The sequence below is a fragment of the Galleria mellonella genome, unplaced genomic scaffold (genome assembly GCF_026898425.1).
Source record: "Galleria mellonella isolate WM207_F2 unplaced genomic scaffold, CSIRO_AGI_GalMel_v1 utg23, whole genome shotgun sequence".
NCBI lineage: Eukaryota > Metazoa > Arthropoda > Insecta > Lepidoptera > Pyralidae > Galleria > Galleria mellonella.
Window position 1 is genome coordinate 585,648 of NW_026442045.1, and position 72,089 is coordinate 657,736.

Sequence of the window (72,089 nt, forward strand, 5' to 3'; positions counted from 1 at the left end):
ACTTAAAACGCGTTACGAAATATACTGAAACATGACGACGTAATATATAAGAATAAGGCAATATTATTTTAATAGAGGTATAATAATAGATAAGAGTATATAATGTAATATGTAAACTAAAGGTTAGTTGACATAACGTACAATTTATACATAATTTATAACGCAAGTGAACCTGCGGGTACTCGTATGATATATTAACATGAAACCAGATGTTCCGTTACTTAGGTAAGTCCGGTAAAAGCGACGGATTTTGGCCAAAAGTTTTCGCAACTAAAATTCAACAACTATTTGCATTATTTATGAACTGATACCATTTTCTACGATACCATGCAGATATTTATTTAAAAATATATATAGATATGGTTAGAACCACACAGTTACATAATAGTACCACAATTACCTGCCCAACTACCAGAGGCAGACTTTGACTCGTACATAAGTCGTTTGCATGGGTACCTCTGTCCCATTCCATTCTTGAAGGTTATGTTGTCGTTTCGGAAAACCTGCTGAAAGTTGATTAGTTGTGTTTGCATGGAGGGCTGTCCAGGTGGTTGGGATGAAATGAATTGGGATGGTTTGACGGGTGGGATATGAATTTTCAGAGTACAGAGGAATAACATCTGAGTCCTCAAGAATGGCAACGCATAGGGGGGGGGGGGGGGTATCATGGGCGAAACATTATACTCTGTTATGTCCATGTACTTCTCATATCTATAGGCGACGGTTACCACTTTCCATCAGGGTCGCCATCAGCTTGTTTGTAGCATAAAAAAAACTAATGGCTAAAATACCCTGTGCTATGAGAAACCAGGCAATGAATATCTAAAGGCCCAAAACATTCAGCCCAAACCCAATTTAGCCTCGAACCCGGAATCTTATTACGCAAAACAACGAGCGCCATTACTGGACCATAGAGGTTATCATATCGTATAAAAATGTTAAGATAATAAATTAATAGTAAAAATATATAAATGACAATTTTTTTTTAATATACCTAACCATTGCACACGGCTTCCTCTGCGCAAGGCACCTCCTTTTTCCAGGATATCGTTTAGTACTCGCGTCGTAAAGAATTTCTTGCTTGTAAACTCACCAATTTAATTTAAACTAAACACAAGTGCTCCCACTTGGGTAGCCATTCTAACAACTTTTGTTAATATCTTTTTTTATATTAATTTAACAAAACCAAAAAGTTTTTTACTAAAATCTAGAAATATAAAAAAGATATTTAAGTATTAACTACTCATACAAAACTAAACTAAACGCATTTCAATAAAATTAGCATTAGTAGATAGACACGTTAATTTTAATTCTGTTTAACGAGAGAACCAAATTTAATTTCCTAATAATAAAAAAAAAATACATTTTATAATAAGTTTTTTTTTTTTACTTTTATACTTTATAGTAAAATCAGAACAGCTATATATCTACAAATGGACAATTTGTTTCCCACGTGAAAATTCGCTCGTCATTTCCCAAATAAGTTGACAAACGGTTGTCACATACTCCTCGGGGATCTGATTATGTCTGGCGTTTTGCTAGGCCGCAGGTAGCAAATTTGACGTCAAGGGTCCTCAGAGAATATATGATATACAAAAAGGGAAACTAATTGGTACGCCGCGAGGGTCATCCTCTGATGATCTTAGACATTAAATTTGCAAAACAAACCGCTAGCCTTAAAAACCTTTCCTTAGTGAATATTGAAGTTATGTTCCTGAAATTTAAATATGACTTGACATTAAAATTACTTTAAAAAGGAAAAGATTTCAAATCTTCTCTACTTCTTTTTGTATATTATGTTGTATGTTACAATAATACGACAGTTTTGTCATACTTGTGAGATTTATAATACTAGAGAGAGATTTTAAAGTCGATCTTTCTCTGTCCCATTCGTGTTTCAACCGTTTGTTTATTACTGTGTTTGTTTGAATGGTGGGATATGGCGTGAATTTATGTTACAATAATACAACGCATGGGGAGTATCATGGGCGAAACAATTTTGTCATACTTGTCTATAGGCAAGACTTTCCATCAGGTGGGCCGAGCTTGTTTGCCATTCTAATTATAAAAAAAAATCGATAATTAATCATTTTTTAAATAATACGGATTCTATTTCACGTTTGAATTTACTATTATTCACAATTCAATTGTAATTCATAACATACAAAAATTAAATAGAAAAGTTAACATCCTTTTACTTTTTGAAGTTATTTGAAAATAATAAAAGTACCTACTAAACATATAAATATTATAAGAATTAATGAACTAATAACAATATTATAAAATTCTTCAAGTTTTTTAGATAGTATGCTGGATAACCTATTTTAATATAAATATCACTTCTTTTACAGATGACGACAAAACTGTCAGTTTTTCTTCTCGTTTTTCAACTTCACGAAGTCATCAACGTACAACAGACTGGAGCGAATACAAACTCTCTACCAATATCAATTCCCGACCATGGGAATCATAAAATACCACCAGTTTTGGCTCCTCTACTGCAACCTAATAAAGTTGCTTTGTTATCTACAAGTGCAAGAAACAAAAAGGGTCTAAATATACCATATTCTCTTCCCATAACCCATCACCTTCTTGTACCAACAAAGTTGCATGTACTACCAGCACACTCGAACGTTCATCACAGTTCAGTTCATACGGACATAAAACATTTAGTGACAAATGATAATATAAGAATACCGATTATAACCCATACATTGTCTCATAGTTCATCCAATTTAACGCACCCAACGGCTGTGATACCTTTATTATTACCGGTTTCTTACCCCAATCACCTGATACTTTTACATGATTTGAGTGTAATACCCCTACACAGACAATTGCACGATGATCAGAAATTGAGCCGATATCAAGTACAAATGGAAAAGATGAAAAATGATGAGGAGGAGCAGATGAATAGATTTAGAACATTTTACGGTGGTTTTGGAACGGGTCTATTCTTTGGTGGCCATGGAGCTGGGCATGGTTTTTATGCCTATGGTTAATTTTTTTTCCTTTTCTTAATGGCGGTTGGATAAACATCGAATTTATAATTTATTTTTACTCATAATATTAAATTATATTAATTGTAAAGATTATTATTAGGTTACCTTATAGTTGTTATTGATATTTTAGAATATATACACAACAAATTATAATACATACTTTGTCTCGTAAATTACATTACACAAAGGCTGTGATACTTTCATTGTTTACTAGTCTCTTTCCATAAAAATCTTTCAATATTAGCAACTAATAAAGAAGATCAAAACTATTAGAAAAAACAATAGATAAGTCTTTATTTTTGCCTCTCATAATTATGTTATCAATTTTTTTTTCTTTTGGTAATTCTAAATATAGAACCGGTTGATGCTACTTTAAAAAAAAACTGTGTGTCATTGAATAGAGCATATTTAAAATTTTCAATTTATTTTGACAAATGATTATTTTTTGATTTAAAAAACTAATTATTAATAAATTGTATGTGCATTTTTTTTATTTTCTACTTAATAAAAAAGCTTCGTTTTATAAATATTTTTTGATTAATTTTTAATTAATTGTCCACTAAATTCCTATACATTTTTCTGTGTTATCTTCAAATTATTCGTTAAAATGTTATATATAACGATAACAGTGATGCCTTTTGAAAGAAGTGTTTTGTCAGCAAAAAAAAATGAGTCAAAAAATGGTAAATGATTTTGAGTCTCCCATACCAAGACGGCGCGTTCAACTGCTAAATTAATAAGGGACTCTCAATTTCTTCTTGCCGTTTTAAATTTTTTTATTCACGAAATTTTCTTCTATTTTTTTTTCGTTCTAAATTCTTTACATACTGACTACACTAATGATTTCGATTTTTCTCTCTATATTTGTATGTATGTATATAAAAAAATATATTTCATATTAAGCTAGATACTGATGATCAGCTGGAATCAGCTGGAACAATTGGATTCAACTGGTTGTACAAGCACAGCATTTAAAGCTATTTGAAGAGGCAAAATATATGTTACAGCGTATATGTTCCTTGTTAAGACGAGGCATCATCAGATGGTAAATCGATCGCAACCTATCGTGATAATTCCGAGTGCTAACGAGATATCGATATTCTGAACAATTAAACCATAAAGATCATTATTTGCATTTATTAAGCCGTAATTGGTATAACGTAGTACATATACTCTAGGAATATAATGAAAACAATATCATTAATTAGTAACAATTTATATTTGCAATAAGAATAAAAGTTGCTATATTCCAATGTTATGTAACATTGGAATATTAGTACATAATTTTTCGTAATAATGTTCATAGAATCTTGTGTGTGCACAATATATATATATATATATATATATATATATATATATATATATATATATATATATATATATATATATATATATATATAACGACAACATGATATATGAAACTTCATCTACTTATTTAAATAATTAAAACGTGTTCTATAAAAAAAAAACTACTTTATTTGTGACAATTTTGGTCTAAATATTAAACTGTTGAACCGATTTTGATAAAATTTCTATGGCACCATTCTGTGGGTATATGTTTTCAGATAAAAAATAATTTTCCAAGTCGTTTTAAAACTGATGGAAGTAGCAAACATAAAATAATACAAGCGTATTGAGAACCCCCTTCTTTTTGAAGTCCGTTAAAAAAAGAGTAAGTAATATGTCTATAGTAAATTCCTTTTATTTAGAATAAAATCTTAAATTGCGCAACAGGGATAAAAGGTAACCTATATCATTTGTCAAATTTTGTAACAATTGGTTGAGCCGTTAAGGCACCGGGGTAGCAGAGAAACTCACTTTTATATTTACAATATTAGTTCAGTATAAAAAAACTCTAATAAAGATATATTGTAGTTTATTTACTTCAACCGTTATGTGTTAAACGAATATACAAATCTTTATATTTGTCATATAAATTTGTAAAAAAGTGAGATGGTGTCACGCAGTGGTAACAGATAGGCGGCCTTTGACTCTTTAGTATTAGGAGAACTTAAAATATTACCAAACATAAATTAACAGTTGATAAATATGTTGTTAAAAAACATGTGTCTTTTTTATTAATTTATAAAGCTAAAGTTCTGAAACTCTTGAACCTAACTAATATATTTTATGTCATTATCATACGAGTAACATTATACATTTTTAGTGTTCTATACTAAAACAGAGTTTTATTTCAGAATAGCAGCCTGTCCCGGCTTCGAACGGGTGCATATCACCATATATCATAAAAACATCTAAAATTATCAGTGTTTCTACTATATTATGCATGTATTCTACATACAAACCATCCCCTTGAATCACTCTATCCATTACAGTAAACCGCATCAAAATCCGTTGCGTTGTGTTAAAAATCTTAGCATACATAGGGACAGACAGACGGGAAACGACTTTATTTTATACTATGTAATGATATTACTAATACTATTGATTTAAAAAAGATTTAGTTATTATTGACAAAAAAACTACTCTAAACATGAACACAAACACTTACAAAAAGTTATTAACTGATTAAAAAACTTTCCGGCAACCCGATTCGAACCCAAAACTTTCTGCTAATTTAAATATTTTATTTTATACAAATTAAAACATTAATCGCGTTTTACATCACGTTTACATTCTAATTTAAAAAGTTGTGTTTATTTAAATATAAATCCTACATATATATATAACGTTATTTCCTTAAACAAAATTAGCCTATGGTACAATATATGGATCAGTGTTAAACTTTGTGCTTATAAAAACATACTTTGGTAATAAATACATTTTTACTTTTATTTATTTTTTATAACTATATGTAGAAAATTTAAGCAGTTATTGAAATTAGTATAATTAATTATTTGACACTTTCCCTTCACACTTGTACATCTAATCTTAAGCATTTTTTCGTCTTTAATATAGTATATCTTATATATGTGTAAGTATATTTATACAAACATATAAATATATATTTATATGTTTATATATGTAAAGTTAAGTATGTATGTATATCAATTATTACTAGTACCTAATTTGAGTATTCTTACCCTTCCCTAATATTGACTAGTAGAGAATGCTTTTAGCATAAATAATAATAAAATAATAATGAATAAATAAATAAAACAGAATTCTTTTATAGTAATTCATGCATACAATGTCACGGGTTACAGCTAGTGTTTATAAATAAATATAGTTTAAACTTAATTACTAATAAGTATTATGTTTAAACTATATATTTTATTTAATTAATAATGCATAAGTTCTAGCGTTGTCGACGGATAATGGCTAAAATGACGATTATGATGAAGTTCTAGTCTTTACCTGCAACAACTAATCGAGATAATTATATTCATTGACCGAGATAAAAGTAACTAAAAAATAGGAAAATGTATATCCGTCCTCATCAAATCTTTACCAGAGGGAGACTTTCTACAAAAGTCGATTGCTTGGATACCTCTGTCCCATTCATGTTTCAACCGTGAAGCAATTGTGTTTGCATGGCTGTGTTTCGGTTTGGAGGGTGGGATATGGTGTGAATTTACTGTGTACAGAGGAATAACACGTGAGTCCTCAGGAATGGCAACGCATGGGGGGTATCATGGGCGAAACAGTATACTCTGTTATGTCCATGGCACTGCTTATGTCTATAGGCGACGGTTACCACTTTCCATCAGGTGGGCCATCAGCTTGTTTGCCATTCAAAGTTGTATAAAAAAAAATCAAATGCCATTTGTATGCAGAATTTAAGACGATTGGTTCACTCATTTGATTGCTAATAATTAACAAACAAAACAACATTCATGTTTATAATATTATTGTTAAAGATGATAATATTATGTCAAGAATAAGGACGATGCGAAATGCGGAAGTTGACAGATGCAGGTAGGTACTATTGAAACAAACAGACTGACCTTCAGTCAGGTCGTAAAAAGTTTGAGAGAGAAATTAAAAGGTTTAAAAACCGGTTTAGGTGCTTCAGACGAAAGTGGACGAAGCAATGTATTGTATGAAAGAATAAAGACTTTTTAAACTAAGTACCTGGCCCGTCTCTACTCTTCAAAGATGTAATATGAAGATTAAGCCGCCTGCTGACAAACATCCAAACATGAATTTAATCTATGATGTTAACAATACATTACGATAATAATAAATCGTAGATAACTTTATTATAGGATGCTTAAACTGCTGAACGAATCTTTATTACTATATGTACTGATTGATGCAATCAAAGCCGTGGCAAATAGCGAGTAAATTAAAATGCTAACGAGTGTAATACCCAATGGTTGCTATGTGGTCCCAGCATAGAGTGGGCCACTCGTTTCTTTCCCGTGGGTGCCATAAGAAGCGTGTAAGAGAACTTAATTATCGAGGGCTGGGTAGCAGCGTCCCTACTAAAACATCACCAAAGCCTAATTGTGATTGGCAACTCCCCTACTAAGCATGGCAACTACTAGCCAAACTTCTCATATGGGGAAGGCCTACGTTCTAGATTGGGCAGTTAACGATGTATAAGATGATGACGATATTGCTTGAGTAATCAAAGGCAATTACCACCATTGTGGTAAACATAACGCTCAAAATTCACACGACATATATAGTAATATTTTTTTAAATATAAGCATACCTAATTATTACGGCGTAACACACCTTGGTAAATATGATTTAATCTATTCCATTGATATTTATGGAAGTGACCATGGCATATATGAGTTATTCTAGATAAAACCAACGGTAATACTTATCCTTCGCTATGTAAACTTTTCCATGTGGACATTGTCACTGCATTACTCATTTATAGTTTCCATTTCTTCATTCTGCGGCACGTATTGCCACTTTCTATACGTTTCTTACGGTGCGTTGACTTCGTTTTACAATAATTCACATAACAATTGTTATTAGTGTAGAAAAAAATGAGGTAAGTTCTTTTTTATTATGGAGAATGAAGAGAACTTTTAATTAAATAGTTGTATTTAATAATAACAATTTTGCTATGTTGCTTCGTGTGTTAATCTAAATTTTTTTATGTAAAATAATTTATCATTAATCTAAATTGAACGAACCGTATTTCATTAACTATAATAATGTTTGTTGTTTATATTAAACTAAATATAAATATAATAATCTTTTTTCAGGCTATACATTATTTTGATGGTTTTCTTTTTGGCTGCATATACCCGAAGTGATGTCCCAGGAGGTATGTATAATCTATACTAATAGGTATATAAAATGAAAGAGTTTGTTTATTTGAACGTATTATCTCTGGAATTACCCAATAATAGTAATAACTATTTCTGAAATCGGAATTTTTTTTTTTTTATTATTTTCAATGAGCTATTATTCATTTCTTGTAGAAGGTTATGGGCTATTCAACATCACGATGCGACTATGGACGCAACTGCAGAATACAACTAATATTTATGTATAGATAATATAAAAGTTCTCTTTTATAGAGATGTATTTTTTTATGGGTGAAAACGGTATGGTAACCCCGCCTGCGCTAACGGGATACGCTGGCGGAGCACCAGTGAAGGGTGATAGATGAGAATGAAAACAGGCCAGTTAGCCCATCATGATGAATTCATCAGGAATTAACCATGATAGTTTCCTGAGAGAACCGCGAGGAGGTCGACCTGGTTGGATATATTGCTAGCAATGGGATTCTCAGTCTCTAACTAGTCAGTCTCAGTCGCAGTTACTAACAATCCCTTTCCCCCCAATATAGAGATGTATTAATCAAAAAAATTTTTAGGTTAATATAAAGTCACATCATTGAACGCCTATTTATCAAAAATAATTTAAAACGTACATAAGTTACTTAAAATTTGATTATTATAAATAGCTATGTACTTAATTAAGTTAAAATGTAAAAAATATCGTCCTACAAAATATTTTACATAATGTTGTTGTTTACATAAAAAAATTTCTTTAGATATAAAATATTTATTACATAGTTGGAGAAGTAAAAATATGAAATATATAATAAACCGCAGTGTATCTAATCGAGAGAATGTCACGGCATATCATAGAAAATTATTCATTGGATTGCTAGAACTTGACATGTTCATAAAAATACTGTCAATATCACCCACTTACCATCTCAACTACTACAGAAATAAACTTTGTATATTTTCTTTTGATTAAACTATCCATTGTTTATATGACGTTATAAACTGATCGACTACAGTTGTGTTCATGTAGTTTACATTTTTTTATTTGTAATTTATTTTATACTTTATAACTTTATTATACACACTAATATCAAATAGAGAAATAAGACATAAAATACAAATGTATGTATGTATGCGTTTTATGTATGAAGATGAAATTATACACAGCCATGACATAATACACATAATGTATGTATGATGGAGGATGAAATGATAAAAATGAAATCAGGTCAGTTAGCCCTTCGTAGTTAATTCGCTAAGAATTGTCCATGTTATTTTTCAAGAAAAAAAAGAAGAAAATATGTATATTAATAACAATGTGTTTAAGAAAATTATCTATCTTCGTACTAAATCCACAATTAATCTAAACGTATAAAAAAATCTGATTTAAGAGATAAGCTCGCCTTTATGCACTATTATTTTTAATTATTATTGTGTACAATAAAGAATAAAAAAATATGAAAAAATCTGTTAGTTTTAAATAAATCTGAACAAATAATCATGTGACAAATAAAACAGGCGCGACATATCGTAGTTTAGTCAATGAAAACTACCTATTTTATATAAAATGATAGCTGAATTATACCTATCTACAAATAACTTTACAGAATACATCATAAACGAAGCAGATGGATATGGATATAAGTTAATGTACAAAGCTGAACCCTGGGCTCGTGCTAGGGATAAATGTGTTGAAACTGGTGCTAAGTTAGCGGTACCCAAATCAGAGGTAAATATTGTTTTATTTTTTACTATTCATTTTATTTGATCATTTCAAACTTGTATTTAACAAAAGATAATAATAAAGTTAAACTATTAGGAGTATTTTATATGTTATAATATTAATAATAATCTTTTATAGTGGCAAACTCGAATAAGGTATATAAACAAAGTTGTTATTAAATTTGTAATTTCGTGAAACTTAAAATTTGACATTGTACAGGAAAGCAAAATTACTTAATAAAACATTTACATTTACATTTACATACAATAATTGTTATTGTAGCAATAAGTTTAAATATGGAGTAATTTATATTTATAAGTACCAAGTAACTATAGCATCAACCGAATGTGGGCTAATTGTTTAAAATTAAGAAGTTTGTTTAGTTCACACTATTCTTACTCTCTACTACTCTTAACTAATGTAATCCAATCAAAATATGGAAATTAAAATAAAATAAGAAATGTAACAAACGTGAAATCAAAACTTCAATGATACTGTGTAATTAATAATATGCTACGCACTTGCAGTCTGGCATCGTTATTACAAGATCAATAATCTATTACAAACCCCTACACTACATTTGTTAGACCCTTATACTCTGCCGAGTTAGGTTATTTCAACTATGCAAAAGGTATTGCCACTTCATTTTGGTGATCCTTTTGGACTATATCACCTGCGGGTATCCCCAGTAAAATTCCAAGCATACTATTAACATTTCGACATTGAAGTAGATATTTTGGATAAAACAATGTGTTGCTGTCAAACCAAAACGGGTTCGCTGACTGGTTTCTCAATATAAAATGAATTTACCCAGTCTGACAAGATGTCCCATTAATCAACAAGCTCGAATATAATTTAAGATAATGTTCCGGTAACCGGTATAGGTGGAACATGGATGTTAGACATGTTAGACTTAACATTATCTTGGTCTTGTTCAGATTCATTTTAAGACCTATCTATTAATTATATATATTTTTAATACTTTAGGCAAAAATATTTTTAGTTTAAACAAAAACTCGTGGTCCCGGGGCGGAAAAGCATTACTGACGTACAAATAATAATAAAAGAAACAAATTCAAGGAAAAATTCAATTATGAGAACAAATATAATTAGGTTTTGTATATAATAAAAAAAATTTACCTAGATATAAATAAAATAGCCGTTGTTCCAACTATTCCGTTTAGAAAAAGTTAATAGGTATTTTATGGGAATGAGCATTAAATAATTCAATAAAATCCCCAAGGATACATCGGAACTTCCACTAAATAAATTTAAACATTCGCTAAGCTCTTACTTAGCATTGGAAGAGGAACATGTCTAAGTTAACTACTAGGATTCGCTATATTAGATTGCAATGAATACAGATATCTATTTGTTACAAACAAGTTCGAAATATATTTGAAAAGTTTGTTCATATAAATGCCTAAAAATGTAATGATTGAAGAAGACTCATTTAATAGCTTTTTTTCGTGAATAAATTATTTATTTAAAAAAATACTTATACGACTTAACTATCCGGCTAGATAACGCAAAAGGGGCAAACAGATGCGTTAGTGGACTTGTTGCATTCGACTATACCAATATTTCTTCAAACACATTTTGAATGCAAAGGAGCATGAAAATATTTTTTTAATCTTTTATATATCTGTATACTTTACGATTACATATGTAAAATTTTCCTTCGTAAAGCAACAGAAAATTGGGTCATGATATTATCAAAAAGGCACCAATACGATATTAAACCCTATGTATCAATTAAAAGAAGGAATTATGAAAATCGATTCAGAATTGGCGAAGATATCACTTAAGATATATTATTAATAAATAAATAAGAAATATAAATATAATAAAAATATAAATAAAAATTAAGAACCCTAAAAATTGTTTAAAAGAGGTTTATACTTGTCTTGTAGGCTCTTTTAGTTATTTAATTTAATGTCATGTACTTTCCTAAAGTTTTAGTAGGTGTTCCCTTTCAATAGGTCTAATATAGGTATATATATATAGGTCTAATATGTGTATATACCTAGCTATTTTTTTCTGTTCTGAATTATAGTAAAAATATTTATATTTCTTCAGGCGCAGTTTACGTTTATTCAGAAGATTGTACGATCTATGAAATATCCGAACATAATTGGTAGCAAATATAAATTACTTGTATGGCTAGGCGTATACAACGTCGTTAACTCGACGACATGGACAAACATCGATGGTACGTATAAACTCCTTTATTTGATAAATAACGCGCTTCTCCCAATACTTCAGATTACCATAACAAAGCATTGCTTATCGGCATTTTGATTGATGGTACTTTGATTTATGAAATATATGAAAAGATATCGGGGACATTGATGGTGTAGTAATTTAACACACTGCCTTCGAATAGTTGCAACATTTAAATGTATGTTTATATTGGACTGGTTGTTTTTTTATATATTTACAAAAAAAATCTGTTTAAGTATGTATCATTATATTCATTCATCATCATATTATTGATTCATTAATTCTATTAGTCATTAACTGCCCACTGCTGAACATAGGCCTCCTCCTATTGAGGAGATTAGCCAGTAGTTGCCACGCTTGACAGGCGAGTTGGCAACCGTAGTTAGACTTTGGTAATGTTTTAAGAGAGACACTGAACCATTAAATCCCCTTAGTCACCCCTTAGTCAGACAATTACGGGAAAGGAAGAGGTGGTCCATTCTATGCTGGGACCACACAGCACTAGTATTTATAGCTTCGCTTAATTTGTGTACCATAAGGAGAATGTAGAAAGTCTGTCCCATTTGTGTTCTTACCTATCATAAAGCAGCTCTGCTCGCATGGCTCTATTTCACATTATTTTGCCATTCCATATTGTATTTATTTATTAAACACAAGAAATATACAACATGAGTACTTTGGACCCTGCACTAGGCGAACCTGTATTACGGAAGTTCATAAGCGATTACCAAGGCACAGGGTTTTACAAATATAGATCAGTGAGCCAATTTTACGGAAACAAACATGATAGTTAACTGATATAAAAGTGCTTCGTGAAAACATGTGCATAAAACTATAAATTATTTGATGACTTTCAATATTATATAAATAGATACATGCAAATAAATGCACAATGTATCTACATATTACTAAATAGAGTATTCAGTAATATGTAGTCTTCACGAAGCACTTTTATACTTTTCTATTAGTTAACTATTATGTTATATATATATACATACATACATATCTGTACGCCTGTCTCCCATTATATATATATATATATATATATATATATATATATATATATATATATATATATATATATATATATATATCCCCTGTTTATATATATATATATATATATATATACGAAGTATATATAGTCAAAGAAGAATTATATATATATATATATATATATATATATATATATATATATATATATATATATAAAAGTTGGTTTCGTATTTTTCTCCTTTGCGCTTTTATATATTTATATCATTTTTATACTATACTCTATATATACTATTATTATAGATGAAAACATAGAGGATACAGGATTTCATACTTGGGCCGGAGACAATGGAATGATAATCAGGTGAGTGCTCATTATATCGACATACAGATACCTACTATAGACATGTAGATATATACTAAAAAAAACCTCGCTATATGTGTACTGACAAATCAATATAACAATGTAAAGAAAACAGTCCATAAAATGTGATCGCTATATAATAATAAATGATACTAAAGGAAAATCAACCCCAGTACATTCGTTAGTGCGTGATGCGTGTAATTCACATTTTACTTCTTCTTATAACTTATATTTTCCACAGGTTAATGTACCAATCAGTCCACGTCAGGTAACGATTGTTTTTAAAGTGTATCGTATCTGAATCATAGATTTCTTTTATTTTCTCAAAACTCTGTTTTAAAAAAACCAAAAGATCCTGTAGTAAACTTAAGAACTGTCTTTTTCTCAATGTCCTCTACCCAAATGTTGTCGGAAAGAATTTGCTTAACGATAGGGCCACCTTTTGTATCTCTTCCTTCTCATCAATATTTATTGTATTTTTTATTTAATGCAATAAAGTGTAAAATAAATAAATAAACTGGACAATAGGTGCAATTATGTAGCGCATTTGTATAAAGCCAAGGTCTATTATATTTCAAGACTTTGAATATAAAATAAACATTAGCTTTTCTCTGAATACTATTTTCTATTCATTTTTTGTGGTCATTTACAGTTCTAATCCAGCAGAGCCGCATTGTGTGGGTATTGACGCGGCAAACTTTGGTCTCAGGTCCTACTGGTGTCATCTTCACCAGCCATATATTTGCGAAATTAACATTAAAACTCATTCTACAAATCAATAAATAAGTACTTACATACAATGTTTCATTTCAATCCTGTGTTTATTATAAAAATACGTCGTCGTACATAAAATGTTACTTGATTTTTTTTTTATAGCGTCATGGCTTTGTCAGCGATTCTTTTAACTCGACGCAAGTGAGTGAGACGTGAGTTCGATTCTAGTCGATACTAAAAAATCTGAGAATAGCAGTAAACTCGGTTTCCATTGCATACAAGTCAAAGATTATATTCAGCAAATGGCAAAGGCAATACATCAATAAACGATAAGGATGCAACTATGTAGAATCGAACAATTATTATATTTTATAGAAAAAAAAAACAAAATCAACCCCGTACAGGCAAAAGCAGTGTATGACAACCTCCCACTAGATGGAGTAACGACCTCAAATACATTGCAGGTAGTCAGTGGACCAGGTGACTCAGGACCATTCTTTATGGAAGTACTGGATCTGGACTGGGCATTAGTTCATAGTGCCAATACTGTTGATGATCAGATCGTAATATTTAATAATCTCATCACTAGATGGAGTAACGACCTTGGTTGACAGATGAAATACATTGCAAGTCTAAATTTAAATCTGATCCCACAAAATATCGTGAACAGTATATACGTGTTAGAAATCACTGTAATAAGAAGCTCAACGGCCACTTTCATAAATCCTGAAGGTGACTAACAGCCAGGCGTTTCTGCTCTTCCGCTGTTATTGATAACACCACTAAAGCGGACCATTCTTTATGGCATTGGTTTTCAATAATTCCTTGTCCTCGGGAGTTTTCCCTTCTGTCTGGAAAAACGCACATATACTTCCTCTCCCTAAAAAACCCAATCTACGACTACTGCTCTTGTCAAAATCACCGACGATATCCGTCATGGTAATACTGTCGATTTTGATATATTATTAGGAAGGTTCTCTCAACATATCTCCAGCCGTAAACGAGTGGCTTAGTTCAGCAGAGGACAGATAATGGCTATAATGTCAATGATGATGATAGAAAATTAATAGAGGCCATTACACCAAATCCATTTTTTCCGTTCAGGCAGTGCGCTATGTATGTATTTATATGTGTATGTTTATGTATTTTGTATGTATATTATATGTGTATATATATATATGTATATATATATATGTGTATGTGTATGTGTATGTATATATGTATATATATTGTTATAGTAAGTAGTTTAATAAATTATATGTATTTGATATGGAACTCGCTGCCACCGTCTATGATTATCTATAAAACATAATATCGACACTATTTCTAGTAGCTATGCATTGCTTTATAATAAATTTACCTGTTCGAGGTCGCCCCTAGAAAAAGTTTCTTTCCACCAAACGATCGTCTATTCTTCGAGCTGTATGATTTACCCGTTTTCAACCAATTGTTCCTTTAGTGCACCTGAGCATCAGTAACTCGCGCTTATAATATAGTATCGTTAAAATACTACGCAAATAATATTGTGGACATTCAAAATAATAACATAAAATTTTATGGATACAGAATACAGACTTATCGGGATCTATATCCTTGGTCCTGAACGTGAACCCATAAAATGGATTATAAATGATATTAGACACTGTTCAAGCATCTATAACGTAAAATCAGTCGAGCCGACTTCTCCGGGATTATGGTAAAATTCCAATATAAATGTAAAAGTCAAATATTCGCTAAGCGGCCCAATAAAACTTGGAGAGATTACGACAGAAGTTTTTAATTTAATCCTGAATGTATGAGAAATAAAATTAAAGTCACTGTACAGTACTGTACCTGTTATTTTATTCATTCAACTGTCGCAAGAATAGATGATCCTAGGAATACGTATTTCATTCAAAATGTGTAATCAAAAAAGTTTGTTGAAATAATATAGACTATGTCCCATTTAAGAAAGAGTAACATGCTTTTAAAAATGTAAACGATAGTAGTATTTAAGTGAAAATGTCATAACTTTCACTGTTGTTTTTAGTTTACTTTTAGATCTTGTTTACTTATAATATTAGGCAAATTAATTTTATAATAAAGGGAGATAGATATGTTTATCTCAAAAGAAACAATCTGTAACATTATATTAATGCCTACCTTTATATTTTGGTTAGGCAAACCTATTATCTTTTAATTAAATTGGCTGATGTTTTAAAGTTTCTAATTCAAACTTAATTATTAATAACCTATATCTAATATGAGTTTTTTCTTTTGTTACAAATGAATGTTTATTTATTTTACACACATTTTAGTCATTTAAATGTGACACATTGTTCATTTTAACGGATGTTCTCAAAGTCACCACATTTAAAAGTAAAATAGTCATTAAACGTTTTATTAAAAAAAAAACTTTGGTGTAAAATGAAAATATTTGACTTCTTTATACTTATCTCCACTAATAAATTTAGATTAGTGACAATTTAAGGGTAAACACAAATAAATTTATGGACGATTCTGAAGTTACAGAACAGAAGCTAGGTTAGATAAACTTTTTAGTGTCTCCTTTCAATTAAGAAAGCCCATTGAAAACAGATTTAACGAAGATTCATGTAAAAAGCATACGAACGAAAAATACTTTAATTGAATTACGTATAGAACCATCTAGCACATGAATGCATCACTATACAGGATTAAATTAATTAGGATTTTAAGCGCCATCTAGTGAAATAATATTTATCTATCTATCTACATTCAGAGCAATCACTAATCTGTGATATAAGCTTAGTCCTTCCACTGTAAAGTAAAGGAAGGTTCATAATAATAATTCAGAAAATTAAGTGATGAAGATAATTTCCCAAAAAATATTAAATAAGTAATTTTAATTTATACTCACTACTGTCGCGTATAAAATTATTTATAATTAATTACACATCAGATATCAAGAAGTGTACCTAAACTTTGGGAAATTTAATAAAACGTTAAACTTGTCAGCTCTCAATATTAGACCAATATATCTTTTACAGATTACACTTTGACATTGACAGGAAAAAAGTCAACAATTTTATAGGTTATAATTTGCACAATACTGTGTATATTTTTATTATTTAATTCTATCATTCTATATTACATTTAAAGTAATCTAATATATTTTATTAAAAATGAATATATTAAGGAAAGGAATCAAACTTCTATCTATGGGAATCAAATCACAATATAATGAAGTCAAAGGTAATTTTTGCCGAAAATTTGCATATTTATAGTTTTTAATGGATGAGAATGGAATAGTAATCTCGCCTACACTATCAGTATACGCTGGCGGGGTACCAGTCCTCACCCATCGTGACGAATTCCACAAAAATTAACCACAATGGTTTCCAGGGCGAACCGCGTGAAGAGTGACCTTATAGAGTTTATTACTAGCAATGGGAATGCTAGACCCCATTACTAACACTTCCTTTCCCCCGCATATTTATAGTTAGTTACACTTAATATAATCGTTCTTATACTTTTTTAGCTTAATAATTAGAGTTTAATTTAATAAAAAAAACAAGTAACAGGCCACTAATTTTAAATGTAACTAACAAGAATTGTTACCTAATATGTTTAAAACTTATACTTACAAGTCAAATTGGAATTAAACTCCTAATAAGTTGTCACCAGAAGGTCCTGTTCTAAGTCTGTACCTGAACTTATTGTAAATCTTAAGAAAAAAATCTGTCTATTTTTACATTTTTTTTTTTGACACATTAAATGTTGGGGATAGTTACAATTTATTTATTTAATCTTTATGGCACAATTATATAATATAAGCAGTGGTGTAACAATAGGGTGGTAGAGCTGGCAAAATGCCACAGGCCCCCGACCTAAAAAGCCCCGGCTCAAACCGACCGCTAGCTCAGATTTTTTTTTACCTTGTACCTGAGTATTTTATTTTACTTAAAAATAAATGATAGAGCCCCATCAAAAGAATTTTCCACAAGCCCTAAATGGTATAGTTAGGCCACTGAATATAAATAAGTGTAAATATGGGCGGACTTAACATCTAATGGCATTCTCTACCAGTCAACCATAAGGCAAGCAGAAAATGAAGTAGGATGTGCATTTACTACTAAAATATGTATATTATTTATTGATTTTATTTTATTTTTTTTATTTAGTTCCAGTGTTAAATAATGTATCTACAAACATTATCCAAACAATGAATACCTCTCCATTGAGTCTTCTAGCTCGTACTATGGCATCATTGGCCCAAATGCACAGAACTGGACCGCATATTAAACAGAGGAAATCTAGAAATCCATTGAATGGGAACCCATTTGCAAAGGTAAACTTAAAATAAGTTGTAAATTTTTTTAAAATGGAACCTGTATCTTCTTTGAACAATGTGTGTACCAAATATCATTCAAAAACAAACAACATGATTATCATATTCTAATATCTTTACAAATTTTCATATTTGCAAAAGTTTAATAATTAAATTAACTTATTATACTTAATAAATTAAATGGTTAATGTTTTTCGCCACGTTGGTCCCGGGATAGAATGGACCACCCCTTCCTTTCCCATGGAAGCTTGTGGTGAAGGGATGGGCAGCAGCATCCCTCTTAAAACATCTGTAAAAGCCTAACTGCAATTGCCAACTTGCCTGCCAAGCGTGGCAACTACTGGCAAAACTCCCCTTATAGGAAAGGCATATGTTCAACAGTGGACAGATAACAGCTAAAATTATAAAAAAATGTCTAGATATCATGGCCATCTGGATATTAATAGCATGAAAGCTGCATAGACAATGGTCACATCTATGGATATAGATGTTTATGTAATCTATGTCCTTGTAGGCCAATATGTATAAAATAAATGATGCCTTTTAATAGTTGTATTCCTGAAGGAATAACTTAAAATCTGGTATGTTTTATTATAATATGCCATGTAAAAATGGTTAATTATTTCATTGGTTCCTCCTACTTTTCAATCTATATTAACAAAGTAGAAGGCTAATTGTATAATACCCATAATATAAGCTGTATTTAGTTTAGGACTAGAAAGTAATGTCAAATTTTTTCAATGATATTCACTTTAATTTTCCAGGGTGTAGTATTAAAAACCTTAATCAAGAAACCAAAGAAACCTAACTCTGCAAACAGAAAATGTGTGCTAGTTCGCTTGTCCAACGGAAAGGAAATGATAGCATATGTACCAGGCATTGGGCACAACTTACAAGAACACAACATTGTACTTGTTAGGGTTGGAAGGTATAAAAACTTTTAATTACAAAGTAGTAGTACTCTACAGATGAGCAATAATTTTATTTTTCTTTTTTAATGGATGATAATGTAGTAGTAATGCTACCTACACTAACAGTATGCTGGCGGGGCATCAATGAGGGATGATAGATGAAAATGAAAAGGAGGGTAATAAACCCGTTGTGATGAATATACTTGGAATTTAGCACGATGGGTTCCAGGGTGGTAGCGATGGGACTGGTAGTTCGCATTATTTACTATCTCTTTTCCCTAAAGATAGATAATATTTACCATTCTATTCAGGAATCCATCAAGTGGGCCAATAGCTAGTTTGCCATTCCATATCGCGTAAACAAAACTATCTGATATACGTACTATTTTATTTATGCGATTTTGTGTTGTTTATTTATTTATATGCTTTTGTACATTCACTTATATATATTAGGTTATACTAAAATGTACACAGATTATATAATAGGATAATATAATTTGATTATGTAATAAAGTAAATTAGGTTAATATAATTTTTGTTATTTTAAATGTACATAAGTATTTTTCTAATGTCATAATATAAACTTTACTTAATTTGAGAGTAGATGGCGCTGTGTGATGTATCAAGAATAGTTTGCTTTATTTTTCTGTTTCAAATCCTTACTAATATTATACATGTGAAAATAAGTTGGTTTGTTTGTTTCCTTATAGCGCTTTGACAACTTAACCAATCACTATGATTTTTTTTAATAGGTGATAATGGAATGGTACCACCGCTTGCGTTATCGGTATACGCTAGCGGGGCACCAGGTGAGTACGAAAAGGCAGGTCAGTTAGCTCATTGTGACGAATTCAACGATAAATTAGTCACGATAATTTCCAGTGGAAACCGCGTGGAGATAAAGTATATTGATAGGAATAGGGACTAACCTCCCCATTACTAACAATCCCTTTCTCTCTAACATTAAAACTATGTTAATGGTAGGGGGAAAGGGTAATGACAAATCAGTTAGCCCGTGGTGACGGGGGGGAAAGGGATTGTTAGTAATAAAGTCTAATAGTCCCATTACTAACAATATACCATCTCAGGTACGCGTACCATCAGGTACCATCTCCACGCTGTCCCCCTGGAAACCATCATGGTTAATTTTTGTCAAATTCCTCATAATGGGCCAAGTGACCTGTATTCATTCTCATTTATTAATTTCCACTGGTGGGATAACGCGGGCGGGATTACCATTTCATTATCACCCGTTTAAAAAAAAGCCCATGGTGACGAATTCAACGATAAATTGGTCACGATACTTCCATTATAAGGGCCAAAATAATTTTTAATTATAACTCAGAAATTGAAAATTCAGAATTTCATTTTATGTTAGACATCCAGTTTTTATTGACATTACTATTTCAGTTACTTATTTCAAGCTTATCACCATTAGATTAGGCGTAATATGTTACCTCAATTGTCGTGAATTTAAATCTAGCTAACACTACACTACACACTAACAATACATTTTGTAAGTATAAAACTAGGAAAAATAAATAGACTTGGAAGCCTGTGAACGCGTCATAGTCGTAGAATACTGACGGATCAGACAAATATTACATATATATATCCGTCAGTATTCTACGACTATGACGAACTGTCACAATTTTCTATTTACATAATTTTTTTTATTTAAATTTTCAGGCTAAAGGACTGTCCTGGTGTAAAACTCAAATGCGTACGCGGCAAATATGATCTATCTCACGTGGTGAAGCAGAATGCGTGAAGTTGTCGTTCGTCATTAGTTAAATTATATAGTTTCATAGTTTAAATATTTTGTAGTTTTGATTTATGACTCTCGTTTTTGTTTATTCAACACACAGCTGATGAAAAATTATTATTATATTTATACTATATCTAATTTAGAAATTTTAAAAAAGAAGAAATTTTTTTTACAACACAGGGGGCAAACGAGCATGCGGCTCACCTGATGGTAAGTGACTACCGCCGCCCATGGTCACCCACAACCCCAACGGCATTGCAGGTATGCTGCCGGCCTTTTAAAAAGGAATATGCTCTTTTCTTGAAGGTTATATTCGTATCGGGCGTATTGTATAAACCTAACATTTGAAGTTGTTTTTATAAATTATGCTAAATAACAAAAAAATTTAATGATGATGACTCATTATATTTGTATTTGTATTGGAGTTTGGATAATTTTTGGAGTTTTGGATGTATTCAATATTATATTAACAAGTAAACCCTTGTGGCATTGCAAGTTATACAAAACGATAACGCTCTTGATTTACATCAGAACAGAATATTTGCTTGTGTTCATGTAACGTGCACATGCAAACTTGTCCTCTGGGAGACTTTAGCATCAGCAATTACCAATTATCTCAAAAAATAACATTAAGCCGGACAACAAGATAAATGTATATTTTCTAATTTTCGGAGAATTGGAAACTATTGCATTTGTTATTTTAGGCGTTGCACAAGTAATATTGACTTCGGAAATATGTTCCTGGTCTTAAGATTTGGATGCGTGTTTCACCAGACCTAATATAGTATTATATTATCTGTGACCACACAAAACCCTTTTTAGAGCGTGAATATTTTCTTGATTTGAAACAATAATAATTTCAATGGCTTTACAAGTTTTGCGATTAATGAAAATGGAAAGTTTAGTAAAGCAACTGTTGCGTTTATTATTTTAAATCTGATCCAAATACTTAAGATTATATTGCTTATATATGTCAGTTTTAGACATCATGTAATGTCTAAAAGGATATAAAAAAGAGTAATTATACTAAAAAGCTTTTTTGTAATTTGTTTTCGTGTTTATTTACCCGCATTCGTCGTACAAAAAATCTTCATTCACATCACAGCAATGTCGACTGATAGTCTGTTAACTTGACAGTCAACAATTCATACCGCTATCTGGCGCTCAATAAAGCAAATCCCTCTAGGTATCTGAATCTATTCACAAACTATCTATCTATCCATTTAAGAGCTGCGCTCTTGTCAGTAGAGCTCTTGCCATTCACTACGATTTTCAGCAAGTCTCTTTACCTCTTGATACGAGACGACACCAACTCCTTCCTTGATCTGCCTGATGTAACTATGTCTCGGTCTACCTCTCCCCCTCCTTCCTTCTATCAAACAATACAATTGACATAATCCCTCTATTACGAGAACTTTTGTTTCTTATGCAACTTAGAATGGCAAACAAGTTTAACTATTATAAATTATCATTTTATCATATATAGTAATTCTAAATCCAATCAATCATTACATTAAATGATGAGAGAAATGGAAAGATTTTTCAAGTCCATGCACATATGCATTTTATTAAGGTCAACTTTAACAACCCATCCTTAGCAGATTAGTCGTTCTTTTATTTTACTTTTTATTTATATAAAGTAACAGTAAACATTATTATAGTAACGCTACAAACGTCATCACTCTTACTTCAATTAAGACTGGCTAGTAACTTAGACTCTTTGCCACCTATTTTCAAGTTGCTGCATAAACCTATCGCTGTTCGACAGCTGATGATATTGCTATTGCTGTTATTATCACAGCCACCAGCCTGCCTGAAGGAGACTTTGTGCAAAAGTTGTTTGCTTGGGCACTTCTCTCGCATTCATGTTTCTACCTTGAAGCAGTTATGTTTGCATGGCTGTGTTTTGGTTTGAAGAGTGGGATATGGCAGTGAGTTTATAGGTACAGAGGAATAATACCTGAGTTCTCAGAAATTGCAACGCATGGGGTAGGTACCATGGGCGAAACAGGGGGTCTACCATGAAATGAAATTCCGAATTTTCGGACTCAATTTCATGTTTTTGTTCATACCGAAATCGACCCAGTAAATGGAGCTTAACGTTTCGTTTATCATAAATCCTACCATAAAAGTACAAAGGAACTATACTTTAGCATTTTTTATGTTTTTAAACGGTAAGTATTAAGTAATTTTAACATCAAATTTGTGTTTCATTCGGAACCGAAATTTCAGAAAACATTTCATGGTAGGCGTTCAGTATTTTGTTATGTCCATAGTACTGCTCATGTACTGCTCTATAGGCGATGGTTACCATTTTCATCAGGTGGGCTCTCAACTTGTTTGCCATTCTAAGTTGCATAAAAAAATATACAAAAATAGACTGTACAATAAAAATAAAAAAAGAAGTGCCTACTTAAATAGGCTTAGCACCAATTTACAAATTTGTCATAAACATACACCGTCGATAGATAGGAATACTTATTCTAATTACAATTACCTTACTGTTATAATAAAATTATACCTAGACTGTGTCTGTACATGATACGGAGATATTAAAGAAAAATATATCGATATAAGAGCGATAGTTGGTAAATAAAATATTTTTTTGAAATGTTGTCTGTATGTACGGTATGATGCAAAAACTACTGCTCCGCAAATTATTTTTGATAAAAATTTCTGATAGTTTCACTTAAAATCTGATGCATGTTTTATCTTGATACGCCATCTAGGAGTGGTGCATATTACTGGTTTTCCTACTTCTGAAATCCATGCGTACGAAGTAACAAACAGCTAGCTAATTATATTGATGCACTTAGATTAATATGCTGGTATTTATTAATTAAACGGATTAACTTACATTTATTACTTAATAAAAACTTAACAAAACTCTTAATTACACAAGTATTATCATCATCATATCCCTTAAGTCCCCTTAATCGCCTCTTACGACACTCACGGAAAAAGTAAGGGGGTGGCCTACTGTATGCCGGACCTACATGACGGTAACTACACAAGTATATCATGTGCTATACGGCTATTTATGGTGTAATAAGCGACTAACGGCTAAATAGCCAGCTATTTGGCTATTCACGTATTATGAGTCTCATAATCCCAACAGCATTACACTTAGCGTTAGCTATTTAGTTAAATACTCGTAACTGTCTAGATGCATTACATCGAGTTCAAACCTCAGCGCAGTAACAAATAAGTTAGATGGTCTAACATTACGACTTTGTTTTTTTTTTGTATTTATTTAATTTTTCTTTCAAACAACTACTTTGTTAATAAAAAAAAAAAACTTAATGCCATTAATAGCAATGCCATCAATAGATATTGTCAAAATTCATTTTATTAATAAGGGTAAACGACATCTATAATTTAGGAACTTATTTGAGTTGATCCATTCGATTATAGTTAATACAACAAAAGTTTCTTATTTCATTCCATAGATGACAATGCTATGGACAAAATTAAGAGATTGTTTTACTAATAAATATACCCAGTATTGCGTAACTTTTATACCAGCTTTTAATGTATGGAATTATTTTTTATTAAAAACACCTTTATCAATTTATTGGATGATGAAATCACAATAGTGCCAACTTAACTAACAAAAATAGGGGGAAATGGATTGTTAGTAATGGAGACTGAAAATCCTGTTGCTAGCAATATACCCAACCAGGTCGACCACCTCGCGGTTCCCCCTGGAAACTATCATGGTTAATTCCTAATGAATTCATCATGATGGGCTAACTGGCCTGTTTTCATTCTCATCTATCACCCTTCACTGGTGCTCCGCCAGCGTATCCCGTTAGCGCAGGCGGGGCTATACCATTTTCACCCATCAAAAAAAAAAACTAACAATAATAATGTCAAATATGATTTGACAGTTTTAGCTTTGTATTTCATATTTCTTTTTATTTTGAAATATGAATTACGTCTATATATAATTAAAATTTACTTTATTACAAGGTCTACTCAAGAATGTGGCCGAATATTATTCTCTTGCTAAGTTTGGGTTCTATGTTACTTTCTTTTCTAAACTTAAAAATATCCAATAAACTTAATTAAATTGATTACTAAGAGTTTGATTAACCTCCTCCAATAGCAATTTCAAGGGCAAATCTACAAAAAATTTATTCCGCTAGTGTTTGACCTTTCACCTGTATCGACTGAATATCGACACAGATAATATCGTCATAGTCGTAGAATACTGACGGATCTGACAAATATTACATATATAGATCCGTCAGTATTCTACGACTATGACGATATAATACTGTACTAGTATACGGCCAATAAAACCAAGTGTGACATATCCTGATGAATTTGACTTCTACGGACTATTTAAAAGGTAGATGCGTTTTTATTATATGTCTATCCTTCTCTAACGCATTGGCAATGTCATAAATAGAACGAGAAACACACTATGTAAATTATGCATTCCATCTATACTATACTGAAATCTTTGCTTTAGACATAGTCTCTCTAATGTGTGACCCGAACGCAAGGCGCAAAAGTGAATTGTTAACAGTGATAAATATAGTGTTACGAAATATAGGTATATAAGCTTATAATTTAGGCTCTAAAACTTGCGATGTAATAACTAGCGAGGGACAGTACTACACTGTTATTTAATTGTAGGTATTTCAAATCAACGTGAAATAACATTTGATCTATACGTTAAAAACGCTAATTTTTTAATTGGAATTATTATGTGCACATACAATATACTATACTGTCATATTACGTAATATATATATATATATATATATATATATATATATATATATATATATATATATATATATATATATATATAATATTAATAATAATTGAGGGGATCGTTACGGATCCCTCCAATATCAAAACCCTCTCCGAGGCTGAAACATACCGGTATCTGGGCCTGTCACAAAACATCGGCCTTTATCCTATAACTTAAAACTTTACAATATATTTCTTTCTTTCAAAAGCGCGGTAAATACATAGCTAATTTCTCATAATAATATTTTTTTGTTAAATTCTCGCAAAGAGAGTTAAAGAAAGTAAAAGAATTATTACACTTCAAAACACGCCTACACCTAGTGGTTTTTACATCCCCTCATCTAGCGACGCGATAGTCATGCATTTGATTACCACACAACAAAAACATTTGTACTTACGTGTATGACTGTATCAGTCTAAGTATTTTCTATGAATAAAAAAATAAATATTATAAATAAAAAAATAAATTTAACCAATTTAGGTCAAACTTCATATTAAAACAATTTTTAGTGTATTATAAAATGGCACGAATTTAATCGTGCCATTTTGGAGACACCATTTGTATAGTCTACTTAAGTCGTCTTGAAACTTTAATGCATTCTCAATAGTTGCAATTAATCTGGAAAACTTCAAGTCTTCCGCGACTATATATAACTCAGAAATTTGGAAACAGTTTACAATGTCAGTAATAAATATGTCAAAAAAGATCAGGCGCAAATGAAATCCTTGAGGAATATCCGAGACTACCGAGTGGAAAGGGGAATGGTATGCATTCAAAACTAAATAGAACCAACGATTGGATAAATAAGACCTTAGCCAAGATAATATTATATAACATTATTATTATATATAATAACAACATAATAATAACATTCCAAAAAGTCATATTATAAATCAATACATATAATAAAATCGTAACTGGTCTATACATGGAAGATATAAAAAAAAACTATTATTTAGGGTTTTTTGAACGCAATAGAACCCAAAACAATAATCTTTAGATTTTTTATCGATTTATCGGTTTGTCTGTATGTCTCTATGTCTCTTTGTCTGTACTTTTGTGCACGCTAATCTCAAAAACAGCTTAACCGATTCGAATGTTGTTTCACTAATACGTTGTTTTATTTAAATCGGTTCATGAATAAAAAAGCTATATCAATTTAAAGAACCATATATAAAACGCTGTAAAATACTATAATGTAGTATGTATGTTATATGTAGTATGTAGTAGTATGTAATGTAGTATTAGATTTTTTTTTATACAACTAAAAAATGGCAAACAAGCTGACGGCCCACCTGATGGAAAGTGGTAACCGTCGCCTATAGACATGAGCAGTACCATGGACATGCGTAGCCATTCCTGAGGACACAGGTGTTATTCCTCTGTACCCTGTAAATTCACGCCATATCCCACCCATCAAATCGAAACACAGCTATGCAAACACAACTGCTTCACGGTAGAAACACGAATGGGATAGAGGTACCCAAGCAATCGACTTTTGTACAAAGTCTCCCTCTGGTAAAGATACGTAATTATCATTTAAGTATACAATACAATATAAGACTGGATTCATGAAGGGTTCCAATGGGAATGGAAATTCCAAAATATACGGGAACTACATAGAAGTGGGCAACTCCGTGGGAAACGGCTAGTTAATAATAATATGGTTTTTTGGAAGGACCGTTACTTTTAGTCACTGCAATATAACCCTTTTCTTTTTTATACACAATTTGCAAACTTGCTAAACGGGCTAAATAAGAAACACAAACAAATATAACTTTTTCTGCTTAACACAACACGGTATTTATTTGAAAGTCAATAGATACGCAAACAGTATGATTACTTGATGAGTGTTTTAATAAAATTTAAAAGTACTATAATACGACATTTCAAGTAACAAAAATAACATTTTAAATGGTTGTTGGCACTTTTTAGAAAGCCCCATATTATATTATAAAATGAAAACTGAAGAAGGGAGCTCGTTAGCTCATATTATAAGTCTCAACTAGTACCATATTACACATACAATTTTTTTTTAATATATTCCACCTAACATATTTATGCAATTGTTATATATTATAGTTAGTTATGTATTGAATATATGTATTTTAATAAAATATATTTAATAAAATTAGGCGATTGATAATTGGCCATTATTTCCAATAACTAACAATATATTAAAGGTATCAATGTCAACAAAGACGCTAGTGCAGACTCCACAAGGAAACCTGGTGAGATTCTTTTATAAAAACATAATAAAAAATTGATAATGTTCATCAAAAATATCTTTGACTGGAAGATAACGAATGCCTATTCTACCCTTCTTGCAACAAATTTTATTGTTATTGTTCTTAACAATCCCCGTCTACTAAAAAAAATGGTAGGCTAGACAATACAATACATTCGGCAGTAGGGATGATCGATATTTGTAAAACGTTATATTCGAAAGCTCAACATCGATGTTCGATACTTCAATCGATTAAATTGAAACTTTGTAGGATTTTTGTGAGTATATTGAACTGTAAAAGGCACACTTAACATTAGGGGTTTCCTCAATATTTTTGATTTAGCGCTTTACTTTACAATAATCCTATTTTTGTTACATTTCTCAAACATGTCAAGAATGAAAAAAAATTGTTTCAAAGAACAATGGCTCATCCTTGTAGGAAATTTATTGAAGATTTTGGACCCACCTTCAACTTTCTGTGCGATCATTAATTGCAGAGATATTATTAATCAAAGATAAAATGACCCTTTTTTATTCAAAGTCCGATATCTCTGCGAAAAATGATCATATCGAAGATAAGGAATTTGAAGCTGAATAAACAAGTTATCTGGTTCATATGGTGATAATGTCAAAAAAAATTTAAAGACCGTAGACGTAAAAATAAGTCCAAAAACATTTAAACTTTTTTGTCAGTGGTTTATTTTCAAAATTACCCGAAAAAAACATTAAAATAAAAAAAAATCGAGTTTAGACTCAAAAACTAGATAATTAGAGCTACAATTTACTTTTTTTAAATTTCTCTACGATGATTTTTCTCCAAGTTACAGCCTATTGAGTGATTTTCAAAATTAGAATTTTTTTATTGATCTCTTAATTTTTTCCATTAGTGTATTTTTAAATAAACATAAAATTTTACCAACAAACGATCAAATACGTAATTTGTTTCATACGTCGCATTGGTCGTGCGTGAGGCCATGAGTAACATCGATGATCGATTGTCGATTCGTTAACTTTGATGTTACGATATTTTTCATACAGCAACATCGATGTTACAACATCGATGTTTTTAAACGGTTTTATTTAGCTCGACCTGTACGGTATTCCTTTCAACATCGAGCATTCGGCAGTTGTTGTTCGACACTTACTATACTTTTAGCAGGCATCTTACAAATTACTTTTAAACAATATTCTCGAAATGTCACTGTGGAAGCCATACGTAGAAGGTGTTCTAGATTTGAGCACACCAAAAAGAGATCAAATAACCCCGGCAGTGTTTGATAGCCCATTGTTAGGCTCAACATCACTTACTCACTTGAACTACGAGTGCGAGCAGTGTAATGTCCCCGTAGTGCAACATTACGTTCCAGGGGTCCAAACATATGGTGAATATAGGGAATATTCAGCGAGGTATTCTCGTTTACTACCGAATCCAGCGTTGCCATCGCCAGAATCAATGGAACCACAGGTATGCGACACGGAGTCATTGTTAGATGATGCAGAATACATAAAATTTGAAAAAGACGCCTTAAGAGTGTTAACGGAAGTAAATGGTGGAAAGCTGATAGTACATAACCCAAAAATGAAAAGAACTACTCAGACAAATGAAGCAGCTAACGGAGTATATCGAACACAACGGCAAATAAATAATATTGCTGTAAAACAGAGCAGAGAACGAAAAAAAAATGAGTGATATTCGTTTGTCAATACAATCGACTTATTTAAAGAAGAAGGTCAGAGAATTGAAGGCAATGATGACTACTAATTTTTGCAGCCATTGTCATCAAAGGCTAATTGACGAAGATAACTAAAAATAATTTGAAGGTATCAGTGTTTTTTTTTTTTTACATTTTTAATGTACATACCGTCGCCTGTAGACATGAGCACTACCGTGTATATTTTCATTTTATTAATAGTTTCAGTATATGCTTTAAAATTGACTATATAATGAATAAATGTATTACTTAATGTTGTTTTATTTATTACAAACAACAATGTAAACTGACTGATAATTTATAATTGCCCAGATTATAGTATATATAATGCAATTTCTAACATTTTTACGATATTTTTTTAGCTTGATGTAAATAATGATAACCCATATTTATTCCAGTAAACATTTAGCAGTAGACAATTACTGTTTTAAAATGTTTTGTTTTAATAAACGATAACTGAGAGACACCAGTGGTAGATGCTAGGTAAGGATGAAAAAGCAGGTCAGTTAGCCTATCATAATGAATACACCTGAAATTCAGCACGATGGTTTTCAGGGGAGACCACGTAGAGGTCGATCTAATAGTATATAAAACTAGCAATAAGTCTGGTAGACTGCATTACTAACAATCTCTTCTCCTCCCAGACAATTACTGTTAATTACATATTTACATCATCATTAAGTACTTGGTATACACAAATTAATCAGTAATATAAAAAAATAAGAAGATATCCACCTAATATGTACCTAATGATATATATATATATATATAATCAGGGGGGAGGGATTGTTAGCAATGGAGTTTGACAGCCCCATTGCTAGCAATATATATCAGGTCAACCTCCACGTAGTTCCCCCTGGAAACCATCGTGGACAATTCTCGTTAAATTCGTCATGATGGGCTAACTGATCTGTTTCATCCTCTTCTATCATCCTTCACTGGTGCCCCGCCGGTGTATACCAATAGCGCGGGTAGGGTTACTTTTTCATTATCACCTATAAAAAAAACTTATATAATCAAATAAGTAGGTAAACATAATATTATATTTCTATCATATAACCAAAATCAAAATGAGTCTGTATTATTTATATCATGTTCCATTCACACAGACAAAATCACGGATGTATACTAGTAAATCATGTTTATTAGTGTCATATTTCACCGTCAAATATGTATATAAAATCGTACATATATGTGGGTAACTGTGTATTATCGTCATGTTCTTAAATCTTCTTTTTATACGACTTAATAAATAACAAATTTGCTTCAATTAACATTACTCAGTTGTCATTGTTCTTCAATGTGTTCGCAATCGTAACCGAGGTCAACGACGCAGTAGGTATAAAGACCGCACCCTGGATGGCGATCTACGACGCGAGATGGAGTTGATGTTGACTCGCCTTAGAGCCTTGGAAGAGCTAAACAAGGCTCGGGTAGTCAGGTCGCTCCCCATCGGAGGCTAGATTTGTGCGCCACGTGTGGCCATTATCACAGCGCCGCCGCCATTATCTGGACACGTGTGTGACGGAACTCTTATAGTAAAATAGATCCAATAGCATATAATTGGGGGAAAATGGTTTGTTAGCAATGGAGTTTGATACTCCCATTGCTAGCAATATGCCTTATTAGATCAACCTCCACGTGGTTCCCCCTGGAAACCATCATGAACAATTCTTGTTGAATTCATCACGATGGGCTAATTGACTTACTTCATCCTCACCTATCATAGTTCACTGGTGCCCCGCCAGTGTATATCGATAGCGCGAATGAGGTTACCATTCCATTATCATCCATTAAAAAAATAGCATGTAAATAGTAGATGAATTATGTAAATAAAACAGAAGTTCTCATAGGTGACTATTAAGAAAACTGAACTATAAACAAACTTTAAAGTCATTAACGTTCATGATAGCGCGCAGCAAAGACATTGTCACAAATTAGATATTGACCTATGTCTATATAATATCTAATTTGTCTTTCTTTCTATAAAGAAAAATTCTTTCATGTGACTACAATGTGTAGTAAATGCCACAAGAGAGTTAAATAAATTAAACAAAAGTATATATTTTTATCATAACCCAATTATATTCTACCTTTTGTATTATCAGGTGTAGAAGGATGCTCAAAGCACAGACAAATTAGATTTATGAGAGCCTGGACGGTTTTATGAATTTAATAATAAATTTTAAAGAAAGTAACAAAATACGTTAACACTTAATTAAATTGCATGTGTAGGAAGTTTCATTTTTTAATAAGGGGCTAAGTCGGAATATCTAAATATTTAAGTCTACGTCTACTTTCAAAATTAAATAGTATTTTCAGGGGGTGACAATGTCGAAGAAGAAATTGGCTTATTGGAAAAAAAAATGGTGGCGATACTAGTCGCGAATACTATTAATGGTTCTATAAGTCTTAGAAAACAAACAAAAACATTTACAAAATATGTGTATTTTTATTTTAAAAATCTCCTAATTACGTAAAAATGTTAAAAAAAATAGATTCTTTAATCAAATCTTATTAAGTATATTAAAACTTCTACCAGGAAACTATTATGCTTCGATCTAATTAGCATTGTTCAATTAACAAGGTCGTGCTATAATTTATACTATTTCACAGGTGACGCTGTTTTATTTTCATTTCTAAGATTTACAGAAGCATTAATAGTAAAACGCGACTAGTATCGCTGTCTATAAATTTTTTTCCTTGGTCCAATTTTTTCTTCGTCATTGTCACTCCCTGTCAGCACGACGGTTTCCAGGGGGCCACGCGGAGGTCGACCTATCAGAATATATATTGCTGGCAATGGGCAATAACATTACTAACATTCCCCCCCCCCCCCCTCCCGGGATTCGTATTTTTTTTAATGGATGATAATGGGATGGTAACCCCGCCTGCGCTAACGGTATATGCTGGCAGGGCACCAGTGAGTGATGATAGGTAAGAATAAAGGAGCAAGTCAGTTAGCCCATCGTAATGAATACATCTGCAATTTTGCACTATGATTTCCAGGGAGGACCACGTGGAGGTCGACCTGATAGGGTGTATTGCTAGCAATGGGAGTGATAGTCCGTATTACTAACAATCCCTTTACCCACGGGGTGTCGTTAATACGATGGTCTCGCCTAATAGTGAGATAAGTTTACCTCCAGGTTTACGCCAGTTTCAGGCAAACTCTTCGGACAACATCATCAACAAAATTCCCGGAAACAACTGAATAAAATTCACTTATATAGACCACACATACATCATAAAAAAATCCATCAATCACTTCACAGCGGGACATTGTCAATCACCCATTCATTCCCGTTACGTGGCGCAAAGCAAACGCCTCTAGTTATGTGAATCTAATCGCAAGCTCTTCACAATCGATACAATTGACACAATCCTGTATAGCGGGAACGCCTATCCATTGAAAAACGAATAGCTGTATTCTTCTGACCCTTTTGTAAATAATTCGTCAAGCTTCACAACATGATTTCTCCTTGCAACATTTTTCTACTCTATTACTAATACGGTATGGTCCACTCTTATTTGGTTTGTACAGTAGCAGTACATGCAAATATACAAGCTGCAGTGTTTGCTCGAGTCTCCTGTGGGTAAGCCCGTGACAATATTGTATCAACACCTGCATTATTTCCTATCCACACATTGCAGCAATAACGGTATTTTAGCGATCATAATTTCCTACATTTATGCTCTATATTATTATACCTAATATAAAATTTGTAGGCATAGTGTACTTATAAAATACTTACTGTAATACAAATCATTATAGGTAAAGTGGATACTTCTACATACGAGGTCTGTCCGGAAAGTTCGTATAAAAGTGTTCTGGAATGCGAGAAAGAGGAGTGGGGAGGCCAGGTAAGCGCAGGACCCCTTCCTTATGTCCCTAATAATGCTTCAGTTCTGGTCTGACCGCCGTGCGGTGCGAACTGGCTTGTCACGCCATCTGTGAAGTTACCTCTTAACGAAACCCCGTCGGCATGGAGCCCGCTTCCGTTGAAGAGCAGCGCGTCGTAATCAAGTTTCTCTCGAAACTCGGCAAGAATGGCCGTGAAAGCAAAGAGTGGAAGACATCCGGGGAACCACGAACAAAAAAATCAAGAAAATCCCGCTCAAATGTCAAGACAATGTTGATTGTTTTTTTCGATGTTCGGGGGATTGTCCATCAAGAATTCGTCCCTCCAGGCCAGACAGTTGATGGAAAATTCTACGTCGATTTGCTCAGACGCCTCAAAGCTCGTGTGGCACAAGTTCGTCCAGAATTGGCGCGAGAGGGGCGTTGGATTCTTCACCACGACAATGCCCCTGCCCACACCTCTCTTGTTGTCCGTGAGTTTTTGAGTAAAAATTCCATTACGGTGACCGAACACCCCCTATTCGCCGGATTTGGCCCCGTGTGACTTCTTCTTGTTCCCAAAAACCAAATTGGTACTTCGGGGGCGGCATTTGGGGGACATAAATGAGATAAAAAAAGCTACGACGGGGCAGCTGAGAAACCTACAACCAGAGGACTTTCAAGGAGCCTTCTCACAGTGGAAACGGCGTTGGCACAAGTGCATTATGTCACAGGGGGAGTACTTTGAAGGGGATAAAATTGATTTACCTGAATAATTGTAAAATAAAATTTTTAAAAAACTTTTATACGTACTTTCCGGACAAACCTCGTACATACATATCTCTGACGCTTGTCTCCTATTTTTTTTAATGGGTGATAATGGAATGGTAACCCCGCCCTCGCTATCGGTATACACCGGCGGGGCACCAGCGAGTGATGATAGATGAGCATAAAGCAGGTCAGTTAGCCCATCGTGACAAATTCAAGAATTGTTCACGATGGTTTCCAGGGGGAATCACGTAGAAGTCGACCTAATAGGGCATATTGCTAGCAATAGGGCTATCAAACTCCATTACTAACAAACCCTTTACCCCCACTTGTCTCCTATTAGGGTTCAAACAAACGTCTTTCGCTTCTTCCACATTCATCAATCTTGACTTGCACTCTTACTACTCAATAATTAAATATAATTTTTTGTAGTTATTTCCTACGATTGCATTCGTTAAACATTATATATACGAGAATTCTTGTACGTATGTTTGTACACGCTAATCTCAGAAATAGCCTAACCGATTTTAAATGCAATTTTTACTAATGCATTGCGGTTTATTCCACTTAATTTTAAAGTTTGTTTTATTTCAATCGGTTCATAAATAAAAAAGTTGTATCGTAGAAAAATAAAAGCAACCGCGCCGCCGCACAGTGGGAACTTTAACTCCTTTTCATCTCATAAATCTATAACTTCCGTATTAATAAAGATATGTACATGATTTTTTTTCCTGATAATCTTAAATATATATGCTTTTAAATTATGTATGCGTTGTGAGTAAAAATGTATTTCTAATAGTTATAAATAATATAGGAATACAAGAAATATAAAATTTGTAGGCTTACATTTATGTCCTAAGAAATTTATACAGGAATAAGTAAAAGTATCTGCGTAAAAAACAAAAACTCTTATAAAGATAACTTAGAAGTCACTCAAGAGCTCCTTTACTTCATCAAAAAGTTCTAAATATTTTTTATTGGAAGGTTTTCTTAAACTTGTATGTATGGGTCAGAGGTATATAAAAGTGCGTGTAGAACATCTTCGTTGGTGGCTACCCTCGAACATTGTCTTGCATGATGAAGCCTGAACTGTTTATAGTCTTTGTTCCGTGACTCTTGATCATCTTCTAAAAGTTGCCCAAAAGGCAAGACAGAAAAGTAACGTATCACACTTTCACAATGAATCAACACCTTGTGATTTTGCGGATAGCAAGATTCTGTAACTTCACGAATCAACTTGTATGATGGAAACAATAAGCAATTCTTTGCTATCAAACAACTCATCATATTTTCTTACTGTGCCTTGTTCAGATCCAATTCTATAAAAATGCTAAGATCTTCATCTTTTGAATATGCTGTTATATTTGTCGGTTCATTAAGAAAATTACTGCGTATTTCACTCTTTTTTTCTGACGGCCATGCTCGTAAAATATCAACGATGAATGCTTCATCTACTTCACCACGTGACCTTAAACCCTGTACATATGAGTTCAGTATGAAATCAAGTCCATAGGTATCAAGCAGTCCCTTGTTTTTCCGTTTCTTTGTACTCTCTGAACTGTCATTGTATCTTTTAGAAGGTCTTCCTCTTTTCTCTGTCGAAGTAGTAGGTTCAGGTTCGCATGTTGTTTTTTCTAGATTTACAGTGAAAATGACATTAAACCAATTGCTATTTTGATTTAAAAACTGTTCTTTCTTTCGACCACATTTCGTATAGCGTTGACGAAACTGAGTTATGAAGGACTTCTAAATACTTGCGAATATAGCAAAAATTCTATATTCACATCTGAAGATTCGGTAATATTATTTCGTACATAGTTTGAGATATAATCAATATAATTTGTATCACTTTCAACAATAAGAGACTTAAGTCGCGTCCGGTACACGAGACTTCACTTATTGCGGAGAGATAAGTAATTAACAATTGTTTAGAAATAACAAATGCTTATAAAGAACTGTAATATTTCATATGTAAATGCACTATTTTATACTTAATAATGATCATAGACGTGTGCAAAATTACTTCATTTAAAAAATTCATCATTATGCGGTTATGCGGTAAAGAATAGGTCTGTATGGAAATGGGAACTAAATACTATGTGAAATACTTGTTAAAAGTAACGTAAAAGATAAAATATAAAGTAATAATTGAGACAAAAGTATTTTTTTGAGTGTCCAGACAGATAATCTCAAATAAAGAAAAAAATCTTAATATACGTACTTAGAAAAAAACATTCTCACCATGATATTATACTAGATTTAAATATATTACGCAGTAAAACTGCAAAAAAAAATCTTTTGCCCTCAAATTACATTATATTTCCTAATAAATTAAACCAAAATCAGAACTTCGGCAAGCTTCGGCAACTGTCAAATCTCCAACTGAAAGTTTGAGAAAAGAAAATAATACATATAACGATATATGGTTCTTTGGTTAAGTAATATTGTACTAAACTAAATATATTTTTATTTTATAGTAAAGTACACATTCTAAGCATTTTAAAATGGTATCACACTATATGACTTCTATTGTTTTGATACTATAAAATTATACCAAACGAAATTTAAGTTTCATAATTATTTTTGTATTTTTTTCATTCCTTGACTTTAGATGCTCTGTTCTATGAAGTATGAACAGTGACAGATTTGAATCATACTTATAATGACAGAGTAACTCTTTAGCTACAATTTGAGGTATTATACATGCATATCCACAGAGTTTTAGAAAAAGTATTTATGAGATGGCTTTCTTAGGAGAGTTCCCACTGTGCGCCGCGCCGTGGCTGCTGCAGCACCTCGCAGCGCAGTAGGCAACGAGGAAAGAGACGATCATAAGGGAAGTAAGTGTGGGAGATATGGACAGACGTGTGATATGATAGATGTGCACATCTATGAATAGCACAAAAATAGATAGTCATTGAAAAAAAACTACTCATATCCTGTGTAAAGATACATTTATTCCATGCTTATTCCAAAATGTTTAAAAAACAAATGTCCACCCGTGCAAAGTCGGGTCGAGCCGCTAGTATCGAATAAAATTTATCGGCCACGGCAGTGGAAAGTAACGTTACTCGTGACTACCTCAACGCAATTCTATTGTTGTTCCGACAAATGGGTGGAAGATGAAAAAATCCGTTTCATTTATTACAAATAGAGATAAAATTAATGAAGCGAATATCCTGACCAGGCTTTCAAATAAATCAATAACGCAACTGTCGCTAATCGCCATCAGGGATGATGATTTCATTTCACTCATTGTATGGACCCGAAACTTCCGGATGTCCACAACTCTTTACTTTTTGTTGTAATCATGATGTCACGGTGGTCTACAATATTTCTAATGAATTATCGTAATTCAACCGAATCTTTTTGCCTTACTCACATCTCTATCAATTCAATTCAAAATATCTTTATTAAGTAGGTCTATTACAGATTTTTATGATGTGTTAAATCTACCGTCAGTTCGGAATGATTTCGAGATCACAAGAACTGACAAAAAACAGCTCGTAATCTTTTCAAATAAATTTTATACATGTTTACAATAATACAGATCCATTTTTAAATTCAAATTACAGACAATAGAGTGACCACCAGCATTTGCTATTGCAAAAGTAAATAGTCTAGTTAGTGTTCGTAACCCAAACAGACCAGTCGCCACAAGCAGCACCCGTTCACGAGTATGACGGATGAGCCAGCCATCATTGCACTCAACCATATTAGAGGGAGCACATCGACCCGGCCTACCACGCCGCCACAAGTGTGAACTTTATAGCGAGCATGACTGTTTCAAGTTACTCCACTACGTCATTTATAGTATTTACAGCATAGGCCGTAACAATCACAGTTTTCCCTCATTACAATATTTGATTTACATTATTTAAATTACAACATGTCATTAATAAATTTATAATAAGTTTAACTGATGTTTAATACATTGATAGTTATGTCAATGGAAAAGTTATATGCCTCATAACAAAAGTTAAAATTGTAATTAAATCCACACATTGCAGTACTACTTGAATAGTAGTCGTTTATTTTATAATAAGCTTTAGCGTAATGTGTATTTTTTACATGTATTTTAAATTTCCGTTCATTTAAGTTCAAAATATTATATGACAATTTATTATAAAAACGTATACAATGTCCTATGAAAATATATATTGAACGAATTGCTCTTTTTTGTAATATAAAAATTGAATCTACATTAGTCGTCTTTCCCTATCATATTATGGTATTATATCATACTATGGAAGATCTAAAATACACTAGCTTCGCTGTTGCAGTATCAGTTAACAGTCTAATTTTTCTGATAGCAAAAGCAGCCGTGCTGTCTTTTGGCCAGTACGAATATATGTGGTCCACACTGCAATTTATTATCTATTACAATACCAAGAAAAGAAGTCTCATCAAAAAGTCCAAAACATGATGATTCAAACTAACAGTTGTCGTTATTTGTTTTACATTTGGTAAAGAGAATTTAACACATTTTGTTTTCATTGGATTAAGCGCTAAATTATTTGATGTAAACAAACATTACAACATAAACATAAATATTAACATAAGCAAACAACTGATTGAATAAGTTAGAATAACAATTCAAAATAATAAGCAAATGTAAATTAAAACAGCTCAATATTGATATCGCCATCTAAATTTCTTTCTTATTCAATTTAAATACAGTTAAACATCATAAAAAGAAGACCAGAAAAGACCCATTGCCTGTAAGTTGTTCCTTTTTTATTGATATGTACTTCTATATGTATAATATGCAACGTTTGAATGTCCAATGAAATTGCGTAACTACACAATGGAATATGTAAGGGGACCATAGGACCAATAGCAACATTGCGCAATAAAAATGTGTTCATGCCCTTCTTTTGATCCATTGGTCCTTGCTACATAATGCATGCTTCAATAAATCATTTAGATACAGAATGAGAAATATATCTTTTGCAGTCATGTACTCTTGTGTAATAATCAATCGGTACATTATAATAAAATCATAACTGGTCACTGTCAGGGGGAAAGGGGTTGTTAGCAATGGAGTTTGATAGTCTCATTGCTAGCAACATGCCCTATTAAGTCGACCTCCACGTGGTTCCCCTTGTAAACCATCATGAACAATTCTTGTTGAATTCGTCACGATGGGTTAATTGACCTGCTACATCCTCACCTATCATCCTTCACTGGTGCACCGCCGGTGAATACCGATAGCGCGGGTGGGGTTACATTATCACACATTAAAAACAAAAAAATTAACTGTCTGTACATTGAAGATATCGTCATAGTCGTAGAATACTGATGGATCTGACGAAGATTACATATAAAGATCCGTCACTATTCTACGACTATGACGATATATAAAAAAAAATCTATTATAGGGGGCTTTAAGAATGCAATAGAGCTCAAAACAATTATTTTTAGAATTTTTGTCTGTTAGTCTGTACGTTTGTGCACGCTAATCTCAGAAACGGCTTAACCGAATTGAATGCGGTTTTCACTAATGGGTTGCGGTTTGCTCCACTTAACATTTGTTTTATTTCAATCAGTTCATAAATAAAAAAGTTATATCAATCTAAAGAATCACATATAAAATTCCATAAAATAACCGATCAATTGAATAACAAATTTTAAAAATTCTTTCACTGGTAAAACATTCATTATCAACAAGTAACATAGGCCGTATTTTAAAAAATCTTATCCGTTTGTGCGAAGCCGGGCCGGCATAATAATAATAGTCCTATTTAATTATCTAAACTGCAGATAAAATGTTAACAGAAAGTGATAGTGACAGATAGTGATTAAATTCAAACATAATTTGTATTTATTTAATCACGTTAAGTTTTTAATTGAAATACCTAAATGTTACAATATTGATATCAAAAAGTCCCTTCATGAACATTACTTAAATTATCACAACAACGAAGAGCTTCAATCTGTATTATTATATATTTAGTACCTATATTAATATGTATTATATATAGTCATTTATATATGTATTGTATTGTGATTTATGTACCTACGTATAATTTTTGTAAGTATATTATTCTATATGTTGGTGTGTGCATTAATCATAAAATATATTAACGTTGTTATCTCTCAAAATATTTATTTAATTTGCAAATTGCTTTTGTTAAATCAATGCACCGCCATTTAATTTCTCTGTTTAGCGTAACAGTTGATTGGTAGAGAATGCCATCAGGCATTAAGTCCGCGCCCTGTATACATATTTTAATATGTGCAAAAATATAAATAAATTTAAAAAAATATGAATTAAATTACATATATTTATAAAATAAATAAATAAATTTACTTGTACTTACATTTATATTTAACAATTTTGTAAGCCCATGCTAAATTATCTGCATTTTCGTAATCTTAGTCCTCTCAATAACAAAACCTTGATGAGAAATTACTGCAGGAAGCGAAATCAAAATTGCCTAGCCCACGTCAGTTGCGCGGATTGCAGTAGTGTACCCTTTCTGAATTAAGGTTAAGGTTAGTTTGGCAATCTAATTAAGTCGACGAAGGGGTTGATCCCCTAACATCAGAGTTCGAAAAAATCCGATTTTTATAATAAATATCAAAAATCCGATTTTTTTATATATATCCGATATATATCCCAGCGAAGAAAAAGAGGCGAATTTCATTCTGTAAGGGGATAACACGCTTAAAAATGTGGAAGAAATTTGTAAAATAAAATAAGTATCAAATTATTACTACATTTATTATTTAAAAAAACTTTTAACAAGTAACAAAAGAATTACTTAGTGTTTATTTGAAAAATATATTTTTAATAAACAATTAAAAAAACAAGTACCTATTGTTATAATAATATTATCATTTTTATAAGGTTGACATTTTGGGAAACAATCTAAATTATTTAGAATTGTAGTTTTAGGCTAGGTGTTGCCAGGGTAAACATTAATCTCCAAAATTTTTAGTTCAGAAGACAGGAAAAATCAATTGATATTTATCAAGATAAAATCAATTGATATAAGAGTATATCGTGATATATGTCGGCGAAACCTGCCTAACATACCTACTTTATAGGAAGCGGTTGCCCGCATTCTATAATATCTATCCACTTACAATTGGAATTTTACATAGAATATACTCTCTTTAACCGGTTTTCTTGCTGGCCGTTAAGACATTCGACAGACAAAACTAACTGCAAACAAAACTAACTAATGAATACGACCTAGACAGAGAAGGTTAAAGGACACTTTATGACTAGAAATTTGTCTTCTTATTTTTAACCTCACAACTTTTAAATTTCGTTTTTTATTATTATCATCTGTGTAATTTTTAAAAGTGCTGCATTAATTTTTTTTGAGTGCATATACCTTTATACTATATACTAAAGACATTTATTTTTTAGTATCGTACCTAGGAAAAATTTGTAATTCTATTAATTAACAGTGAAATATGTATAATAAAACTGTTATATATCTTCATAAATAATTTATGGTAAAGTTTAATATAGGAATATTGCTAAACCTTCTATTGATTAGGTTTGAACTCAATTTAGATACTTAGTCTATTTAATCGAATAAACAGAAGATTACTTATATCTAAGAGTTTCCCCTTGTCATGGTAATTAGTTTGGGTAATCTCTTCTACCTAGCTCTATTTTAGGCCATTTCTTTAATCTCTTTACGTGACATGACCCCCAATGCTTCCTTCATCTGTCCCATATAGTTATTTCTCAGTCTTTCCTTTTCTCTTTTTTCCTGTATTTTTCCTTTTAGTACGCTCTTCAAAAACTATCGTGTCATATAAGATGGCCCAGGATTTTGCCGCTTCTGTTCTCTATTGTTTTTATTAATATGAATTAATTTTACCTGCCGTTATAATTTTTTTTTCTTGTACATTACTTATTACTAATTCACTAAAATTTATGTTATTCCACTTTAATACAAATACAACTTATGGCGTTTCCCGGAACAATGAGTAATGCTTACCCAAAACTCAACTCTTGCTCATTGTCGCAATGTGTGCCACTTTTTTTTTTAATATTTCATTTTATTTTAGAACTATTTATAAAAAAAGTTTAATTGTGTATCTGTATCCGTCATCTGCGGACAATAGCCACTATTAGCGTATTATAACAGACAAAAAGAGGAGGTACTGTTCTTCAGTAATATAGTAGTAGCGTAAGGCATAAGCGGATGAATGTCAAACGTAGAGAGAAAAGATTATTAGTAATACGGACTATTAGTCCCATTGCTAGCTATATACCCAGTGTGAGGTCGTCCACTACGTAGTCCCCCCTGGAAACCATCGTGCTGAATTCCAGGTATATTTATCACGAAGAGACTTCATTTTCATTCTCACCCATCATTCTTCACTGGTGCCCTGCCAGCGTATAGCGTTAGCGTAGACCCCGTCTACGCTAACGCTATATTGTTATGTTATTCCATAATCTTCAATTGAAAAATAAAAAAGGTACAAACGCATAAATAACTACTGATATTTACATTATGCTTCAGCTAATATTCAGTATTTGAGAAAACAGATAGAACGATAAGAAATATTTTGTAAAAATAATGTAAAGGACTTCAGTCCAAATCGATCACTTTTAAAGTTATTGATTTTGTTTATTTAATTGCTATGCGACAACCTTGACTCTATAAAAATAAAAAGCTTTTGTTGTAAAAAAATAGATGAACTCAATTCGATGGAAATTTGTTACTGTATCTGAGTTGATATTAAGTCCAGTATTTATCACAATCGACACAAGTTAATCGTGAAAGACTTTGTGTTCTATTTGTTTGATTACTTATCAATATCATTCTGACTGATGGATCAAACCATAGTCGAAAGTTTTCTGTCGATTATTTATTTGCATAAACGAAGCTAAAGATTTAATTTTATATATTCGATGTATTCAATGTTATACTAACAGGTAATCCTTGTAGCATTGCAAGTTATACAAAACGCTAACGCTTCTAACTTATACCACAACAGAATCTTTGGTTGTGTTCATGCAACGTGCACATGCAAACTTGTCCTCTGGGAGACTTCAGCATCAGCAAACACCGAATATCTCAAACAATAACATTAAGCCGGACAAAAAGATAAATGTATATGCGTAATATTTCCTAATCTTCGGAGAATTGGAAACTATTGCGTTTGTTATTTTAGGGGTTGCCCAAGTAATTTTAACTTCTGAAATATGTTCCTGGTCTTGAATTAAATGCAATTTCAATGCGTGTTTCACCAGACAAAGCCATTTTTAGATTGCGAATAATTTCTTGATTTGATAGTTTAATAATTTTATAGGCTTTACAGTTTTTGCAATTAATGGAAAGGGATAGTTTAGTAGAGCAACTATTGCGTTTATTATTTTAAATCTGGTCCGTTAGGCTTGTGTATGCATTTCAACGTTTCTTTAGTTTTAGACACCGTGTTATGTCTGTAAAAATAGAAAGAGTTATATTTAAAAGCAGTTTTAAGTTTTTGTTATTCTTTTATTTTATTTTCATTTTTAGAATAAAAAGAAAAATCTACTTTCACATCACAGCAATGTTAACTTCACAGTTAATAATTTTTTCGACTATCTGGCTCTCCCTAAAGCAAATGTCTATAATTACGTGATTCTATTCACAAATGATGCAATTGACAGAATCCCTCTATTGCTGATATGCGTTATTACAATTACATACAGAAAAACGTAGCTCTCATTACGAGTTTTAGTTTTGTTATCTTTTGCTAATTATATTATAATAATATATTGTTTTCGTTTGTACATTATAAATATAATTTGTAGTTGAATTGAATGATAATCTACAAGTGGCAGTTTTATCTTTTTGTCTTGTATAATAATTAATCTATAAAATATCAAAGCGCTATTAGCATCTACTTGGCACACCTGATATTGTTCCAGTGCCTAACGTTTCTTTAAAACAGTTTGATGAACGAGAAGGAAACTTGACAGTTCTAGTTGGCATAAAAAAAGCTTTAGATTGTAAGCAAATATATACGAATAAAGTAAACGAACATAAAATTTAATATCTGTAAAAAATAGCTTTCTCTTCATTCGTTTTATAATAACTTTAGGCTGTATCAAGGAGTGACTATGGCAAAGAAAAAAATGGCTTAAAGAAATAAAATGTAATAGATGGCGATACTCGTCGCATTTTACTATAAATACTTGTGTAAGTGTTAGAAAACAAAAACAAATCGTTTATAAAATATATACAAAATAGATTCTTAAACCATTAATTATATTAAAATTAAAAAAAATATTTTATTTCTACCGACAAACTATTGTACTATGAATTGTACCGTAATAAAATCAACTTGAAACAGACATTATTTTAAAATTATTGGTCACCCATTTATTCGTAATTTTTTTTTATACTCTAGAGGTTTGAACTTTGTAAAAAAAAGTTATTTTATGCATAGTTTTCAAAAATAAATTATTTTGCGTATTAAAAATAAACTGCAATAGCTAGTCATACTATTCACTTTCTTTTTATCAGCACAGTTAGTGTATAATAATAAAACAACAAAATACCAATAGAATTCATTCATTTCTGGTCATAGTGATCAGGACAGTAAAATAAGATAGAAAAAAATTGACTTTTCTTTAAAATAAAGATAACAAAGGTAGGTACTACTTATGATATATTTTGTTTCGTATTTTTAGGACGGCCATAAATTGAACTATAAGACGTTACCGGACACCCTGTATAATGCCTGGCACAAAACGCGGACTGGATATTTTATTTGTATCGACAAACTACGAGTATTGTACTTCGATCTAATAAGCATTGATAAGGAAACAGGGTCGTGCTATACCTAAGTTTGTGCCATTTTACAGATGCCGCTGTTTCTATAGGTACTAGAAAAATAAAATATAATATCCAATAATATTGATAGAATATGCTTACTGAGGGCGCGGCCACACATCGCCAATGTAGGTAAGCGAAGACAGAAGCGGCGACAAAACCTAGTAAGTAAATATTGTCGCGAACATATAAATCAAAAATAACATTTTATTACGATTACTTTTACTACTGAAAATAGCATTTGACTAAATTTTAAAGTAATAGGTTTCATCATACATGTATGTACTTCATCATATACATAATATATGTATACATAAAATACATAATTTCTCAGTAATTAGTATGCGTGTGTTAGATATTTATTTTAAATTATATTAATTTTCTTAAACATCTTGTGTCAAAATGTGTACCTACATTTATTAATAAAAATCAGACTAACCACTTTAAATATAATATATTTTTTTTACAACATAGAAGGCGCAAACGAGCATGCGGCTCATCTGATGGTAAGTGACTACCGCCGCCCATGCTCACCCACAACACCAGCGGCATTGCAGATGTGCTGCCGGCCTTTTAAAAAGGAATATACTCTTTTCTTGAAGGTTATGTTGTCGTATCGGTTCGGAAATACTGCTGCTGGAAGTTGATTCCGAAGAATGGTTGTGCGTAGAGGAAAGTGCCTTGAAAAACGCACGGTGGAAGACCGCCACTCGTCTAGATGATTGGGATGAAACTTTAGTTTGTGGCGGGATGTACGATGGTGAAAATCAGCAGCAGGTATCAATCCGCACAATTCCTCAGAACACTCTCCATGATAAATTTCACAAAGATGCAACATCTCTGCGCAGTTTTAGTGGGTCAAGTCGGACAGTAAAGCGTTGACTATCAATAATTCGAGCTGCCCGGCTTTGAATACGGTCTAACGGAAGGAGTTGATACTGTGGCGCTTCTGCTCATAAGTGAGAACAGTATTCCATATGCGGCCTGACTCGAGCTTTATATAATTTCAGGCGGTGTTCCGGCATGAAATAGTTTCTCACCCTATAAATATTAAATTGTTATTATACTAAATATTGTAATGAATTATTGTTGTAATGTATATGAAACACTAATTTATATTTTAATTAATTTTATTTTTATTAATTATCGGGATTTTAAATAAAAAGTAATTAAATTGTAAGAACACGTGGTCTCACTGACTTGATCACTCGAATTCGGCCTTGTAGATATAAAAGATTGTTATTTGGGTGGGGAAACTAACTAAACTAAACTAACTAAACTTCTTGTCCAACCGTTGAACAGAGCGGAGCTCCCTGACGTATCAAGAGTGAACAAGTATAGTGAACCACGTGGTCATTATAAAAAATATATCACAATTATTATCGATGGAAGTCCTAAAGAAGCTAATAATTAAATAAGTGTTAACGGATTAACTGAAGTTGGGTATTTGTTATATTTTTTATTATATTTCATATACAAAGTAAAATAATAATTTAATAGTACGATATCTAAATTAAATTAACTGTGAGAACTTATGCTTCATTTCTATTTATTACAAAGAGGTTTACAACCTTTATATTGCTAAAGAATATATCATATTATACTTGTAAAGTTAATATTACGTAGTATCCCACATATCATATTATAATATATATCTAATATATAAAAATCTCGTGTCGCGGTGTTTGTTACCAAACTCCTCCGAAACGGCTTCACCGATTTTTATTTCATTCGTTACCAATGGAGAAATATGGAGGAGGCCTATGTTCAAGCACAATTTGAAAAATAAGCTGTTGTTGATGTCAACATTAATTATTGATACATATGCACAATTTAAAAAGTATCTGTAATTCAGAAATAATCATATCTTTATAAAAACTGAAAGACAAATTTATCTTTTTTTTATACAACTTAGAATGGCAAACAAGCTCACGGCCCATCTGATGGAAATTGGTAACCGTCGCCTATAGATATGAGTAGTACCATGGACATAACAGAGTATACTGATTCGCCCATGATACTCTCCATGCGTTGCCATTCCTGAGGACACAGGTGTTATTCCTCTGTATCCTGTAGATAAATTTTACACCATATCCTACCCTTTAAACCGAAATGCCATGCACACACAGCCATGCAAACACAACTTGCTTTACGCTTGAAACACGAATGGGACTGAGGCACCCAAGCAAACGACTTTTGTACAAAGTCTCCCTCTGGTGAAATATCTACTTTCTTTTTGCATAATTTATCTTTTAAATTTATCTGTATTTGATTATATATAAGCGTAATCAGTGAAAAAGATTTCTTATATATCTTCATTTGTTTAAAATTAAATAAATCTTCTAGTATTAGTTCATATAGATAGATATTATATGTTTTTTTTTTATTTTAATAATCATGTTTGAATTTGTTTTGTTAATTAAGGAAAAAACTACTAGAATTTTATGAAATATTTTTTTAATCTGTTAATTTCAAATTAAATATAAAAAAATGCTTATATTTTTAATCAAGTAAGTATCATTATAAAGTTTAAAGTTGTGGCTTTTTTATAGTGTTTGATTTTGTAGAACTAGTTAGGTAAAGAACGACAAAGTTATGGTACTTTAAAAATATCGTTCACTGCAAAAAAAAAGTTGAAAAGGAAATTTTGCCCGTGTCACAGAGCATATAATAGCCCTTTCTTGAAACTATCATATCTTGGTCTACATTACGCATTCATACGCCTTCATGCTGGCATCGGAGAATGCAACTACTCGTAGTCTGTCTAGGTATCTTCAACGAAGAGGAATGCTTTAATTGTTGTATAAAATTATGAAAATTTGTTTGTATATCCATCGGTAGAGCATCATCCCAACCAAAGTGTTGGATCCACAATTCTTTTATTGAACTTTAGCTTATTTCCCATTGCACTAACCGCCAACATAAAACAAATGTATTAAAGAATCGAAGTTCGTGAGGAACATAGAAAATATCAAAAGATATTGTACCGTTTTAATTCTACAGAGCCTATTCGTGAGTTTCAGTTTAATCGTGTCGCGTACGGGCTGCGATGCAGTCCGTACCTAGCCGTGCGCACTGTTAGGCAGTTGGCAGAAGATGAGAGGACCGGGTACTCGCGTGCAACTGATATAGCGCTAGCGAAAATAGGAGGCCATGCGAGAATAGTAGACGAGGCACGGAGGTGAAGGGCGCAGGAGGAACTATATAAACACGCGCACATGAAAATTGTTGAATAGGCTGTTCATTTTAAAATATTAGAGAATATTGGTGCAGTACTTTTACACATGCCAAAATACCAGCCTTACTAAAATGTGTCGAACAGTTTAACAGTTACACAAACAAATATTGCACTCGTGCCAAACCGGGGCGGGTCGCTAGTCTTTACATACAGCTATAAAAATATCGCAGAAATATTAGAAATTGAATATATTGTCTGCTTATACTATAATCTGGACAATTACCAGTTTAAATTATCAGTCAGTTTATATTGTTTTTCAAAATCACTGGTAAAAAAACAACATTTTGTAGTACAATTATTTTTTTTGTATTTATATTATTATTATATTTTATTATTATTTTATAACAAATCCTTAAAGCTACTAATTACACAATTATATCACGTCCTTAAGGATTATATTTTTATTAATTATGTAAATTTTGTTGCACGAAAATATCACACTTAAAATACATAAATTCTTCACAAAAATTAAAAATTGACGCTACGTGATCGTTCAAGACAATTATTGCAAGGATTAGTAGCCAGCATCGCACTCATTTCTGCAACCTTCTTCTTCAAATAAGTTACTTGTAGTGACAAACGAAGTTCCCGCATTTTTCTTCTATCTCTGCTCTGTTTTGCGGCTAAATTATTTTTTTGCCGCTGTATACGATATGCTTCATCGGCTGCTTCATTTGTTTGAAAAGTTCTTTTCATTTTAGGGTTATGCCCTATCAGCATTCCACCATTTCTTTCTGCAATTACTCTGAGGGCGTCTTTCTCAAATTCTGTATATTCTGGATCATCTGACAATGACTCCGGTTCGCATCCCTGTAGTTCTAGTAATTCTGGCGATATCGATGCTGAATTCGCTGGTATATGAGAATAGCTTCCTGAATGTTCACCATATCCAGTTTGTTTCCTTGGAACAACATGTTGCACTACGGGAACAGGAACAGGAAGATGACACCCCTCACGCGCAAAATCTATGTGATTAAATGGTATGAGATCAATAGAAGATGGTCTTTCTAACGCTGCCGGAATTATTTCATTATTTCTTGTTTTACTCAAATCAAGAGGACATTCTTCAATATATGGTCTCCACAGCGCCATGTCCAAATTATTGTTTAAAAGAAGTAAGGTGTAAAACAAGAGCTTACAACTGTAAGCATTGAACAACGATTAATGAACGTATTGTATGCCCAGTATCCCATCCCTTACAGTAGGCGGGGTTTGGTTATGGAAGGGGAAAATTATTCCTGGGCGACGAAATACAAGCAGGGTGTATGTACCTGTTATCTTCCAATCAAAACGTTTCCGATGATGTTTATCAACTGTTTATTATACATACTTAAAGTGTATAATTTGAAAAATATTTTACTCTTATAGAATTTGTAAGGAATGATAACAGTCAAAAACGTTTACGATGATGTTTATCAACTGTTTATTATACCTACATAAAATTTATAATTTAAGCCATATTAATAATATATGTCATATTGAATCTTTAACTTCTGAAAAAAATATACAGCACAGAAATAAAATTAAATAAGAAGTTAAATAATAGCGAAATAGAATCTTAAAACCAATCTGAAGTTACAAAACTTTTTAAAAGTTAATTTAATAATCTGTTTCACAATTTTATTACATGGTAATTACACACGACAAGAAAATCAATGTTCAAATTGCTCAGATATAAAATCTAATTATTGATTTTTTTTTTTCAAAATTCTAAAGTTAATTCATTTATCATTCCTTAAAAATTTTATAAGAGTAAAATATTTTTTAAATTATACATTTTAAGTAGGTATAATAGATTAGATTAGATTTCTTTATTTGCGAGAACATTGTTTTTTACAGATATTGATCTATTAGGTGAAGTACAAATGTTCGCCTTATATTCTAAAGTATGCAAAATTATTATTGGGTACAAGATACATCACATTTAATACATACATATAAGTGCTAATTAATAATAGAGTACAAATTGAGTCATTCTGTAAATAATTATCCCAAAAAACGATAACGTTTATCGACATTAAGTAATAATAATTCGTCAACTGTTACAATTCATTCTATTACAATAGTCCAATGTCAATAGATGCTAATGTCAAATAATAATCACATACAAGTAACAAATACAATAATATATAGATTTAAATTCAATTTGTACAATCAAGTATGATACACTAAATATTATCACGTTTATACTCAATAAATTCTCTTACCGTGTAGAAACACTTTTATAAGAGTCACTTCGACAAGGTTTGTTTGAATTGTTTAAGACCTAATTCTTTAAATTCTTTAGGGATTGCATTATACAGTTTTGTACACATATAATAACAAATTTTTTGATAGACTGCTGTTTTTGGAATACAATTTAAAACTAATCTATTTGGCTGTCTCGTATTTTTTGGGTATTGTTGTACAGCAGTAGTAAATTTGCTAAAATATTTTTTGACAAATACTGCTATTTCATACATGTACATACATGGCAAGGGAAGAAGACAAAGTTTTTTGAATAAAGGCCGACATGATTTCCAAGGTGGGATACCACAGATGGCACGAACATATTTTTTTTTTAACAAAAAAAGCTTGAGGTGCATCTGTTGAGTTTCCCCAGAATATAAGTCCATAACGTAATTGAGAGGCCACATAACCATCATACGCCATTAAGGCAGATTTTTGATCTGAAGTTCTACCAAGTCGCCTAAGGACAAATACGAATTTGTTTAGTTTATTGCACACCTTAAAAACATGAGCCTTCCAATTACAGAAGCGATCCACTGTTACACCCAGAAATGACACATCATGTACTTCTTTAATTTTTTCACCTTTATATTTAATAAACAGTTGATAAACATCATCGTAAACGTTTTTGACTGGAAGATAACAGGTACCTACACCCTTCTTGTATTTCGTCGCCTCGGAATAATTTTCCCCTTCCATATTCTTAACAAAACCCGCCTACTGTAAAGAATGGGATACTGAGGCATACAATACGTTCATTAGTCGTTCAACGCTTACAGTTGTAAGCTCTTGTTTTACACCTTACTTCTTTTAAGCAATAATTTCGACATGGCGCTGTGGACACCATATATTGAAGAATGTCCTCTTGATTTGAGTAAAACAAGAAATAATGAAATAATTCCGGCAGCGTTAGAAAGACCATCCTCTATTGATCTCATACCATTTAATCACATGGATTTTGCGCGTGAGGGGTGTCATCTTCCTGTTCCTGTTCCCGTAGTGCAACAAACTGGATATAGTCATTATTTAGAGGACTATTCTCACATATCAGCGAATTCTGTGTCGACATCGCCAGAATTACTAGAACTACAGGGATGCGAACCGGAGTCATTGTCAGATGATCCAGAATACACAGAATTTGAAAAAGACGCCCTCAGAGTAATTGCGGAAAGAAATGGTGGAATGCTGATAGGGCATAACCCTAAAATGAAAAGAACTATTCAAACAAATGAAGCAGCTGACGAAGCATATCGTATACAGCGGCAAAAAAATAATTTAGCCGCAAAACGGAGCAGAGATAAAAGAAAAATGCGGGAACTTCGTTCGTCACTACAAGTAACTTATTTAACGAAGAAGGTCGCAGAAATGAAGGCAAAACTGGCTACTAATCCTTGCAAGGATTGTCTTGAACGATCACGTAGCGTCAATTTTTAATTTTTGTGAAGAATTTATGTATTTTAAGTGTGATATTTTCGTGCAACAAAATTTACATAATTAATAAAAATATAATCCTTAAGGACGTGATATAATTGTGTAATTAGTAGCTTTAAGGATTTGTTATAAAATAATAAAAAAAAATATAATAATAATATAAATAAAAAAAAATTGTACTACAAAATGTTGTTTTTTTACCAGTGTTTTTGAAACACAATATAAACTGACTGATAATTTAAACTGGTAATTGTCCAGATTATAGTATAAGCAGACAATATATTCAATTTCTAATATTTCTGCGATATTTTTATAGCTGTATGTAAAGACTAGCTACCCGCCCCGGTTTGGCACGAGTGCAATATTTGTTTGTGTAACTGTTAAACTGTTCGACACATTTTAGTAAGGCTGGTATTTTGGCATGTGTAAAAGTACTGCACCAATATTCTCTAATATTTTAAAATGAACAGCCTATTCAGCAATTTTCATGTGCGCGTGTTTATATAGTTCCTCCTGCGCCCTTCACCTCCGTGCCTCGTCTACTATTCTCGCATGACCTCCTATTCTCACTAGCGCCTGCGATAACGCAATAATTTTATGGGCTTATTGTTTTTATTTCGCATTCTCATCTGACCAACTGCATCAATTAATATACTGTAAAACAAACTTTATCTTCATGAAATTTCCGTTTTGATTTACCTATTTGTTTTTATTTTATGTGTAAAGTATACGTCAAGTCTGTACTAAACTTATTCTTATAGGTAATACATATGTATTTCACTTTTAAAGTAAAAGCCATTTTTTGGCTGAAATACAAAACATAGATAGGGGAAAGGGGGATAAGACGGGGTAGCGGCTTTATATGTCGATACAACTGATCAATCAGAATCCCGCTAGCGTGTGATGATGCACCGCTATGATGCCAATCAGTTTACGCAGTGACCGGCTAACGACACTGCATCATTCATTATACTTAAATTTGTAAAAAATTATCTTTTGTCATATTACTTGTAATATTTGTATTTTGTTTGTTACGTGTTGGTTGCTAAATGTCACCAGCACAATATACGTATAGTTGTATACTATACATATAGTTATTCATATGCGTTAACAATCACGCCAATAGGTAAGGACATGTTTGTTTTCATATTACGGATTTTTTTTAATAATTTGTGAAAATTCATTAGGCATGCGAAAGCAAGACGGGGTATGGGGTGGCCCATACCCCGTCTGACCGAAACCACTCGTGCTACTATGACTACACCAATTCTTAATACTGCTGACATATCGCAGAACAGGTATGTTCGACTTACATACCATGTACGCTACAGGAATCAAATTTTACTATTTTTTTTTATACAACTTAGAATGGCAAACAAGCTCCCGGCCCACCTGATGAAAAGTGGTAACCGTCGCCTATAGACATGAGCAGTACCATGGACATAATACAGTATACTGTTTCGCCCATGATACCCACCATGCGTTGCCATTCCTGAGGACTCAGGTGTTATTCCTCTGTACCCTGTAAATTCACGCCCTACCCTTCAAACCGGAACACAGCCACTTCACGGTAAAAACACGAATAGAACAGAGGTACCCAAGCAATAGACTTTAAACTTGACTTACTGTCACTAGTCCTCAACAAATTGTACTTTTTCCGGCAACCAGAAGAACTATAAGAATAACAAGAAAGAGGGGGAAAATCGCTATTATTACCTCACCATCCTACAAACTAAAATTAGAAGAGAAAATTAAAAAGAAGAAGCTGGTGGATGAGACTAAAGAAAAAAGAAAATCAATATACCAATTAAAGACAACCCAAAGAAATGATGTATATAAGAAAACTAAAGTGATCCAAAAGAAAAAACTTATCAAATCATCATCGTCAGAAATAGTAATTCCGAAAATACACCGTGTTTATATTGTCAAGGTCGATATTTATCCAAAAAAGGCTGGGTGGTTTGTGCTGCATGCAAAAAATGGGCACATCGCAGCTGTGCTGGAATCAAAGATGCGAATGAGGAAACGACATTTACGTGTGAAGTTTGTCAGCAACTATAAGTTGACAGCTCACCAGCACAGCAGCGATGTATCCATCACCCCATCCATCCTATTACCCCATCTTGCCTCTTAGAGGTACCCCATCTTACCCTACCTAGGGCAAGATAGGGAAGTATGACTGTTTGCATATTTTTTTTTTCATTTAATTAAACAAGAGTTACAAATAAGGACAAATTATCTAAACACTAATTAGCAATTAATATTATTAAAATAAAAAAAAACTAGAAAAGATTAACATAGGTACTAAATTTTATTGGAGTTCACCTAAACCTTAAGTACCCCGTCATGCCCCCCTTTCCCCTATTTGGTTTCTCGGAGTCTTTTGTAAAGCTAAATGTAATGTATATTTCTGCTATAGATTTTATCCTTTTATTTCAAACCGTTCAGACGTTTCGGCCGACTTCAATCACACTCATTGTAATTAATTATTGAAAATATATATTTACCGAATTAAAAAGTAGCCTATAGCACTCGGTGATAATATACCCTTAAATTATATCGGATCAGTAGAATCAGAGGTGATCCTGAACATCTAAACTCACATATATTTATAGCAGAAAAAAAGTTTTTCTTCCTTTCAATATCTTTTTCTTTCAGTTAATACGGTAAGAAAGAAAGAGAGAAAGAAATAATTTAATCGAAGAAGCATGCGGCCCACACAGTAACGCACAAAACAAGAACAAAAGAAATCAAAACAAAACAAACAAAAGAAAAAAATAATTAAATTATAATAATAAACAAACAGTAGGATAACTCTTGAATCCAACATCGATCTCAATCCAAATCTATTGCTAATGACCATTTAATACTGCACTCATGTAACAACAGTTAGGAATTAGCTACAATTAGGATCGGTTTACAATAGTTTGCATTAGCAAGTTGCACCAATAATTCAAGAGTGTGAGTTCTCCAATAATAAGAATTCCAATATCGATCTATTTGAATTTATTTCAAGAGCGACCCTACAGACATATACCTACCAATGTGTACGCGTGCGCGCGCACGTGCCGCAATGTTCTGTGATGTAGGTCCGTGCTGAGCATATTGCTGCAGCGCTTGAAGCGCTACAGCGCTGTTTTTCAGCAAGAACCATAGCGTCACAAGTAAAAAACAGTTATATAAGTAGTGTGTTGGTACTCTATTCATATACAAATCTACATTATACATGTATATATACATACACATATATATACATACACATACATACATACACATATACAGAATAAAGAAAAATGAGATGGCAATATATAATGTCCTATCACCTAACCTAGCCATACTATTATTATTCAATCAGAGCAGCGACGCGGGAGGCTGTGTTCATGCATTGAGCGCAAAAAAACTCAATTTAACAAGTAATAATTATACGGTAGATATTAACATTAATGTACAATTTTATTTAACGAAGGTGCTACCTAACCAGTGTACCGGTACCCAATTTCCTTTCTTTTGTACCATACCGACTGCACTCAGATGTAATAATATATATTATTGTATATATTGATATGCTGATCATTATATTCTGTTTAACATATGTCTTCCATATGTAATGTTTCCAACTATTCCTTATCGTACAAATCAAAATCATTAGGTTCTCTTAAATTTTACTCGTAAAAAACCATTTTTCACACGTGCATACTGACGGGGTCTATTCTTTATAACCTTCTACTAACAAAGGATAACTTTCCGCTAAATTAAAATAAAAATAAAGAAGCGTAACATTACGGGAAGCAAATAACATTTTAGCAATACGAAAACCGACATTTTTAATGCAATTTTTTTTTTTACACTCATGCCAAACGTTTTAATTACGTTTTCTAGGTTATGCATATACAAAGCATTGTAAATCAAGTTCGACAAAATTCTAATCGAATGAACTACATTTGTTAAAAGTCTATAAAGTTATACTTGTATACATAATGCGTGTAAGCATTATTTCAGACATCCTCGGCTATTCGGTATTCCATCCACCAATAATAATGTCTCACATAATAATCCCATTCATCGGATGTGTCAATTGTATAACAAAATTAGCGAAAAAATCGATATCTTTCATCAGAATACTATTGGGTTTAAGAGGTCGTTGTATGGTTTTGAGATGGAATAAGTTTGGATTTTTTTTTTGGATAGAATAAGTTCATAATTGTAATCAGTAATGTAATATACATCTATAAAAATGTATAACGTTTACTTATAACTTACTGTTAAATGATGTTTACAATGTAAGGTTGGCAAACTGCGTATTGATAAATTTTTGTATTGTTTTTTTTTTTAATGGTTCATTTCTGTTTGCAAACTGTTATTGTAACTTATAATAAATAAATAAATAATAATACAATCAAATAATAATGTGATACTATATTGCATTCATAAAACCGAAATCAAAATGAGTCTGTGTCCTTCATAACATGTTCTATTTACGCTGACAGAATGTCACATATAAAAACTAGTAAAAAATGTTTGTTAGCGATATATTTCACCGTCAAATGGGTATATAAGATCGTATGTCCGGATAAATAAGTATTGTAGTCATTTTTTTTAGATCTGCTTTTTATAATACGTTATAATAAATCTTATAATAAATAACAGGCTTGCCTCAACAACATCATTCTTAGTTATGGTATAGCTCTGGAAAATCTAGTTATAATACTGTTACATATTTAGTACTGTAACGTACCCTTTAGAATTTTATGCGAAACCCTTTCCTGTAGACCGCAATTATTGTTCTTGAGAATTAAGGAAGGACAATAAAAATTTTTGTAACATGACACCCCTGTCTCCAGTCTACGAATACTGTTATTCCCACTTTTCTCCGTGTCAATTTCAACTCACATATACCATGTTTACAAATATTTTTAGCTTAATTATATATATTTTTACTTCTAAATAGTTATTCTCGTTTAATATTGTAAATGTGAAAGTGAATATGTCTGTTACCTCTTGACGCCTTAACAACTCAACAAATCATTGTTCATTCATTACTACTTCATTCATAGAGTACTACTGTTTGGCTGGAAAAGGAGATAAGCATTTAGTTCCTGATTCTCCTGGTCAATATTCCGACCAGTCTAATAAAAACTAGTAGTAAATAATAATAAAGCTTTATTCTATTTCTATTATTTTAAATTGCTATATTCAATAATGCACTTTAAAGCACTTATGAATATACAGCAGCTCTCTTAACTCACAAAGCAAAATGATTTATATAATAATACAGTTAGAGACTATTTTTCTGTTTACTTATGAGGATGTTGATGTAGTACGACTAGGTATTACCTCCCGCGCCAACATTTACGAATACCCTGTCGCATACTGGGATTATGTCCATAGAGACTAAAAAACTTGGGAAAAACAACAAGAAAGATTACATATTTTATAGATTTAGAATGGTAAACAAGTTGGCAGGTACCTGATCGATTATAGATATATACCAGCGCTTATAGATACCAGTATATATAGTATTATATTATCTGTGTAGATACTAACAGTATCAAGCACATCACGGAATACACTGTGATGGCATAGCATTTATGAGTTGTCTTAAGGACTATGGTAATGACATATAGCACCTTTAAACCAAATTAATAATAGTAACTAAATAACTTATTCCTATTTGAAAACACAGTCATGCAAGTTTTCAGTTTCAATACAGGAATAGGTACTTAATCATCTCTACGTACCTATTTTTTTTAAGTTATGCCCTTACGAATTTGAGATAAGTATAGTCATTTTGTAATATTTTTGCTTACTGCACTCATATATGAAAAATATTTCTACTTATATTTATTTTTTTTAACTTTTTATTGCACCAACATTACAGGATTTGTTAAACAATTTTCGATAAGTATAGTGTAGTACAAAAGGCGATCTTATTGCTAAGCAATCTCTTCCAAACAACCTTTGGGTAGAAAGAAAACACCTCTGTTTTATCAACAAGACAGTACAGATTAGTCAATAGTACAAGATGATATCGAAAGTTACTAAATTTAACATCCAAATTAAATCTTAAGTAAGGAATAAAATGGGAATAAGATATTTCGATTAGAAAGAAAAAATATTTAAAGAGATCCATACGAAAAATATATAGTGGATTTGAAAACTTTGAAGTCGGTTGAAAAGAAATCTAAACTGTACAATTACATCCATCTGTTATATTTTGTATTAATTACAGAAATAATAAGTTAATTAGATACAAAAAAAGTCTAGGTGCATTTTTAATTGATGTTTTATATATAATCTTCCTCCTTTATCGCTCCCAAACTGTCTCCTCTGCCTTCTCGTCAGAGTATTGGATTGACCGTGCACCGCGCAAAATGTACGAGTATGTACGTGATGTTTTCCAAAAATTACAGAGTTCAAAACTACGTTGTATTTGTCGTTTTAGATGTGAAATACAATAAAGAACTAAAGGTGTTACTGAAATTATTTGAAGTATGTTAAAATAATCATTTATTAATATATTGGTATTAAAATAACTTTAAATTGTATTATGTATGCATTTCACTTTTGATTTATCTCTGCTATCTCACAATGATATAATGCACTTTTAAATGAGTGACAGATGGGATTGTGCTAATCAAAAAGACATTAGAAAATTTTTAAATATAATAAATCACCCATAAGACAAAACTATAATAGAAACTTTCATATGTATTAAATGTTTTTTTTTTTAATTGTACCGTTAATTTTTTGTTAGTAATGTGGGCTACCAGTCCCATTGCTAGCAATATACTCTATCAGGTCGACCTCCACGTGGTCATCCCTGGAAACCATCGTGCTGAATTCCAAATGTAATCATCACGATGGGCTGACCTGCCTTTTCATTCTCATCTATCGTCCCTTACTGGAGCCCCGCCAGCGTATACCGGTAGCACAGGCGCGGTTACCAATCCATTATCACTTATTAAAAAAAGTTGGTGTTATTTACTCGTAGGTAGACATACAAAATAAAAAAGCTGAGTATTATGAAAGAGTCATTTATAATATTAGTAAGGTGATAAAGAACAGGATAGAAACTACTACTAAGCCTAAATAGGCGTGATAGTATTTCAAATTTTGTTAATTCATACAAATTTAGAAGAAAATATATACAAAAAAAATATTTTGTTCTTAAATTAATTTTAGTTATTTTTTGTGTTTTTTTTTTACTTAACATCTAAGTATTATAATACATTTTTAAAGTTTACCACTTGGTTTCGCGGCTGCATAAATAGGTAGGTCGGTATTATAAAAAATATTCATATTTATTGATTAGTGGACCTAATATATAACCCACTTACTAAATATGAGTAAGTATTGAGGAGTAATTAAAAATTAATATTAAATATAAAATTAGGCAAATCAATCCAATCCTCTGAAGCAAAGATAAGGGTGAAAAGAGTAGAAGATATAAGGCACTAGAGATATATTATATAAAATACACCTACAAAATTTAATTTAATTATTATTGTAATAAAAAACAATTAAGGTACTTGGGTCCAATATGGCCACCTTAAGGTTTGTTATCCTTCTCTTGTGGTAATAAAGATAAAACAAAAATAAATTTTAGCATTCATTCATGAAGAATGGCTATTTATCTTTACAACAAAGGCAAAAAATACAAAGACTTAATGATTAATAATAATTACAATAGTTTAGAAAAAAATAGAAATTGGCCATATTTCCGACGAGGGAGGTAAATATGCCCATGTATGTGGCCATATTTACTGTACGAATTTACTTGTTTAAAAAGCTTCCGAATAAATTAAAATATAAATTGATATTATATTTTAATAGAGCATTCGTTCATAATTTTCTTTGGGCGACATTCAGTACAAATAAAAAACTATCTTTAACAAGTAATATTAATTTAAAGATATAAAAATCAACAAGAGGAAGCGAAAGAGGTTTCTTTAAATCGAAGCATTTGGCGTTCCATTGTTTCTGCCTACCCTAATGGGAGACAGGCGTGACAGATATGTATGTATGTAAAAATCAACAATGAAATTCAAATGATAGTTTTCCTTAATTAAACTTAAAATACCTATAGGAAATTCAATAAAATTGTCAAAAATAAAACGCTTTTGAGATCTTTTGAGATCCATCATTTCCTAATTTCATTGACGCTTCTAACCAAATACCTCGAAGCCCTTTAGATTTAGAGCGTGCCATTTTCTAAAACAAAAAAAAAAGAAAGTGTCAGTAATTTAGTACCGTACATATGGCCAAACGGTAGCCATATTTACAGTCACACAATTTTTTTTATATTTTCATATTCACAAATGAAAAGTACACTATTACTCTGATAAATAAACAAAGAATATATCATAATACAATCTTCACACAATATAGTAATATGAATAACTATGATTCTAATTTGAAAAATAACAAAATATAGGACTATACTTACTTAATGTTTTTATAACCTCAACAACATGTTTCACTTCAATTGGAGACTTTGTACAAAAGTCGATTGCTAGAGTACCTCTGTCCCATTCGTGTTTCAACCGTGAAGCAATTGTGTTTGCATGACTGTGTTTCAGTTTGAAAGGTGGGATATGTCGTGAATTTACTGGGTACAGAGGAATAACATCTGACTCCTCAGGAATGGCAACGCATGGGGGGTATCATGGGCGAAACAGTATACTTTGTTATGTCCATGGTACTGCTCATGTCTATAGGCGACGGTTACCACTTTCCATCAGGTGGGCCGTCAGCTTGTTTGCCATTCTAAGTTGTATAAAAAAAAAAACTTTAATGGACGCTAGGCACGTAGCAGGCGCGCGTGAGTGATGGCAGGTAACCCATCCGAATACATGCAAAACTAGCGACAATTTATTGCTTCGTTCAAGTTATTTCTTCTTTTTGTGTCTGGAATAATGACGCGTGACCATATTTTCCAGCTGACCATTTTCGACCCAGGTATCTTCATGGGAAAAATGCTTTGTATTGTTTACTAAAAAAAAATATGAATAAATAAATTTCACTAATATTTGTTACCTAGGCCACTTAGAATGCAGATGACTCAAAACTCTTTCTTATGGGGGAGGCCTATGTTCAGCAGAGAACGGAAGGTTTATATGAAGATAACAATGATGATGAATCATTTAGGCGTTGTGAGTTATAATCAGTTAATAATAGGTATTGTCCACAGTTACTCGTAACGGACACAAACGCAAAACATTTTTTTCTTTGTAAGTATTATATCTCTTATAACAAAGAAGTAAATAATAAAACTAATACACAGGGCGACAATGGGTAACAGTTGAAACTACGGGTATACTGCCTGTTCAAAGAAACGCCGTAGGTAAATCATACTTGTGTTAAAATGTTTTAATTTGCAATAGGTAACTGATTAGAACTGGTACTTACTACGTGCGTAAATAACGTAAATATAAACAACGACTTTATATTTACGAGATTTTTAGTAACAAAATACAATTAACGAAATTATTGTTTATCGTGCATATTTTATTACGTATTATATTATACCCACGTATAGTTAAAGACCCAAAAAGAACACGTGACCCGAGAGGGTCATCCTGTTTTAAATGTCTTAAAATACTGTTATAGTTTTTCATACCAATATTTATAAGCACAGAAGTATATGAGTACACACATGTTTTAGGCTCCGCCTATATCTACACCTACCTGCGCTTGCGCAACACCGACTCAAATTGGCCACACCCACAAAGTGTCAGTGATTAAATAGGTATAAAATACCAATTTATATCTAGACATAAAATTATTTAATTTATAAGCTCGTCAAGTTCATTCTATAATTAACTAGCTAACTTCCTCGGACAACTATGGAAAGGGCAACATTAGGAATTTCCGCAGAAAAACTAACGTGACAGAAAATCTATAGATCCTGCAAACTGTCGTGCTCAAGGTTAATGGTCGACAATGGGCTGGCCGATAATCGATAAGAAAGAAACATTTCCGAATAACGACTCCGTACAAGCAAACTCCGTACAGACTAAAGATACAAAAGTAAATACGTGTAAGGCGACTCCTCGCGATATGACATGATAATAAAAAAAGCATTGCAGAAAGTCCCTGGATGAAATATTAAGGTAACTTACGTTCAACAGTGGTTGATAGATGGACGCTACCTAATAATGATAAAAAATTAAATAGTCTACCTAAATTACACGAATAGTCTAAGAGTAATGTAAATATAGGAAGCTGCAATAACTGTCATTATAGCGGACACTTTGTGGGGCGCAAAATCAACAACTGCATTTTATTAAATCCAGCTGTCTATATGCATAATGGAAATCAAACCTAGCATTTATAATCTTATAGACTATTTTGCTTTAATATCTTAACAACAGTCAATAATAATATTGGTTGTGATTGTTACGTTACCCGCCTGTCATTTGCGAAAACCCTTCCGCGTGGACCCGAATTATGTCCTACGGGAATTAAAAATTTAGGAAGATCAACAAAACAGTCCTGAAATTTATAAATGTTATAATATATGTAGGTACATACATGTAAAAAATTATTCATTATTGTATGTACTTTATATATGTGAAATATATAGTTTTACGTAAATTTATATTATTTTCACCCTCGAATATTTTATTGACTCCTTTCAGCTTCTCGTAGTTTGACTCTATGGACTGAATCCGTTATTTTTAGTACATTATATAAATAGTTTTTATATGTCCAATGTAAATTATGTAATAGCTACATACTATGAATATTTTACAACTATGACAATTTACAAATATAATCTTAATCTTAATCGATTATATATCTACTTCCATGAATTAAGTTAATACGTAATTAAAAGTATAATTGCTAGCAAATCAACTCCATTTACAATCTGTTCTCGCGTCAGTATCCATAGTTATCCCTAACAGGTACATCCAATATCCTCCCTCCGTACCCAACCAGTGTAATTGTTTCAGTGATTATCTCAATATCTGGATATTTAGTTTAACATAAGTATAATTTTTTCGTCAACTCACGAACATAGGTATCCTTTTACTATCCCTTTACATTAGAACAATTTTATCCACTTGTATTAACCTTTTAAATATTTTTCTTTTTATTGAATAGTAACTATCGTAAATCATACTAATTTATTTATTTATTAAACACTCGCTCGAATATTTAATAGAACATGACTTCGTTGAATCCCACACTAGACGAACCTGTATCGCGGAAGTTTATAAAGGCATTACCAAGACGCAATATTTTACATATATAAATCAACTAGCTTTCGCCCGCGGCTTCGCCCGCGTGGATCTTGGTTATCGCAATATGCAATTTTTGGAAATAACTCGATAGATTTATTTGGATAAGGATTAATACTGGAGTATGAAAATACCACCCAGACGGCGACCAGCGTGGTTATTCGTAATTTTAGAAAGTAAAGTGATTATTGTGACCTAACCGTAATAGTTAGACATATGCTATCGCGGACTTATTTGTAGATCTCAATGAGTACTTTAAAAACGTAGAACATTGTTTTTCATTATAAGCAACTATTTAGTCAGTGCGCGCAAGATAAGTGAATTTTATACAATTTTTCTTCCGACTTGCTCGACATTAATGGTCACAGTTCGATAAATATAATATATAGCCTATGGCACTCACATAGAATGTAGCTATCGATTGGTGAGAGAATTTTTGAAATCGGTCCAGTAGTTTCGGAGCCCATTCGTTACAAACTAAAAAACAAATGTTTCCTCTTTATAATATTAGTGTATATTATAGCGACCTGCCCCGGCTTCGCATGGGTGCAATGCTAAGCGCAAAAAATGCATTAATTTACGACATCACATTAGAAATCTCTAAAATTATCAGTGTTTCTCTGCTATATTATGCATAGTGGTCCCGCCCTCGCTTCGCTGCGGGTACCATTTTTACCCCCGTAGGAGTTACTTTTCAAAACATCTATGTCCTAAAAGTTAAAACTTACCTACCTATACCTTACTGGTACGGTGAAAATTCTGAAGTTTTATTTAACACGCCTAGACCTACCTCTAAAATTATCAGTGTTTCTCTATCTCCCCTCCCGCACGCGCACACCTGCCTTGGTGACGCTCACTTCGTAACGAGCCGTGCAGCAGAAATCGTAATATTTTAATTTCGCCATAATTTCAAAACAATACGTCCAATTTTAATCATTCAAAGACCAAATAAATAAACTGTACTTAGTGATGAAATAATTTAATAAAAATGGTTGTTGTGCCTCACTCGACATAGATAGGTATAGTGTGTCGCGGACTTTTTTGTAGATATTTATAAGATCTACAATTAATATACAATTACAAACAAACAAACAAAATTTTCCTCTTTATACTCGTAATATTGGTGTAGATGAGCCAATATCACAGAACCAAGCACGACAAAAGTTAATATAAGGGTTTTTTTATGACGACATCTGCATACAACCATAAAATTATATTACTAATATTTTTTGAATTAGAGGTTGCCGTTCTAATTTAAAATTTTATTACTCTTTACAAAATTTGCTAACCGTTAGTTGCCTATTTAAACATGAGAATAGAAAGGGTAGAATGAGTCAGCTTTTGACTGAACATCACAACTGCACGATTGCGCATGCGTACATCTTGCGGACCTCCATTCACACTTCGAGGCATTATGCACATTATCACATTTTCGCATGACTTGAGATTTTCGTTTCAGATTGCCACAAATTTTTCTGCCTTTTATTCCTTTCAAATTAAAATTAAATCTGTTAAGCATATTTTTATAAGCATATATGTCGAGATTTTAATAAATAAAAAAAACAAATAACGTAATTATTCATTTTTACCTAGTATTTATTGTTCAGTTAGATACTTATTGTCTATAATTTTGATATAATTATTATAAGTAATTCTTATTATAAAATACAGCATACCCAGATATATATAGCTTTCAAAAATCATATTTATAGGTAAGGAGTTCCCCGTTACATCCTTGACTATTAAGTACAGCTAAGCTATACTATATTTATTCTCTATATTTCTTGTAACAATAAATAAAACTATAAAATTGAAAATAATTCAACAACCAAAGAAATTCAAGACATACAATCAAACAACAAGGTATATAAATAAAATTTGTTATCTTCATTTTCGTATCGCAAAAATAATTAATCTAAAACTAAAAAGTACCAATATTATTGTAAGCGACGCACCTCGCACCTCGTAATTTGTTATAATTGTAACTTTATTATCTCTGCTATCTCACAATGATATAATGCACTTTTAAATGAGTGACAGATGGGATTGTGCTAATCAAGAAGACATTAGAAACTTTTAAATATAATAAATCACCCATAATACAAAACTATAATAGGAACTTTCATATGTATTGTTTTTTAAATTACACCGTTAACTTTTTGTTAGTAAAATAGGCTACCAGTCTCATTGTCCCAGTCACCCCTGGTAACCATCGTACTGAATAGGCTATTTGACTGATTTTGAAAAATTGTTTTCAATTATTCGTCGGTATATGATTATTACACCTTATGTATATTTCTGCGAAATATGCAGTATTTTCCGTAAAATATTGTATTAAAATTTAAATTACAATATTCGCGCTAAAAACACTGTTTCTGTAGTGGCTGACGCCATATGATTTGCGTGACGTCACAGACAAGTAAAGTAATATACGAAAGTGTACATTCAGCTTGTTTATAATATTTTTTCTGTTAATTTACTGGAAAAAATGGTGTAATATGTGCTACAATGCACAAATACTTCTAAAAACTCCACTAAAACTCTGTTTCTGTTCCAACGAACCTTAAGAGATGTAATAAGTGGTTACAGTTAGCTCGAAGAGACCCAAACAGTATTTTATCTCAAACAAATCTTTTTACATAGAATGTGTAATAAGGCGTATTAGAGAATTCCATATGTTGACGCAACATTCTGTAATTAATTTAAATATACTTCGTGTACTTGATGCTATTATTATTGCATGTTCACTAATAAACTTGCAGAACTCTATTATTAGATAATGTATCTATTTATTTAAATAAGGAATGAATAACAAATAAAACAAAAGACTTATACATTGGTTTTATTTTTTTATTTACAGAACATACATTTCCTATATACATTGTCACACACTAGTGTTTCTTAATAAAATAGGATAAATATTTGATTTCCATATATCAAAAAGCTTTTTTATTAACTTATTGACATAGTCAGCATCATAAGTGACTAAATGAATTTCAATAGTCTCATTTTCTTCAAATTTGCTGTCAGCAACACAAAAATAACACTTTTTTACACCAGCGGCATACATTTGTATTTGCACCTGGGCTTTACATTTTTCAGATATAACACCATTTTTTAAATATTTATCCATAGATTTTGCTTTACTAGGGCACTTTATTTTTACAATGGCATCATTACCTACACCATCAGGTAAAGCTGCAATCATGGGATAATTTTGGCACACATACAAACCACACAAATCAATTTTGGTTTTTAATTTCTTGCTGATTGTTTTCCTTACTATTTCCTCCAAATTCCTACCCCTTTTCATGGCAGCAGTGTCAGGTATTTTGACACCCAAAATTGCAGTAACTAATGAGCCATTTGGTGTACAGCAAATACTCCATGTGCTTTAGAAGCAGTAATACGACCATATCTAATTTCATACCACAAGCTAGTCTTATTCTGCTTCCTTGTTGTTCTTTCAATCATCTGTATTGCAGCGACATCAAATGTTACCTTCATGGCCTCTATAAGCTTCTCTACATATATTTTAATTTCTTGATATTGATTTATCATGAAAATGTGCAGGGAGTACTGCATAACACCAGTAGGTATGTTTAAAATCATGTTGATATTTCCGCAGCTCACAGGTATCAATTTTCTTTTTCTTTGCCTTAGAAATAAAGTCATCATAAACTACTGATGAACTTGGTCTATGAGGTACTTCTTTTTTATACAGCTGGGTAACTGTGATGTACTTGAGAGTAGTACCTACTCTAGATAGAATAGGTTTCTTCCAGTAACACTCTACTGATGTGCATGGGGGTTCTTCACTGCGACGATGAGCCCACATCAAAAAGGCAACTACATGCTTACATCCACCAGCTGAAGCTACACAATCATGGCACTTACAGCTAATGATTTCACCGTTAGTTTCGTTCACCATCATTGTAATATTATTGCTTCTTGCTTTATGCTCTGGATAGATTTTACATTTCACTGTGCAAATTTCATGCTCCCAGTGCAATTGTACATAGCCAACAGCGTCATCACCATAGGATTCTCTGGAAGATTTGTAGACAAAAGAAAAACTGAGGTCAGAAAGGTTTTACAATCAATTTTGAAGGGGATTAATAAACATAACCTAAATATTTTGTGAAACCTCGACACAAATTATTATAAAAAATATTATTATAAATAAATAATTAGATACGTACACAGCAGTTTTTATATTTTTGAGCTCTGCAGCATAATAATCAATGTTATTTTTAAAGAAAAGTGCAACCATAAATACGTCTATCTTAGGTAGATTTCTATTATCAACTTGTACAAAATTCTCGTCCATTTTGAGAGCAAACACTATTGTTTACATGACCAGATATTAGTGTCTTGCGGAATATTAAGAAATTCTTGTAAAAATAGCACAAGAAACGATGGAAATATGATAAAATCACATAAAGTTTATAACAATAAACAATGTTGACTCGCATGTGACTATATGTCACATGCAAGTTATAAAGCGTTCTTGTGGCTGAAGAAATTTAAAAAATAATTTGAATTTATTTTGTTTATTTTGAAAAATCTATCAATATTTTTGGATAAAACAGAGATAAATATGTTTTTTTTATGTTATTACCTAATAGGATGACCACATTTGGTAGCATATTTTTAACAGTGTCAAATAGCGTATTCCAAATGTAATCATCACGATGAGCTGACCTGCCTTTTCATTCTCACCTATCATCCCTATCTGGAGCCCCGGGGGAAAAGGATTGTTAGTAATGGAGACCGAGAATCCCATTGCTAGCAATATACCCAACCAGGTCGACCTCCTCACCCGTCCACTTCTTAAGAAGTGGATGGACAGGCGGCGAAGGCCGTTGACCTTCAGGATGACACAGATACTGTCCGGGCATGGGTGCTTTGGGCGATATCTGTGTCATATCGCGCGCAGGGAGCCGACGGAGGAGTGCCATGCCTGTGGAGCGGACCAGGACACGGCGGAGCATACGCTGGAGGAGTGCCCAGCGTATGCCGATGAGCGTCGTGTCTTGTCCGCGGTAGTGGGGACCGATCTCTCGCTGCCCGCCGTAGTCCGGCAGATGGTGAGCAGTGAGAGATCGTGGGAAGCAATGCTCGTCTTCTGCGATGCCGTCATGTCGAAGAAGGAGGCGGCGGAAAGGGAGCGGGAGAGTGCCACTCTCGCACCGTCAATCCGCCGCAGACGAGTCAGACGCAGAAGAAGGGGCGTGCCCAGTTCCGCCCCTCCTCCTTACCCACTGGGGCCGGGGTGATACCTGTGGGAAGGTATTGTCCCAATGGTCCTGGGGGATGTGCTAATATACCGGCGCATCCCCCGAGTGGTAGGGTGAGCACGCCATCCACCCTATCTTGAGAGAGGAGACCTGCTCTTACCATCAAAGGGCGGGTCGCTGCCGTCGGAGATGTGGTGAGTGCGAAAGCGAACCCATGTCTCCGACATATGGCACCTCGAGGGTATATCGTCTGGTTTTTGGTGGGTACACCCCCACCTTACGGGGGGACTCCCACAGTACCCATTCACCTCCCACAAGGTGTATGGGTCTGCATAAAGCATTTTCCAGACGTTAAAAAAAAAAAAAAAAAAAAAAAGGTCGACCTCCTCACAGTTCTCCCTGGAAACTATCATAGTTTATTCCTGATGAATTCATCATGATGGGCTAATTGAACTCTTTTCATCTCGTTAGCGCAGGCGGGGTTACCATACCATTTTCACCCATTAAAAAAAAACTGGAGCCCCGCCAGCGTAGCTAGCAATGGTGTGTGTGGGCGTGGTTACCAATCCATTATCACTTGTTAAAAAAAAAGTCGGTATTATTTACTCGCAGCCTACGTCACCCGTACTCGTCGTAACCTACGAAATAAAAAGGCTGAGTATTTTGAAGGAGTCATTTATAATATTAGTAAGGTGATAAAGGACAAGAAAGAAACTACTACTAAGTCTAATTAGGATTATTAGTACTTAAAATTTTGTTATAATTAATTTTAGTTACATTTTAAGTATTTTTTTTTTCTTAACATCTAAGTGTGTATAATAATACATTTTTAAAGTTTACCACTTGGTTTCGCGGCTGAATAAATAGGTAGATCGGTATTATAAAAAATATTCGTATTTATTGATTAGTGGACCTAATATATAACCCACTTACTAAATATGAGTATAAACACGCGGAGTAATTATATATTAATGCTAAATATAAATTTAGGTAAATCAATTCAATCCTGTGAAGGGTGAAAAGAATAGAAGACATAAGGCACTAGAGATATATTATAGAAAATACACTAACTAAAATACACCTACAAAACTTAATTTAATTATTATTAAAACAAAAAAAAAACAATTAAATCATGGGTTACGGTGATCGCTTACTTGTACTATCAGGTGAATCAAATGATCGTTTGTCGCCTTCTTTACTTAAAAAATCTAGACCTGTTTTTAGCTAACAATAAAAATGGTGCTTCTTAATTTAAAAAATATAGGTGTATTTTTTGTGCATATTACGCAATGTAGTGGCCAATTCAAGTTATTTTGAGTAAATATTTTTTTATCTTTTAATTGAAATTGTTTATTCCCATGTATTGTCCTATACTTGAAATTAAATTCACATATTTCATTACATTCCAAATAATACCGTACCTATCTTATATTATATAGCAATAGTAGCACTAATATGTACAACTTAATACCTATACATTCAACAAACATGTTTATTACTTGGGAAAAGTGTTTTACATTGTTTACTAATAAGAAATATTAATAAAGAAATTTCACTAATATTTATTACCTAAACCACTTAAAATGCAGGTGGCTCAAAACCCTTCCTTATGGCAGATTATGGGGAAGGCCTATGTTCAGCAGTGGACGGAAAGCTTGTATGATGATGACAATGATGATGAATAATTTAGGCCTTGCAAGTTATAATCCGTTAATAGTGGGCATTGTCCACCGATACTAGTAACGGACACAAACGCAAAACATTTTTTATTTGTAAGTATCTCTTATAACAAAGAAGTATTTAATAAAAATAATATACAGGGCGACAATGGGTAACAGTTGAAACTACGGGTATACTGCCTGTTCACAGAAACGCCGTAGGTAAATCATATTTGTGTTAAAATGTTTTAATATATGATAATAATCGTAACTGATTAGAACTGGTAAGACCTACTACGTGCATGAATAACGTAAATATGAACAACGACTTTATATTTACAAGATTTTTTTGTAACAAAATGAAATTAACGAAATTATTGTTTATCGTGCTTATTTTATCTTTTAATGTTCTATATCTTTTTGGGTCTTTAACTATACCCACGTATAGTTAAAGACCCAAAAAGAACACGTGACCTGAGAGCGTCCTCCTGTTTTACTCGTAAATGTCTTAAAATACTGTTATATTTTTGCAATACAATATTTATAAGCACATACTTGTTTCTGTGCTTGACTACACACGTTTTGATTTTTTATTAGGCTCCGCCTATATATACACCTACTTGCGCTTGCGCAGCGCCGCCTCGAATTGGCCACGCCCGCAACGAGTCACTGATTAAATAGGTATAAAATACCAATTTATAAATAGATATAAGATTATTTAATTTATAAGGTTGGCGAGTTCAATCTAGAATTAACTCGCTAACTTACACGACCAGCTATGGGAAAGACAACATTAGGAATTTCATGCATAGAAATTATGCGCAGAAGAAGTAGTGATAGAAAATCTGTAGATACTGCAAACTGTCGTGCTCGAGGTTAATGATCGACAATGGGCCGGCCGATAACCCATAGGGAAGAAACATTCTCAAATAGTGACTCCACACAAGCAAACTCCGTAAATAGGTACGTGTGGGGCGACTCTTCACGATATGACATGACAATAAAAACATCATTGGAGAAAGTTAAAGTCTAAGAAAGTTAAGAAGTCCTAAGAAAATTACAAAAAAATTTGCAACTTTTTTCTTATCTAAAAAAAGGTCTACGGGCTTAAAAAAATTTTTTTTATTGTTTCTTTCAATATTTGTTTAGAAAATTTAATACTCTTTAATTTGACGTAATCAAAAAGCCTGTACGATGATTTGCCGCTGAGTTATCGTCAGTCAAAGCAAAAATGTACTTTTTAACTTTGACAATCAATAACTTTGGAAATAATAACCCTATAGGAAATCGAAGGAGGGTTTTGGAAACTACACAATATTATCTATAAGATACCGTAAATGGCTTTTGTCGAAAAAATTGTTTTTGAATTTAAAAATTTTACCAAATTAAAGACAACAATTCGCATAATTAAGGATATTTGAATACTTGGTATAATTTTGGATAAATGAAGGATATCGTCGGTAATTTTTCAACCTCAAAGTGTCCCCCAAAATCCAAACGGAAGATTGGCAATTGTCAATATGAATAGAAACCATACATACTAGACAGAAATATTGCACTGATAAGGTTGTGTATTTTACGATATTTTAGTTTTACCCAAATATAATTTATGACATTTCTAAGGACGGCCGCAATACATCCGTAGCTTAACTCTTGTCATTGTCATTGAGTATACAACTCTTTTTATATTCCTTTGCGTCCTTGAAAAAAAAAATTATGCTGTGTGTCTGGCATTTTACGACAACGTCTACTATTAATGGATTTATAATTTG

The 72,089-nt window shown here is 32.2% G+C and overlaps 4 protein-coding genes across 5 annotated transcripts in view; all 4 read left to right on the forward strand.

Annotated features, from left to right (window-relative positions):
- LOC113521887 (uncharacterized) overlaps positions 1-3,081 on the forward strand; it is a 5,473-nt gene extending 2,392 nt beyond the window's left edge. The window contains exon 2 of the mRNA XM_026907546.3: positions 2,352-3,081. Coding sequence (XP_026763347.2) covers positions 2,352-3,002 — 651 coding nt within the window. The 3' untranslated portion in view covers positions 3,003-3,081. The remainder of the gene's footprint in view (positions 1-2,351) is intronic.
- A 4,676-nt stretch (positions 3,082-7,757) lies between these two features.
- On the forward strand, positions 7,758-14,261 carry LOC113521878 (uncharacterized). 2 transcript variants are annotated; one of them, XM_052894757.1, is made up of 7 exons: positions 7,758-7,914; positions 8,132-8,193; positions 9,775-9,896; positions 11,970-12,102; positions 13,407-13,467; positions 13,709-13,735; positions 14,120-14,261. In XM_052894757.1, the coding sequence occupies exons 1-7, from the start codon at positions 7,910-7,912 to the stop codon at positions 14,247-14,249; spliced, it is 540 nt and encodes a 179-aa protein (XP_052750717.1). In that variant the 5' UTR covers positions 7,758-7,909; the 3' UTR covers positions 14,250-14,261. The 2 variants fall into 2 exon arrangements, with proteins under 2 accessions (XP_052750717.1, XP_031766903.1); XM_031911043.2 differs by lacking the exon at positions 13,709-13,735 and having other exon boundaries at positions 7,762-7,914.
- Positions 14,262-17,020: 2,759 nt separating this feature from the next.
- On the forward strand, positions 17,021-21,220 carry LOC113511472 (40S ribosomal protein S12, mitochondrial). The gene is made up of 4 exons (XM_052894777.1): positions 17,021-17,394; positions 18,324-18,490; positions 19,255-19,418; positions 21,091-21,220. The coding sequence occupies exons 1-4, from the start codon at positions 17,325-17,327 to the stop codon at positions 21,170-21,172; spliced, it is 483 nt and encodes a 160-aa protein (XP_052750737.1). The 5' UTR covers positions 17,021-17,324; the 3' UTR covers positions 21,173-21,220.
- A 47,076-nt stretch (positions 21,221-68,296) lies between these two features.
- On the forward strand, positions 68,297-68,698 carry LOC128200649 (uncharacterized). The gene has a single exon (XM_052894741.1). It carries the CDS (start codon positions 68,297-68,299, stop codon positions 68,696-68,698), a length of 402 nt encoding a protein of 133 aa, XP_052750701.1.
- Positions 68,699-72,089: the final 3,391 nt, after the last annotated feature.

Excerpts from the sequence above, each read along its gene's own strand:
- LOC128200649 (XM_052894741.1), top strand. The coding sequence starts at position 68,297 with ATGACACAGATACTGTCCGGGCATGGGTGCTTTGGGCGATATCTGTGT.
- LOC113511472 (XM_052894777.1), top strand. The coding sequence starts at position 17,325 with ATGAATATATTAAGGAAAGGAATCAAACTTCTATCTATGGGAATCAAA. Across the intron at positions 17,395-18,323 it reads ACAATATAATGAAGTCAAAG|TTCCAGTGTTAAATAATGTA; the intron begins GTAATTTTTGCC and ends TTTTTTATTTAG. Across the intron at positions 18,491-19,254 it reads ATGGGAACCCATTTGCAAAG|GGTGTAGTATTAAAAACCTT; the intron begins GTAAACTTAAAA and ends TTAATTTTCCAG.
- LOC113521878 (XM_052894757.1), top strand. Across the intron at positions 8,194-9,774 it reads CCGAAGTGATGTCCCAGGAG|AATACATCATAAACGAAGCA; the intron begins GTATGTATAATC and ends ATAACTTTACAG. Across the intron at positions 13,736-14,119 it reads TACCAATCAGTCCACGTCAG|TTCTAATCCAGCAGAGCCGC; the intron begins GTAACGATTGTT and ends GGTCATTTACAG.